Source organism: Muntiacus reevesi, unplaced genomic scaffold (assembly GCF_963930625.1).
Source record: "Muntiacus reevesi unplaced genomic scaffold, mMunRee1.1 SCAFFOLD_33, whole genome shotgun sequence".
Lineage (NCBI taxonomy): Eukaryota > Metazoa > Chordata > Mammalia > Artiodactyla > Cervidae > Muntiacus > Muntiacus reevesi.
Window position 1 is genome coordinate 120,578 of NW_027078014.1, and position 72,089 is coordinate 192,666.

Genomic DNA, 72,089 nt, shown 5'->3' on the forward strand with positions numbered 1-72,089 from the left:
GTGGGAATCACGTGGTAATCACGTGGGAATGTGTCAATCACATGGGACTCACGTGGGAATCACGTGTCAAACACGTGGGAATTAGGTGGGAATCACGTGTCAATCACGTGGGAATCACGTGGGAATCACGTGTCGATATTGTGAGAATCACGTGGGAATCACATGGGAATCACGTGTCAATCACGTGGGAATCACGAGGGAATCACGTGTCAATCACGTGGGAATCACGGGAGAGTCAAGTTCGAATCACGTGGTAATTACGTTGGAATCATGTGGGAATCACGTGTCAATCCCGTGGGAATCACGTGCGAATCAAGTGTCAATCACGAGGAATCACGTGGGAATCCCGTGGGAATAACGTGTCAATCACGTGGGAATCACGTGGGAATGTGTCAATCACGTGGGAATCACGTGGGAATCATGTGTCAATCACACGGGACTCACGTGGGAGTCACGTGAGAATCATGTGTCAATCACATGGGACTCACGTGGGAATCATGTGTCAATCACGTGGCAATCACGAGGGAATCACGTGTCAATCACGTGGGAATCACGTGGGAATCACGTGTCAATCACGTGGGAATCACGTGGGAATCACGTGTCAATCACGTGGGAATTAGGTGGGAATCACGTGTCAATCACGTGGGAGTCACGAGGGAGTCACGTGGGAATCCCTTGGGAATCACGTGTCAATCAAGGGGGAAAAACGTGGGAATGTGTCAATCACGTGGGAATCACGTGGGAATCACGTGTCAATCACGTGGGAATTAGGTGGGTATCACGTGTCAATCACGTGGGAATCACGAGGGAGTCACGTGGGAATCCCGTGGGAATCACCTGTCAATCACGTGGGAATCACATGTCCATCACATGGGAATCACGTGAGAATCACGTGGGAATCACGTGGGAATCACGTGTAAATCACGTGGGAATCATGTGTCAATCACATGGGACTCACATGGGAATCACGTGTGAATCACGTGGGAATCACGTGGAAATGTGTCAATCACGTGGGAATCATGTGGGAATCACTTGTCATTTACGGGGGAATCACGTGGGAATGACGTGGGAATCACGTGTCAATCACGTGGGAATCACGTGGGAATGTGTCAATCACGTGGGAATCACGTGGGAATCACGTGTCAATCACGTGGGAATTAGGTGGGAATCACGTGTCAATCACGTGGGAGTCACGAGGGAGTCACGTGGGAATCCCTTGGGAATCACGTGTCAATCACGTGGGTATCACGAGGGAGTCACGTGGGAATCCCGTGGGAATCACGTGGTAATCACGTGGGAATGTGTCAATCACATGGGACTCACGTGGGAATCACGTGTCAAACACGTGGGAATTAGGTGGGAATCACGTGTCAATCACGTGGGAATCACGTGGGAATCACGTGTCGATATTGTGAGAATCACGTGGGAATCACATGGGAATCACGTGTCAATCACTTGGGAATCACGAGGGAATCACGTGTCAATCACGTGGGAATCACGGGAGAGTCAAGTTCGAATCACGTGGTAATTACGTTGGAATCATGTGGGAATCACGTGTCAATCCCGTGGGAATCACGTGCGAATCAAGTGTCAATCACGAGGAATCACGTGGGAATGATGTGGGAATCACGTGTCAATCACGTGGGAATCACGTGGGAATATGTCAATCACGTGGGAATCACGTGTCAATCACATGGGAATTAGGTGGGAATACTTGTCAATCACGTGGGAATCACGTGTCAATCACATGGGAATCACGTGAGAATCACGTGGGAATCACGTGGGAATCACGTGGGAATCACGTGGGAATCATGTGTCAATCACACGGGACTCACGTGGGAGTCACGTGAGAATCATGTGTCAATCACATGGGACTCACGTGGGAATCATGTGTCAATCACGTGGCAATCACGAGGGAATCACGTGTCAATCACGTGGGAATCACGTGGGAATCACGTGTCAATCACGTGGGAATCACGTGTCAATCACGTGGGAATTAGGTGGGAATCACGTGTCAATCACGTGGGAGTCACGAGGGAGTCACGTGGGAATCCCTTGGGAATCACGTGTCAATCAAGGGGGAAAAACGTGGGAATGTGTCAATCACGTGGGAATCACGTGGGAATTACGTGTCAATCACGTGGGAATTAGGTGGGAATCACGTGTCAATCACGTGGGAATCACGAGGGAGTCACGTGGGAATCCCGTGGGAATCACCTGTCAATCACGTGGGAATCACGTGTCAATCACATGGGAATCACGTGAGAATCACGTGGGAATCACGTGGGAATCACGTGTAAATCACGTGGGAATCATGTGTCAATCACATGGGACTCACATGGGAATCACGTGTCAATCACGTGGGAATCACGTGGGAATGTGTCAATCACGTGGGAATCATGTGGGAATCACTTGTCATTTACGGGGGAATCACGTGGGATTGACGTGGGAATCACGTGTCAATCACGTGGAAATCATGAGGGAGTCACGTGGGAATCCCGTGTGAATCACGTGTCAATCACGTGGGAATCACGTGGGAATGTGTCAATCACGTGGGAATCATGTGGGAATCACGTGAGAATCATGTGTCAATCACATGGGACTCACGTGGGAATCATTTGTCAATCACGTGGGAATTAGGTGGGAATCACGTGTCAATCACGTGGGAGTCACGAGGGAGTCACGTGGGAATCCCTTGGGAATCACGAGTCAATCAAGGGGGAATCACGAGGCAGTGTGTCAATCACGTGGGAATCACGTGGGGATCACGTGTCAATCAGGTGGGAATCACGAGGGTGTCACGTGGGAATCCCGTGGGAATCACCTGTCAATCACGTGGGAATCACGTGTCAATCACATGGGAATCACGTGAGAATCACGTGGGAATCACGTGGGAATCACTTGTAAATCACGTGGGAATCATGTGTCAATCACATGGGACTCACGTGGGAATCACGTGTCAATCACGTGGGAATCACGTGGGAATGTGTTAATCACGTGGGAATCATGTGGGAATCACTTGTCATTTACGTGGGAATCACGTGGGTATGACGTGGGAATCACGTGTCAATCACGTGGAAATCACGAGGGAGTCACGTGGGAATCCCGTGTGAATCACGTGTCAATCACGTGGGAATCACGTGGGAATGTGTCAATCACGTGGGAATCATGTGGGAATCACTTGTCATTTACGTGGGTATCATGGGGGAATGATGCGGGAATCACGTGTCAATCACGTGAAAATCACGTAGGAATAACCTGTCAATCACATGGGAATCACGGGGGAAGCACGTGGGAATCACGTGTAAATCACGTGGAAATCACGTGGGAATCATGTGTCAATCACGTGGGACTCACGTGGGAATCAGGTGTCAATCACATGGAAATCACGAGGGAATCACGTGTTAATCACGTGCGAATCATGTGGGAATCAAGTGTCAATCACGTGGGAATCACGTGTCAATCACGTGGGAATCACGAGGGAATCACCTGTAAATCACGTGGGAATTACGGGGGAATCACGTGTCAATCACGTGGGAATCACGAGGGAATCACGTGTCAATCACGTTGGAATCACGTGAGAATCACGTGGGAATCACGAGGGAATCACGTGTCAATCACGTGGGAATTAGGTTGGAGTCACGTGTCAATCACGTGGGAATCACGAGGGAGTAACATGTCAATCACGTGGGAATTAGGTTGGAATCATGTGTCAATCACGTGGGAATCACGAGGGAGTCACGTGGGAATCCCGTGGGAATCACGTGTAAATCACGTGGGAATCATGTGTCAATCACATGGGACTCACGTGGGAATCACGTGTCAATCACGTGAATATCACGTGGAAATCACGTGTCAATCACGTGGAAATTAGGTTGGAATCACGTGTCAATCACGTGGGAATCACGAGGGAGTCACGTGGGAATCCCGTGGGAATCACGTGTCAATTACGTGGGAATAACTTGGGAATGTGTCAATCACGTGGGAATCACGTGGGAATCACATGTCAAACACGTGGGAATTAGGTGGGAATCACGTGTCAATCACGTGGGAATCACGAGGGAATCATGAGGGAATCCCGTGGAAATCATGTGCCAATCACGTGGGAATCACGTGGGAATGTGTAAATCACGTGAGAATCACGTGGGAATCACGTGTCAATCACGTGGGAATTAGGTGGGAATCACGTGTCAATCACGTGGGAATCACGTGGGAATCACGTGTTAATCACGTGGGAATCCCGTGGGAATCACGTGTCAATCACGTGGGAATCACGTGGGAATGTGTCAATCACGTGGGAATTAGGTGGGAATACTTGTCAATCACGTGGGAATCACGACGGAGTCACGTGGGAATCCTGTGGGAATCACCTGTCAATCACGTGGGAATCACGTGTCAATCACATGGGAATCACGTGAGAATCACGTGGGAATCACGTGGGAATCACGTGGGAATCACGTGGGAATCATGTGTCAATCACATGGGACTCACGTGGGAATCCTGTGTCAATCACGTGGCAATCACGAGGGAATAACGTGTCAATCACGTGGGAATCACGTGGGAATCACGTGTCAATCACGTGGGAATCACGTGGGAATCACGTGTCAATCACGTGGGAATTAGGTGGGAATCACGTGTCAATCACGTGGGAGTCACGAGGGAGTCACATTGGAATCCCTTGGGAATCACGTGTCAATCAAGGGGGAATCACGTGGCAATGTGTCAATCACGTGGGAATCACGTGTCAATCACTTGGGAATTAGGTGGGAATCACGTATCAATCACGTGGGAATCACGAGGGAGTCACGTGGGAATCCCGTGGGAATCACCTGTCAATCACGTGGGAATCACGTGTCAATCACATGGGAATCACGTGAGAATCACGTGGGAATCACGTGGGAATCACGTGTAAATCACGTGGGAATCATGTGTCAATCACATGGGTGTCACGTGGGAATCACGTGTCAATCACGTGGGAATCACGTGGGAATATGTCAATCACGTGGGAATCATGTGGGAATCACTTGTTATATACGTGGGAATCACGTGGGAATGTGTCAATCACGTGGGAATCACGTGGGAATCACATGTCAAACACGTGGGAATTAGGTGGGAATCACGTGTCAATCACGTGGGAATCACGAGGGAATCATGAGGGAATCCCGTGGGAATCATGTGCCAATCACGTGGGAATCACGTGGGAATGTGTCAATCACGTGAGAATCATGTGGGAATAACGTGTCAATCACGTGGGAATTAGGTGGGAATCACGTGTCATTCACGTGGGAATCACGTGGGAATCACGTGTTAATCACGTGGGAATCCCGTGGGAATCACGTGTCAATCACGTGTGAATCATGTGGGAATGTGTCAATCACGTGGGAATCACGTGTCAATCACGTCGGAATTAGGTGGGAATACTTGTCAATCATGTGGGAATCACGACGGAGTCACGTGGGAATCCTGTGGGAATCACCTGTCAATCACGTGGGAATCACGTGTCAATCACATGGGAATCACGTTAGAATCACGTGGGAATCACGTGGGAATCACGTGGGAATCACGTGGGAATCATGTGTCAATCACATGGGACTCACGTGGGAATCCTGTGTCAATCAGGTGGCAATCACGAGGGAATCACGTGTCAATCACGTGGGAATCACGTGGGAATCACGTGTCAATCACGTGGGAATTAGGTGGAAATCACGTGTCAATCACGTGGAAGTCACGAGGGAGTCACATGGGAATCCCTTGGGAATCACGTGTCAATCAAGGGGGAATCACGTGGCAATGTGTCAATCACGTGGGAATCACGTGGGAATCACGTGTCAATCACGTGGGAATTAGGTGGGAATCACGTGTCAATCACGTGGGAATCATGAGGGAGTCACGTGGGAATCCCGTGGGAATCACCTGTCACTCACGTGGGAATTACGTGTCAATCACATGGGAATCACGTGAGAATCACGTGGGAATCACGTGGGAATCACGTGTAAATCACGTGGGAATCATGTGTCAATCACATGGGACTCACGTGGGAATCACGTGTCAATCACGTGGGAATCACGTGGGAATATTTCAATCACGTGGGTATCATGTGGGAATCACTTGGCATATACGTGGGAATCACGTGGGAATGACGTGGGAATCTCGTGTCAATCACGTGGAAATCATGAGGGAGTCACGTGGGAATCCCGTGTGAATCACGTGTCAATCACGTGGGAATCACGTGGAAATGTGTCAAACACGTGGGAATCATGTGGGAATCACTTGTCATTTACGTGGGTATCACGTGGGAATGACGCGGGAATCACGTGTCAGTCACGTGAAAATCACGTGGGAATAACCTGTCAATCACATGGGAATCACGGGGGAAGCACGTGGGAATCACGTGGAAATCACGTGGGAATCATGTGTTAATCACGTGGGACTCACGTGGGAATCACGTGTCAATCACATGGGAATCACGAGGGAATCACGTGTCAATCACGTGCGAATCAGGTGGGAATCACGTGTCAATCACGTGGGAATCACGTGTCAATCATGTGGGAATCACGAGGGAATCACCTGTAAATCACGTGGGAATCACGGGGGAATCACGTGTCAATCACGTGGGAATCACGAGTGAATCACGTGTCAATCACGTTGGAATCACGTGAGAATCACGTGGGAATCACGAGGGAATCACGTGTCAATCACGTGGGAATCAGGTTGGAGTCACGTGTCAATCACGTGGCAATCACGAGGGAGTCTCATGTCAATCACGTGGGAATTAGGTTGGAATCACGTGTCAATCACGTGGGAATCACGAGGGAGTCACGTGGGAATCCCATGGGAATCACATGTAAATCACGTGGGAATCATGTGTCAATCACATGGGACTCACTTGGGAATCACGTGTCAATCACGTGAAAATAACGTGGGAATCACGTGTCAATCACGTGGGAATTAGGTTGGAATCACGTGTCAATCACGTGGGAATCACGAGGGAGTCACTTGGGAATCCCGTGGGAATCACGTTCAATCACGTGGGAATAACGTGGGAATGTGTCAATCACGTGGGATTCACGTGGGAATCACGTGTCAAACACGTGGGAATTAGGTGGGAATCACGTGTCAATCACGTGGGAATCACGAGGGAATAACGAGGGAGTCACGTGGTAATCCCGTGGGAATCACGTGTCAATCTCGTGGGAATCACGTGGGAATGTGTCAATCACGTGGGAATCACGTGGCAATCACGTGTCAATCACGAGGGAATCACGAGGAAGTCACGTGGGTATCCGGTGGGAATCACGTGTCAATCACGTGGGAATCACGTGGGAATGTGTCAATTACGTGGGAATCACGTGGGAATCACGTGTCAATCACGTGGGGATAAGGTGGGAATCACTTGTCAATCACGTGGGAATCACGAGGGAATCACGTGGGAATCACGTGGGAATCACGTGTCAATCACGGGGGAATCACGAGGGAATGTGTCAATCACGTGGGAATCCCGTGGGAATCACGTGTCAATCACGTGGTAATCACGTGGGAATATGTCAATCACGTGGGAATCACGTGGCAATCCCGTGTCAATCACGTGGGAATCACGAAGGAGTCACGTGGGAATCCCGTAGGAATCACATGTCAATCACGTGGTAATCACGGGGGAATGTGTCAATCACGTGGGAATCACGTGGGAATCACGTGTCAATCACGTGGGAATTAGGTGGAAATCACGTGTCAATCACGTGGAAATCACGTGAGAATCACGTGGGAATCACGAGGGAATCACATGTCAATCACGTGGGAATTAGGTTGGAATCACGTGTCAATCACGTGGCAATCACGAGGGAGTCACATGTCAATCACGTGGGAATTAGGTTGGAATCAAGTGTCAATCACGTGGGAATCACGAGGGCGTCACGTGGGAATCCCATGGGAATCACGTGTAAATCACGTGGGAATCATGTGTCAGTCACATGGGACTCACGTGGGAATCACGTGTCAATCACGTGGGAATTAGGTTGGAATCACGTGTTAATCACGTGGGAATCACGAGGGAGTCACGTGGGAATCCCGTGGGAATCACGTGTCAATCACGTGCGAATCACGTGGGAATGTGTCAATCACGTGGGAATCATGTGGGAATCACTTGTCATTTACGTGGGAATCACGTGGGTATGAGAAGGGAATCACGTGTCAATCACGTGGGAATTAGGTTGGAATCACGTGACAATCACGTGGGAATCACGAGGGAGTCACGTGGGAATCCCGTGGAAATCACCTGTCAATCACGTGGGAATCACGTGTCAATCACATGGGAGTCACGTGAGAATCACGTGGGAATCACGTGGGAATCACGTGTAAATCACGTGGGAATCATGTGTCAATCACATGGGACTCACGTGGGAATCACGTGTCAATCACGTGGGAATCACGTGGGAATCACGTGACAATCACGTGGCAATCACATGGGAATCACATGGGAATCACGTGGGAATCACGTGGGAATCACGTGGGAATCACGTGTCAATCAAGTGGGAATCACGTGTCAATCACGTGGGTATCACGTGGGAATGTGTCAATCACGTGGGAATCATGTGGGAATCACTTGTCATTTACGTGGGAATCACGTGGGTATGACATGGGAATCACGTGTCAATCACGGGGGAATTAGGTTGGAATCACGTGTCAATCACGTTGGAATCACGAGGGAGTCACGTGGGAATCCCGTGGGAATCACGTGTCAATCACGTGGGAATCACGTGGGAATCACGTGTCAATCACGTGGGAATTAGGTGGGAATCACGTGTCAATCACGTGAGAGTCACGAGGGAGTCACATTGGAATCCCTTGGGAATCACGTGTCAATCAAGGGGGAATCACGTGGCAATGTGTCAATCACGTGGGAATCACGTGGGAATCACGTGTCAATCACGTGGGAATTAGGTGGGAATCACGTATCAATCACGTGGGAATCACGAGGGAGTCACGTGGGAATCACGTGGGAATCACCTGTCAATCACGTGGGAATCACGTGTCAATCACATGGGAATCACGTGAGAATCACGTGGGAATCACGTGGGAATCACGTGTAAATCACGTGGGAATCATGTGTCAATCACATGGGACTCACGTGGGAATCACGTGTCAATCACGTGGGAATCACGTGGGAATATGTCAATCACGTGGGAATCATGTGGGAATCACTTGTTATATACGTGGGAATCACGTGGGAATGTGTCAATCACGTGGGAATCACGTGGGAATCACATGTCAAACACGTGGGAATTAGGTGGGAATCACGTGTCAATCACGTGGGAATCACGAGGGAATCATGAGGGAATCCCGTGGGAATCATGTGGGAATGTGTCAATCACGTGAGAATCACGTGGGAATCACGTGTCAATCACGTGGGAATTAGGTGGGAATCACGTGTCAATCACGTGGGAATCACGTGGGAATCACATGTTAATCACGTGGGAATCCCGTGGGAATCATGTGTCTATCACGTGTGAATCACGTGGGAATGTGTCAATCACGTGGGAATCACGTGTCAATCACGTCGGAATTAGGTGGGAATACTTGTCAGTCACGTGGGAATCACGACGGAGTCACGTGGGAATCCTGTGGGAATCACCTGTCAATCACGTGGGAATCACGTGTCAATCACATGGGAATCACGTGAGAATCACGTGGGAATCACGTGGGAATCACGTGGGAATCACGTGGGAATCATGTGTCAATCACATGGCACTCACGTGGGAATCCTGTGTCAATCAGGTGGCAATCACGAGGGAATCACGTGTCAATCACGTGGGAATCACGTGGGAATCACGTGTCAATCACGTGGGAATCACGTGGGAATCACGTGTCAATCACGTGGGAATTAGGTGGAAATCACGTGTCAATCACGTGGGAGTCACGAGGGAGTCACATGGGAATCCCTTGGGAATCACGTGTCAATCAAGGGGGAATCACGTGGCAATGTGTCAATCACGTGGGAATCACGTGGGAATCACGTGTCAATCACGTGGGAATTAGGTGGGAATCAAGTGTCAATCACGTGGGAATCACGAGGGAGTCACGTGGGAATCCCGTGGGAATCACCTGTCAATCACGTGGGAATCACGTGTCAATCACATGGGAATCACGTGAGAATCACGTGGGAATCACGTGGGAATCAGGTGTAAATCACGTGGGAATCATGTGTCAATCACATGGGACTCACGTGGGAATCACGTGTCAATCACGTGGGAATCACGTGGTCATATTTCAATCACGTGGGTATCATGTGGGAATCACTTGTCATATACGTGGGAATCACGTGGGAATGACGTGGGAATCTCGTGTAAATCACGTGGAAATCACGAGGGAGTCACGTGGGAATCCCGTGTGAATCACGTGTCAATCACGTGGGAATCACGTGGGAATGTGTCAAACACGTGGGAATCATGTGGGAATCACTTGTCATTTACGTGGGTATCACGTGGGAATGACGCGGGAATCACGTGTCAGTCACGTGAAAATCACGTGGGAATAACCTGTCAATCACATGGGAATCACAGGGGAAGCACGTGGGAATCACGTGGAAATCACGTGGGAATCATGTGTCAATCACGTGGGACTCACGTGGGAATCACGTGTCAATCACATGGGAATCACGAGGGAATCACGTGTCAATCACGTGCGAATCAGGTGGGAATCACGTGTCAATCACGTGGGAATCACGTGTCAATCATGTGGGAATCACGAGGGAATCACCTGTAAATCACGTGGGAATCACGGGGGAATCACGTGTCAATCACGTGGGAATCACGAGGGAATCACGTGGCAATCACGTTGGAATCACGTGAGAATCACGTTGGAATCACGAGGGAATCACGTGTCAATCACGTGGGAATCAGGTTGGAGTCACGTGTCAATCACGTGGCAATCATGAGGGAGTCTCATGTCAATCACGTGGGAATTAGGTTGGAATCACGTGTCAATCACGTGGGAATCACGAGGGAGTCACGTGGGAATCCCATGGGAATCACATGTAAATCACGTGGGAATCATGTGTCAATCACATGGTACTCACTTGGGAATCACGTGTCAATCACGTGAAAATCACGTGGGAATCACGTGTCAATCACGTGGGAATTAGGTTGGAATCACGTGTCAATCACGTGGGAATCACGAGGGAGTCACTTGGGAATCCCGTGGGAATCACGTTCAATCACGTGGGAATAACGTGGGAATGTGTCAATCACGTGGGAATCACGTGGGAATCACGTGTCAAACACGTGGGAATTAGGTGGGAATCACGTGTCAATCACGTGGGAATCACGAGGGAATCACGAGGGAGTCACGTGGGAATCCCGTGGGAATCACGTGTCAATCTCGTGGGAATCACGTGGGAATGTGTCAATCACGTGGGAATCACGTGGGAATCACGTGTCAATCAAGTGGGAATCACGTGGGAATGTGTCAATCACGTGGGAATCACGTGGCAATCACGTGTCAATCACGAGGGAATCACGAGGAAGTCACGTGGGTATCCGGTGGGAATCACGTGTCAATCACGTGGGAATCACGTGGGAATGTGTCAATTACGTGGGAATCACGTGGGAATCACGTGTCAATCACGTGGGGATAAGGTGGGAATCACGTGTCAATCACGTGGTAATCACGTGGGAATGTGTCAATCACGTGGGAATCACGTGGCAATCCCGTGTCAATCACGTGGGAATCACGAGGGAGTCACGTGGGAATCCCGTAGGAATCACATGTCAATCACGTGGTAATCACGGGGGAATGTGTCAATCACGTGGGAATCACGTGGGAATCACGTGTCAATCACGTGGGAATTAGGTGGAAATCACGTGTCAATCACGTGGCAATCACGAGGGAGTCACATGTCAATCACGTGGGAATTAGGTTGGAATCAAGTGTCAATCACGTGGGAATCACGAGGGCGTCACGTGGGAATCCCGTGGGAATCACGTGTAAATCACGTGGGAATCATGTGTCAGTCACATGGGACTCACGTGGGAATCACGTGTCAATCACGTGGGAATTAGGTTGGAATCACGTGTTAATCACGTGGGAATCACGAGGGAGTCACGTGGGAATCCCGTGGGAATCACGTGTCAATCACGTGCGAATCACGTGGGAATGTGTCAATCACGTGGGAATCATGTGGGAATCACTTGTCATTTTCGTGGGAATCACGTGGGTATGAGAAGGGAATCACGTGTCAATCATGTGGGAATTAGGTTGGAATCACGTGACAATCACGTGGGAATCACGAGGGAGTCACGTGGGAATCCCGTGGAAATCACCTGTCAATCACGTGGGAATCACGTGTCAATCACATGGGAGTCACGTGAGAATCACGTGGGAATCACGTGGGAATCACGTGTAAATCACGTGGGAATCATGTGTCAATCACATGGGACTCACGTGGGAATCACGTGTCAATCACGTGGGAATCACGTGGGAATCACGTGTCAATCACGTGGCAATCACATGGGAATCACATGGGAATCACGTGGGAATCACGTGGGAATCACGTGGGAATCACGTGTCAATCAAGTGGGAATCACGTGTCAATCACGTGGGTATCACGTGGGAATGTGTCAATCACGTGGGAATCATGTGGGAATCACTTGTCATTTACGTGGGAATCACGTGGGTATGACATGGGAATCACGTGTCAATCACGGGGGAATTAGGTTGGAATCACGTGTCAATCACGTGGGAATCACGAGGGAGTCACGTGGTAATCCCGTGGGAATCACGTGTCAATCACGTGGGAATCACGTGGGAATCACGTGTCAATCACGTGGGAATTAGGTGGGAATCACGTGTCAATCACGTGGGAATCACGAGGGAGTCACGTTGAAATCCCGTGGGAATCACGTGTCAATCACGTGGGAATCACGTGGGAATGTGTCAATCACGTGGGAATCACGTGGGAATCACGTGGGAATCACGTGTACATCACGTGGGAATCATGTGTCAATCACATGGGACTCACTTGGGAATCACGTTGGAATCATGTGTCAATCACATGGGACTCACGTGGGAATCATGTGTCAATCACGTGGCAATCACGAGGGAATCACGTGTCAATCACGTGGGAATCACGTGGGAATCACGTGTCAATCACGTGGAAATTAGGTGGGAACCACGTGTCAATCACGTGGGAATCACGAGGGAGTCATGTGGGAATCCCGTGGGAATCACGTGTCAATCACGGGGGAATCACGTGGGAATGTGTCAATCACGTGGGAATCCAGTGGGAATCACGTGTCAATCACGTGGTAATCACGTGGGAATGTGTCAATCACGTGGGAATCACGTGGCAATCACGTGTCAATCACGTGGGAATCACGAGGGAGTCACGTGGGAATCCCGTGGGAATCACATGTCAATCACGTGGTAATCACGGGGGTATGTGTCAATCACGTGGGAATCACGTGGGAATCACGTGTCAATCACGTGGGAATTAGGTGGAAATCACGTGTCAATCACGTGGGAATCACGTGAGAATCACGTGGGAATCACGAGGGAATCACGTGTCAATCACGTGGGAATTAGGTTGGAATCACGTGTCAATCACAATGGAATCACGAGGGAGACACTTGGGAATCCCGTGGGAATCACGTGTCAATCACGTGGGAATCACGTGGGAATGTGTCAATCACGTGGGAATCACGTGGGAATCACGTGTCAAACACGTGGGAATTACGTGGGAATCACATGTCAATCACGTGGGAATTAGGTTGGAATCACGTGTCAATCACGTGGGAATCACGAGGGAGTCACGTGGGAATCCCGTGGAAATCACGTTCAATCACGTGGGAATAACGTGGGAATGTGTCAATCACGTGGGAATCACGTGGGAATCACGTGTCAAACACGTGGGAATTAGGTGGGAATCACGTGTCAATCACGTGGGAATCACGTGGGAATGTGTCAATCACGTGAGAATCACGTGGGAATCACGTGTCAATCACGTGGGAATTAGGTGGGAATCACGTGTCAATCACGTGGGAGTCACAAGTGAGTCACGTGAAAATCCCGTGGGAATCACGTGTCAATCACGTGGGAATCACGTGGGAATGTGTCAATCACGTGCCAATCACGTAGGAATCACGTGTCAATCACGTGGGAATCATGAGGGAGTCACGTGGGAATCCCGTGGGAATCACGTGTCAATCACGTGGGAATCACGTGGGAATGTGTCAATCACGTGGGAATCAGGTGGGAATCACGTGTCAAACACGTGGGAAATAGGTGGGAATCACGTGTCAATCACGTGGGAATCACGAGGGAGTCACGTGGGAATCCCGTGGATATCACGTGTCAATCACGTGGGAATCACGTGGGAATGTGTCAATTACGTGGGAATCACGTGGGAATCACGTGTCAATCACGTGGGGATAAGGTGGGAATCACTTGTCAATCACGTGGGAATCACGAGGGAGTCACGTGGGAATCCCGTGGGAATCACGTGTCAAACACGTGGGAATCACGTGGGAATGTGTCAATCACGTGGGAATCACGTGGGAATCACGTGTCAATCACGTGGGAATCACGTGGGAATGTGTCAATTACGTGGGAATCACGTGGGAATCACGTGTCAATCACGCGGGGATAAGGTGGGAATCACTTGTCAATGACGTGGGAATCACGAGGGAGTCACGTGGGAATCCCGTGGGAATCACGTGTCAATCACGTGGTAATCACGTGGGAATGTGTCAATCACGTGGGAATCACGTGGCAATCACGTGTCAATCACGTGGGAATCACGAGGGAGTCACGTGGGAATCCCGTGGGAATCATGTGTCAATCACGTGGTAATCACGGGGGAATGTGTCAATCACGTGGGAATCACGTGGGAATCACGTGTCAATCACGTGGGAATTAGGTGGAAATCACGTGTCAATCACGTGGGAATCACGTGAGAATCACGTGGGAATCACGAGGGAATCACGTGTCAATCACGTGGGAATTAGGTTGGAATCACGTGTCAGTCACGTGGCAATCACGAGGGAGTCACATGTCAATCACGTGGGAATTAGGTTGGAATCAAGTGTCAATCACGTGGGAATCACGAGGGCGTCACGTGGGAATCCCGTGGAAATCACGTGTAAATCACGTGGGAATCATGTGTCAGTCACATGGGACTCACGTGGGAATCATGTGTCAATCACGTTGGAATCCCGTGGGAATCACGTGTCAATCACGTGGGAATCACGTGGGAATGTGTCAATCACGTGGGAATCATGTGGGAATCACTTGTCATTTACCTGGGAATCACGTGGGTATGAGATGGGAATCACGTGTCAATCACGTGGGAATTAGGTTGGAATCACGTGACAATCACGTGGGAATCACGAGGGAGTCACGTGGGAATCCCGTGGAAATCACCTGTCAATCACGTGGGAATCACGTGTCAATCACATGGGAGTCACGTGAGAATCACGTGGGCATCACGTGGGAATCACGTATCAATCACGTGGCAATCACATGGGAATCACATGGAATTAACGTGGGAATCACGTGGGAATCACGTGGGAATCACGTGTCAATCACGTGGCAATCACATGGGAATCACATGGGAATCACGTGGGAATCACGTGGGAATCACGTGGGAATCACGTGTCAATCAAGTGGGAATCACGTGTCAATCACGTGGGTATCACGTGGGAATGTGTCAATCACGTGGGAATCATGTGGGAATCACTTGTCATTTACGTGGGAATCACGTGGGTATGACATGGGAATCACGTGTCAATCACGGGGGAATTAGGTTGGAATCACGAGTCAATCACGTGGGAATCACGAGGGAGTCACGTGGGAATCCCGTGGGAATCACGTGTCAATCACGTGGGAATCACGTGGGAATCACGTGTCAATCACGTGGGAATTAGGTCGAATCACGTGTCAATCACGTGGGAATCACGAGGGAGTCACGTTGGAATCCCGTGGGAATCACGTGTCAATTACGTGGGAATCCCTTGGGAATCACGTGTCAATCAAGGGGAAATCACGTGGGAATGTGTCAATCACGTGGGAATCACGTGGGAATCACGTGTCAATCACGTGGGAATTAGGTGGGAATCACGTGTCAATCACGTGGGACTCACGAGGGAGTCACGTGGGAATCCCGTGGGAATCACCTGTCAATCACGTGGGAATCACGTGTCAATCACATTGGAATCACGTGAGAATCACGTGGGAATCACGTGGGAATCATGTGTAAATCACGTGTGTATCATGTGTCAATCATATGGGACTCACGTGGGATCACGTGTCAATCACGTGGGAATCACGTGGGAATGTATCAATCACGTTGGAATCATGTGGGAATCATTTGTCATTTACGTGGGAATCACGTGGGAATGACGTGGGAATCACGTGTGAATCACGTGGAAATCACGAGGGAGTCACGTGGGAATCCCATGTGAATCACGTTTCAATCACGTGGGAATCACGTGGGAATGTGTCAATCACGTGGGAATCATATGGGAATCACTTGTCATTTACGTGGGTATCACGTGGGAATGACATGGGAATCACGTGTCAATCACGTGGAAATCACGTGGGAATCACCTGTCAATCACATGGGAATCACGTGGGAAGCACGTGGGAATCACGTGTCAATCACGTGCGAATCAGGTGGGAATCACGTGTCAATCCCGTGGAAATCACGTGTCAATCACGTGGGAATCACGAGGGAATCACGTGTCAATCACGTGGGAATCACGAGGGAATCACGTGTAAATCACGTGGGAATCACGTGGGAATCACGTGTCAATCACGTGGGAATTAGTTGGAAATCACGTGTTAATCACGTTGGAATCACGTGAGAATCACGTGGGAATCACGAGGGAATCACGTGTCAATCACGTGGGAATTAGGTTGGAATCACGTGTCAATCACGTGGCAATCACGAGGGAGTCACATGTCAATCACGTGGGAATTAGGTTGGAATCACGTGTCAATCACGTGGGAATCACGAGGGAGTCACCTGGGAATCCCGTGGGAATCACGTGTAAATCACGTGGGAATCATGTGTCAATCACATGGGACTCACGTGGGAATCACGTGTCAATCACGTGAAAATCACGTGGGAATCACGTGTCAATCACGTGGGAATTAGGTTGGAATCACGTGTCAATCACGTGGGAATAAGGTGGGAATCACGTGTCAATCACGTGGGAATCACGTGGGAATCACTTGTCAAACACGTGGGAATTAGGTGGGAATCACGAGTCAATCACGTGGAAATCACGAGGGAGTCACGTGGGAATCCCGTGGGAATCACGTGTCAATCACGTGGGAATCACGTGGGAATGTGTCAATCAAGTGGGAATCACGTGGGAATCATGTGTCAATCACATGGGACTCACGTGGGAATCACGTGTCATTCACGTGGCAATCATGAGGGAATCACGTGTCAATCACGTGGGAATCCCGTGGGAATCACGTGTCAATCACGTGGGAATCACGTGGGAATGTGTCAATCACGTGGGAATCAGGTGGGAATCACGTGTCAAACACTTGGTAATTAGGTGGGAATCACGTGTCAATCACGTGGGAATCACGAGGGAGTCACGTGGGAATCCCGTGGGAATCACGTGTCAATCACGTGGGAATCACGTGGGAATGTGTCAATTACGTGGGAATCACGTGGGAATCACGTGTCAATCACGTGGGAATAAGGTGGGAATCACGTGTCAATCACGTGTGAATCACGAGGGAGTCACGTGGGAATCCCGTGGGAGTCACCTGTCAATCACGTGGGAATCACGTGTCAATCACAGGGGAATCACGTGAGAATCACGTGGGAATCACGTGGTAATCACGTGTAAATCACGTGGGAATCACGAGGGAGTCACGTGGGAATCTCGTGGGAGTCACGTGTCAATCACGTGGGAATCACGTGGGAATGTGTCAATCACGTGGGAATCACGTGGGAATCACGTGGCAATCACGTGGGAATTAGGTGGAAATCACGTATCAATCACGTGGGAATCACGAGGGAGTCACGTTGGAATCCCGTGGGAGTCACCTGTCAATCACGTGGGAATCACGTGTCAATCACAGGGGAACCACGTGAGAATCACGTGGGAATCACGTGGTAATCACGTGTAAATCACGTGGGAATCATGTGTCAATCACATGGGACTCACGTGGGAATCACGTGTCAGTCACGTGGCAATCACGAGGGAATCACGTGTCAATCACGTGGGAATCACGAGGGAATCACGTGTCAATCATGTGGGAATTAGTTGGAAATCACGTGTTAATCACGTTGGAATCACGTGAGAATCACGTGGGAATCACGAGGGAATCACGTGTCAATCACGTGGGAATTAGGTTGGAATCACGTGTCAATCACGTGGCAATCACGAGGGAGTCACATGTCAATCACGTGGGAATTAGGTTGGAATCACGTGTCAATCACGTGGGAATCACGAGGGAGTCACGTGGGAATCCCGTGGGAATCACGTGTAAATCACGTGGGAATCATGTGTCAATCACATGGGACTCACGTGGGAATCACGTGTCAATCACGTGAAAATCACGTGGGAATCACGTGTCAATCACGTGGGAATTAGGTTGGAATCACGTGTCAATCACGTGGGAATCACGAGGGAGTCACATGGGAATCCCGTGGGATTCACGTGTCAATCACGTGGGAATCACGTGGGAACGTGTCAATCACGTGGTAATCGCGTGGGAATCACGTGTCAAACACGTGGGAATTAGGTGGGAATCACGTGTCAATCACGTGGGAATCACGAGGGAGTCACATGGGAATCCCGTGGGATTCACGTGTCAATCACGTGGGAATCACGTGGGAACGTGTCAATCACGTGGTAATCGCGTGGGAATCACGTGTCAAACACGTGGGAATTAGGTGGGAATCACGTGTCAATCACGTGGGAATCACGAGGGAATCACGTGGGAATCCCGTGGGAATCACGTGCCAATCACGTGGGAATCACGTGGGAATGTGTCAATCACGTGAGAATCACGTGGGAATCACGTGTCAATTACGTGGGAATTAGGTGGGAATCACGTGTCAATCACGTGGGAATCACAAGTGTTTCATGTAGAAATCCCGTGGGAATCACGTTTCAATCAAGTGGGAATCACGTGGGAATGTGTCAATCATGTGCGAATCACGTGGGAATCACGTGTCAATCACGTGGGAATCACGAGGGAGTCACATGGGAATCCCGTGGGAATAACGTGCCAATCACGTGGGAATCACGTGGGAATGTGTCAATTACGTGGGAATCACGTGAGAATCACGTGTCAATCACGTGGGGATAAGGTGGGAATCACTTGTCAATCACGTGGGAATCACGAGGGAGTAACGTGGGAATCCCGTGGGAATCACGTGTCAATCACGTGGGAATCACGTGGGAATGTGTCAAACACGTGGGAATCACGTGGGAATCACGTGTCAATCACGTGGGAATCACGAGGGAGTCACATGGGAATCCCGTGGGAATAACGTGCCAATCACGTGGGAATCACGTGGGAATGTGTCAATTACGTGGGAATCACGTGAGAATCACGTGTCAATCACGTGGGGATAAGGTGGGAATCACTTGTCAATCACGTGGGAATCACGAGGGAGTAACGTGGGAATCCCGTGGGAATCACGTGTCAATCACGTGGTAATCACGTGGGAATGTGTCAATCACGTGGGAATCACGTGGCAATCACGTGTCAATCACGTGGGAATCACGAGGGAGTCACGTGGGAATCCCGTGGGAATCACGTGTCAATCACGTGGTAATCACGTGGGAGTGTGTCAATCACGTGGGAATCACGTGGGAATCACGTGTCAATCACGTGGGAATTAGGCGGAAATCACGTGTCAATCACGTGGGAATCACGTGAGAATCACGTGGGAATCACGAGGGAATCACGTGTCAATCACGTTGGAATTAGGTTGGAATCACGTGTCAATCACGTGGCAATCATGAGGGAGTCACATGTCAATCACGTGGGAATTAGGTTGGAATCAAGTGTCAATCACGTGGGAATCACGAGGGAGTCAAGTGGGAATCCCCTGGGAATCACGTGTAAATCACGTGGGAATCATGTGTCAATCACATGGGACTCACGTGGGAATCACGTGTCAATCACGTGGGAATCACTTGGGATTCACGTGTCAATCACGTGGGAATTAGGTTGGAATCACGTGTCAATCACGTGGGAATCACGAGGGAGTCACGTGGGAATCCCGTGGGAATCACGTGTCAATCACGTGGGAATCACGTGGGAATGTGTCAATCACGTGGGAATCACGTGGGAATCACGTGTCAAACACGTGGGAATTACGTGGGAATCACGTGTCAGTCACGTGGGAATCACGAGGGAATCACGTGGGAATCCCGTGGGAATCACGTGCCAATCACGTGGGAATAACGTGAGAATCAGGTGGGAAGCACGTGTCAAACACGTGGGAATTAGGTGGGAATCACGTGTCAATCACGTGGGAATCACGAGGGAGTCACGTGTGAATCCCGTGAGAATCACGTGTCAATCACGTGGGAATCACGTGGGAATGTGTCAATCACGTGGGAATCACGTGGGAATCACGTGTCAAACACGTGGGAATTACGTGGGAATCACGTGTCAGTCACGTGGGAATCACGTGGAAATCGCGTGTCAATCACGTGGGAATAAGGTGGGAATCACGTGTCAATCACGTGGGAATCACGTGGGAATCACTTGTCAAACACGTGGGAATTAGGTGGGAATCACGAGTCAATCACGTGGAAATCACGAGGGAGTCACGTGGGAATCCCGTGGGAATCACGTGTCAATCACGTGGGAATCACGTGGGAATGTGTCAATCAAGTGGGAATCACGTGGGAATCATGTGTCAATCACATGGGACTCACGTGGGAATCACGTGTCAATCACGTGGGAATCACGTGGAATAACGTGTCAATCACGTGGGAATCACGAGGGAATCACGTGTCAATCACGTGGGAAATAGGTGGGAATCACGTGTCAATCACGAGGGAAACACGAGGGAGTCACCTGGGAATCCCGTGGGAATCACGTGTCAATCACGTGGGAATCACGTGGGAATGTGTCAATCACGTGGGAATCAGGTGGGAATCACGTGTCAAACACTTGGTAATTAGGTGGGAATCACGTGTCAATCACGTGGGAATCACGAGGGAGTCACGTGGGAATCCCGTGGGAATCACGTGTCAATCACGTGGGAATCACGTGGGAATGTGTCAATTACGTGGGAATCACGTGGGAATCACGTGTCAATCACGTGGGAATAAGGTGGGAATCACGTGTCAATCACGTGGGAATCACGAGGGAGTCACGTGGGAATCCCGTGGGAGTCACCTGTCAATCACGTGGGAATCACGTGTCAATCACAGGGGAATCACGTGAGAATCACGTGGGAATCACGTGGTAATCACGTGTAAATCACGTGGGAATCACGAGGGAGTCACGTGGGAATCTCGTGGGAGTCACGTGTCAATCACGTGGGAATCACGTGGGAATGACGTGGGAATCACGTGTGAATCACGTGGAAATCACGAGGGAGTCACGTGGGAATCCCATGTGAATCACGTTTCAATCACGTGGGAATCACGTGGGAATGTGTCAATCACGTGGGAATCATATGGGAATCACTTGTAATTTACGTGGGTATCACGTGGGAATGACGTGGGAATCACGTGTCAATCACGTGGAAATCACGTGGGAATCACCTGTCAATCACATGGGAATCACGTGGGAAGCACGTGGGAATCACGTGTCAATCACGTGCGAATCAGGTGGGAATCACGTGTCAATCCCGTGGAAATCACGTGTCAATCACGTGGGAATCACGAGGGAATCACGTGTCAATCACGTGGGAATCACGAGGGAATCACGTGTAAATCACGTGGGAATCACGAGGGAATCACGTGTCAATCACGTGGGAATTAGGTTGGAATCACGTGTCAATCACGTGGCAATCACGAGGGAATCACATGTCAATCACGTGGGAATTAGTTTGGAATCACGTGTCAATCACGTGGGAATCACGAGGGAGTCACGGGGGAATCCCGTGGGAATCACGTGTAAATCACGTGGGAATCATGTGTCAATCACATGGGACTCACGTGGGAATCACGTGTCAATCACGTGAAAATCACGTGGGAATCACGTGTCAATCACGTGGGAATTAGGTTGGAATCACGTGTCAATCTCGTGGGAATAAGGTGGGAATCACGTGTCAATCACGTGGGAATCACGTGGGAATCACTTGTCAAACACGTGGGAATTAGGTGGGAATCACGAGTCAATCACGTGGAAATCACGAGGGAGTCACGTGGGAATCCCGTGGGAATCACGTGTCAATCACGTGGGAATCACGTGGGAATGTGTCAATCAAGTGGGAATCACGTGGGAATCATGTGTCAATCACATGGGACTCACGTGGGAATCACGTGTCATTCACGTGGCAATCATGAGGGAATCACGTGTCAATCACGTGGGAATCCCGTGGGAATCACGTGTCAATCACGTGGGAATCACGTGGGAATGTGTCAATCACGTGGGAATCAGGTGGGAATCACGTGTCAAACACTTGGTAATTAGGTGGGAATCACGTGTCAATCACGTGGGAATCACGAGGGAGTCACGTGGGAATCCCGTGGGAATCACGTGTCAATCACGTGGGAATCACGTGGGAATGTGTCAATTACGTGGGAATCACGTGGGAATCACGTGTCAATCACGTGGGAATAAGGTGGGAATCACGTGTCAATCACGTGGGAATCACGAGGGAGTCACGTGGGAATCCCGTGGGAGTCACCTGTCAATCACGTGGGAATCACGTGTCAATCACAGGGGAATCACGTGAGAATCACGTGGGAATCACGTGGTAATCACGTGTAAATCACGTGGGAATCACGAGGGAGTCACGTGGGAATCTCGTGGGAGTCACGTGTCAATCACGTGGGAATCACGTGGGAATGTGTCAATCACGTGGGAATCACGTGGGAATCACGTGGCAATCACGTGGGAATTAGGTGGAAATCACGTATCAATCACGTGGGAATCACGAGGGAGTCACGTTGGAATCCCGTGGGAGTCACCTGTCAATCACGTGGGAATCACGTGTCAATCACAGGGGAACCACGTGAGAATCACGTGGGAATCACGTGGTAATCACGTGTAAATCACGTGGGAATCATGTGTCAATCACATGGGACTCACGTGGGAATCACGTGTCAGTCACGTGGCAATCACGAGGGAATCACGTGTCAATCACGTGGGAATCACGAGGGAATCACGTGTCAATCACGTGGGAATTAGTTGGAAATCACGTGTTAATCACGTTGGAATCACGTGAGAATCACGTGGGAATCACGAGGGAATCACGTGTCAATCACGTGGGAATTAGGTTGGAATCACGTGTCAATCACGTGGCAATCACGAGGGAGTCACATGTCAATCACGTGGGAATTAGGTTGGAATCACGTGTCAATCACCTGGGAATCACGAGGGAGTCACGTGGGAATCCCGTGGGAATCACGTGTAAATCACGTGGGAATCATGTGTCAATCACATGGGACTCACGTGGGAATCACGTGTCAATCACGTGAAAATCACGTGGGAATCACGTGTCAATCACGTGGGAATTAGGTTGGAATCACGTGTCAATCACGTGGGAATCACGAGGGAGTCACATGGGAATCCCGTGGGAATCACGTGTCAATCACGTGGGAATCACGTGGGAACGTGTCAATCACGTGGTAATCGCGTGGGAATCACGTGTCAAACACGTGGGAATTAGGTGGGAATCACGTGTCAATCACGTGGGAATCACGAGGGAATCACGTGGGAATCCCGTGGGAATCACGTGCCAATCACGTGGGAATCACGTGGGAATGTGTCAATCACGTGAGAATCACGTGGGAATCACGTGTCAATTACGTGGGAATTAGGTGGGAATCACGTGTCAATCACGTGGGAATCACAAGTGTTTCATGTAGAAATCCCGTGGGAATCACGTTTCAATCAAGTGGGAATCACGTGGGAATGTGTCAATCACGTGCGAATCACGTGGGAATCACGTGTCAATCACGTGGGAATCACGAGGGAGTCACATGGGAATCCCGTGGGAATAACGTGCCAATCACGTGGGAATCACGTGGGAATGTGTCAATTACGTGGGAATCACGTGAGAATCACGTGTCAATCACGTGGGGATAAGGTGGGAATCACTTGTCAATCACGTGGGAATCACGAGGGAGTAACGTGGGAATCCCGTGGGAATCACGTGTCAATCACGTGGGAATCACGTGGGAATGTGTCAAACACGTGGGAATCACGTTGGAATCACGTGTCAATCACTCGGGAATCACGAGGGAGTCATGTGGGAATCCCGTGGGAATCACGTGTCAATCACGTGGTAATCACGTGGGAATGTGTCAATCACGTGGGAATCACGTGGCAATCACGTGTCAATCACGTGGGAATCACGAGGGAGTCACGTGGGAATCCCGTGGGAATCACGTGTCAATCACGTGGTAATCACGTGGTAGTGTGTCAATCACGTGGGAATCACGTGGGAATCACGTGTCAATCACGTGGGAATTAGGCGGAAATCACGTGTCAATCACGTGGGAATCACGTGAGAATCACGTGGGAATCACGAGGGAATCACGTGTCAATCACGTTGGAATTAGGTTGGAATCACGTGTCAATCACGTGGCAATCATGAGGGAGTCACATGTCAATCACGTGGGAATTAGGTTGGAATCAAGTGTCAATCACGTGGGAATCACGAGGGAGTCAAGTGGGAATCCCCTGGGAATCACGTGTAAATCACGTGGGAATCATGTGTCAATCACATGGGACTCACGTGGGAATCACGTGTCAATCACGTGGGAATCACTTGGGATTCACGTGTCAATCACGTGGGAATTAGGTTGGAATCACGTGTCAATCACGTGGGAATCACGAGGGAGTCACGTGGGAATCCCGTGGGAATCACGTGTCAATCACGTGGGAATCACGTGGGAATGTGCCAATCACGTGGGAATCACGTGGGAATCACGTGTCAAACACGTGGGAATTACGTGGGAATCACGTGTCAGTCACGTGGGAATCACGAGGGAATCACGTGGGAATCCCGTGGGAATCACGTGCCAATCACGTGGGAATAACGTGAGAATCAGGTGGGAAGCACGTGTCAAACACGTGGGAATTAGGTGGGAATCACGTGTCAATCACGTGGGAATCACGAGGGAGTCACGTGTGAATCCCGTGAGAATCACGTGTCAATCACGTGGGAATCACGTGGGAATGTGTCAATTACCGGGGAATCACGTGGAAATCGCGTGTCAATCACGTGGGAATAAGGTGGGAATCACGTGTCAATCACGTGGGAATCACGTGGGAATCACTTGTCAAACACGTGGGAATTAGGTGGGAATCACGAGTCATTCACGTGGAAATCACGAGGGAGTCACGTGGGAATCCCGTGGGAATCACGTGTCAATCACGTGGGAATCACGTGGGAATGTGTCAATCATTGGGAATCACGTGGGAATCATGTGTCTATCACATGGGACTCACGTGGGAATCACGTGTCAATCACGTGGGAATCACGTGGAATAACGTGTCAATCACGTGGGAATCACGAGGGAATCACGTGTCAATCACGTGGGAATTAGGTGGGAATCACGTGTCAATCACGAGGGAAACACGAGGGAGTCACCTGGGAATCCCGTGGGAATCACGTGTCAATCACGTGGGAATCACGTGGGAATGTGTCAATCACGTGGGAATCAGGTGGGAATCACGTGTCAAACACTTGGTAATTAGGTGGGAATCACGTGTCAATCACGTGGGAATCACGAGGGAGTCACGTGGGAATCCCGTGGGAATCACGTGTCAATCACGTGGGAATCACGTGGGAATGTGTCAATTACGTGGGAATCACGTGGGAATCACGTGTCAATCACGTGGGAATAAGGTGGGAATCACGTGTCAATCACGTGGGAATCACGAGGGAGTCACGTGGGAATCCCGTGGGAGTCACCTGTCAATCACGTGGGAATCACGTGTCAATCACAGGGGAATCACGTGAGAATCACGTGGGAATCACGTGGTAATCACGTGTAAATCACGTGGGAATCACGAGGGAGTCACGTGGGAATCTCGTGGGAGTCACGTGTCAATCACGTGGGAATCACGTGGGAATGTGTCAATCACGTGGGAATCACGTGGGAATCACGTGGCAATCACGTGGGAATTAGGTGGAAATCACGTATCAATCACGTGGGAATCACGAGGGAGTCACGTTGGAATCCCGTGGGAGTCACCTGTCAATCACGTGGGAATTACGTGTCAATCACAGGGGAATCACGTGGGAATCACGTGTAAATCACGTGGGAATCATGTGTCAATCACATGGGACTCACGTGGGAATCACGTGTCAGTCACGTGGCAATCACGAGGGAATCACGTGTCAATCACTTGGGAATCACGAGGGAATCACGTGTCAATATCGTGGGAATCACGTGGAAATCACGTGTCAATCACGTGGGAATTAGGTTGGAATCACGAGGGAATCACATGTCAATCACGTGGGAATTAGGTTGGAATCACGTGTCAATCACGTAGCAATCACGAGGGAGTCACATGTCAATCACGAGGGAATTAGGTTGGAATCAAGTGTCAATCACGTGGGAATCACGAGGGAGTCATGTGGGAATCCCGTGGGAATCACGTGTAAATCACGTGGGAATCATGTGTCAATCACATGGGACTCACGTGGGAATCACGTGTCAATCACGTGGGAATCACTTGGGATTCACGTGTCAATCACGTGGGAATTAGGTTGGAATCACGTGTCAATCACGTGGGAATCACGAGGGAGTCACGTGGGAATCCCTTGGGAATCATGTGTCAATCACGTGGGAATCACGTGGGAATGTGTCAATCACGTGGGAATCACGTGGGAATCACGTGTCAAACACGTGGGAATTAGGTGGGAATCACGTGTCAATCACGTGGGAATCACGAGGGAATCATGTGGGAATCCCGTGGGAATCACGTGCCAATCACGTGGGAATCACGTGGGAATCAGGTGGGAATCACGTGTCAAACACGTGGGAATTAGGTGGGAATCACGTGTCAATCACGAGGGAATCACGAGGGAGTCATGTGTGAATCCCGTGGGAATCACGTGTCAATCACGTGGGAATCACGTGGGAATGTGTCAATTACCTGGGTATCACGTGGAAATCACGTGTCAATCACGTGGGAATAAGGTGGGAATCACGTGTCAATCACGTGGGAATCACTTGTCAAACACATGGGAATTAGGTGGGAATCACGTGTCAATCACGTGGAAATCACGAGGGAGTCACGTGGGAATCCCGTGGGAATCACGTGTCAATCACGTGGGAATCACGTGGGAATGTGTCAATCAAGTGGGAATCACGTGGGAATCGTGTCAATCACATGGGACTCACGTGGGAATCACGTGTCAATCACGTGGCAATCACGACGTAATCACATGTCAATCACGTGGGAATAACGTGGGAATCACGTGTCAATCACGTGGGAATCACGTGGGAATCACGTGTCAATCAAGTGGAAATTAGGTGGGAATCACGTGTCAATCACGAGGGAAACACGAGTGAGTCACCTGGGAATCCCGTGGGAATCACGTGTCAATCACGTGGGAATCACGTGGGAATGTGTCAATCACGTGGGAATCAGGTGGGAATCACGTGTCAAACACGTGGTAATTAGGTGGGAATCACGTGTCAATCACGTGGGAATCACGAGGGAGTCACGTGGAATCCCGTGGGAATCACGTGTCAATCACGTGGGAATCACGTGGGAATGTGTCAATTACGTGGGAATCACGTGGAAATCACGTGTCAATCACGTGGGAATAAGGTGGGAATCACGTGTCAATCACGTGGGAATCACGAGGGAGTCACGTGGGAATCCCGTGGGAATAAGGTGTCAATCACGTGGGAATCACGTGGGAATGTGTCAATCACGTGGGAATCACGTGGGAATCACGTGTCTATCACGTGGGAATCACGAGGGAGTCACGTGGGAATCCCGTGGGAACCATGGGTCAATCATGTGGGAACCACGTGGGAATGTGTCAATCACGTGGGAATCACGTGGGAATCACGTGTCAATCACGTGGGAATCACGAGGGAGTCACGTGGGAATCCCGTGGGAGTCACGTGTCAATCACGTGGGAATCACGTGGGAATGTGTCAATCACGTGGGAATCACGTGGGAATCACGTGACAATCACGTGGGAATCACGAGGGAGTCACGTGGGAATCCCGTGGGAATCATGTGTCAATCATGTGGGAACCACGTGGGAATGTGTCAATTACGTGGGAATCACGTGGGAATCACGTGTCAATCACGTGGGAATCACGAGGGAGTCACGTGGGAATCCCGTGGGAGTCACGTGTCAATCACGTGGGAACCACGTGGGAATGTGTCAATCACGTGGGAATCACGTGGGAATCACGTGTCAATCACGTGGGAATCCCGAGGGAGTCACGTTGGAAACCTGTGGGAGTCACCTGTCAATCACGTGGGAATCACGTGTCAATCACAGGGGAATCACGTGAGAATCACGTGGGAATCACGTGGTAATCACGTGTAAATCACGTGGGAATCATGTGTCAGTCACATGGGACTCACGTGGGAATCACGTGTCAGTCACGTGGCAATCACGAGGGAATCACGTGTCAATCACGTGGGAATCACGTGGGAATCACGTGTCAATCACGTGAGAATCACGTGGGAATCACGTGTCAATCACGTGGGAATTAGGTGGGAATGACGTGTCAGTCACGTGGGAATCACGAGGGAGTCACGTGGGAATCCCGTGGGAGTCACGTGTCAATCACGTGGGAATCACGTGGGAATGTGTCAATCACGTGGGAATCACGTGGGAATCACGTGGCAATCATGTGGGAATTAGGTGGAAATCACGTATCAATCACGTGGGAATCACGAGGGAGTCACTTTGGAATCCCGTGGGAGTCACCTGTCAATCACGTGGGAATCACGTGTCAATCACAGGGGAATCACGTGAGAGTCACATGGGAATCATGTGGTAATCACGTGTAAATCACGTGGGAATCATGTGTCAGTCACATGGAACTCACGTGGGAATCATGTGTCAGTCACGTGGCAATCACGAGGGAATCACGTGTCAATCACGTGGGAATCACGTGGGAATCACGTGTCAATCACGTGGGAATCACGTGTCAATCACGTGGGAATTAGGTGGGAATGACGTGTCAATCACTTGGGAATCACGAGGGAGTCACGTGGGAATCCCGTGAGAATCACGTGTCAATCACGGGGAAATCACGTGTCAATCACATGGGAATCATGTGGTAATCACGTGTAAATCACGTGGAAATCATTTGTCAATCACATGGGACTCACGTGGGAATCACGTGTCAATCACGTGGGAATCACGTGGGAATCATGTGTCAATCACATGGGAATTATGTTGGAATCACGTGTTAATCACGTGGGAATCACGAGGGAGTCACTTGGGAATCCCGTTGGAATCACGTGTCAATCACGGGGAAATCACGTGTCAATCACGTGGGAATTAGGTGGGAATGACGTGTCAATCACTTGGGAATCACGAGGGAGTCACGTGGGAATCCCGTGGGATTCACGTGTAAATCACGTGGGAATCATGTGTCAATCACATGGGACTCACGTGGGAATCACGTGTCAATCACGTGGGAATCAATTGGGATTCACGTGTCAATCACGTGGGAATTAGGTTGGAATCACGTGTCAATCACAATGGAATCACGAGGGAGACACGTGGGAATCCCGTGGGAAGCACGTGTCAATCACGTGGGAATCACGTGGGAATGTGTCAATCACGTGGGAATCACGTGGGAATCACGTGTCAAACACGTGGGAATTACGTGGGAATCAGGTGTCAATCACGTGGGAATCACGAGGGAATCACGTAGGAATCCCGTGGGAATCACGTGCCATTCACGTGGGAATCACTTGGGAATCAGGTGGGAATCACGTGTAAAACACGTGGGAATTAGGTGGGAATCACGTGTCAATCACGTGGGAATCACGAGGGAGTCACGTGTGAATCCCGTGGGAATCACGTGTCAATCACGTGGTAATCACGAGGGAATCACATGTCAATCACGTGGGAATTAGGTTGGAATCACGTGTCAATCAAGTGGCAATCACGAGGGAGTCACATGTCAATCACGTGGGAATTAGGTTGGAATCAAGTGTCAATCACATGGGAATCACGAGGGAGTCACGTGGGAATCCCGTGGGAATCACGTGTAAATCACATGGGAATCATGTGTCAATCACATGGGACTCACGTGGGAATCACGTGTCAATCACGTGGGAATCACTTGGGATTCACGTGTCAATCACGTGGGAATTAGGTTGGAATCACGTGTCAATCACGTGGCAATCACGAGGGAGACACGTGGGAATCCCGTGGGAATCACGTGTCAATCACGTGGGAATCACGAGGGAATCACGTGGGAATCCCGTGGGAATCACGTGCCAATCACGTGGGAATCACGTGGGAATCAGGTGGGAATCACGTGTAAAACACGTGGGAATTAGGTGGGAATCACGTGTCAATCACGTGGGAATCACGAGGGAGACACGTGGGAATCCCGTGGGAATCACGTGTCAATCACGTGGGAATCACGTGGGAATGTGTAAATCACGTGGGAATCCCGTGGGATTCACGTGCCAATCACGTGGGAATCACGTGGGAATGTGTCAATCACGTGAGAATCACGTGGGAATCACGTGTCAATCACGTGGGAATTAGGTGGGAATCACGTGTCAATCACGTGGGAATCACAAGTGAGTCACGTGGAAATCCCGTGGGCATCACGTGTCAATCACGTGGGAATCACGTGGGAAAGTGTCAATCACGTGGGAATCACGTGGGAATCACGTGTCAATCACGTGGGAATCATGAGGGAGTCACGTGGAAATCTCGTGGGAATCACGTGTCAATCACGTGGGAATCACGTGGGAATGTGTCAATCACGTGGGAATCAGGTGGGAATAACGTGTCAAACACGTGGGAATTAGCTGGGAATCACGTGTCAATCACGTGGGAATCACGAGGGAGTCACGTGGGATTTCCGTGGGAATCACGTGTCAATCACGTGGGAATCACGTGGGAATGTGTCAATCACGTGGGAATTACGTGGGAATCATGTTTCAATCACTTGGGAATCACGAGGGAGTCACGTGGGAATCCCGTGGGAATCACGTGTCAATCACGTGGGAATCATGTGGGAATGTGTCAATCACGTGGGAATCACGTGAGAATCACGTGTCAATCACGTGGGAATCACGAGGGAGTCACGTGGTAATCCTGTGGGAATCACGTGTCAATCACGTGGGAATCACGTGGGAATGTGTCAATCACGTGGGCATCACGTGGGAATCACGTGTCAATCACGTGGGAATTAGGTGGAAATCACGTGTCAATCACGTGGGTATGACGTGAGAATCACGTGGAAATCACGAGGGAATCACGGGTCAATCAGGTGGGAATTAGGTTGGAATCACGTGTCAATCACGTGGCAATCACGAGGGAGTCACATGTCAATCACGTGGGAATTAGGTTGGAATCACGTGTCAATCACGTGGGAATCACGAGGGAGTCACGTGGGAATCCCGTGGGAATCACGTGTAAATCACGTGGCAATCAAGAGGGAGTCACATGTCAATCACGTGGGAATTAGGTTGGAATCACGTGTCAATCACGTGGGAATCACGAGGGAGTCACGTGGGAATCCCATGGGAATCACGTGTTAATCACGTGGGAATCACGTGGGAATCATGTGTCAATCACATGGGAATTAGGTTGGAATCACGTGTTAATCACGTGGGAATCACGAGGGAGTCACTTGGGAATCCCGTTGGAATCACGTGTCAATCACGTGGCAATCAAGAGGGAGTCACATGTCAATCACGTGGGAATTAGGTTGGAATCACGTGTCAATCACGTGGGAATCACGAGGGAGTCACGTGGGAATCCCATGGGAATCACGTGTTAATCACGTGGGAATCACGAGGGAGTCACGTGGGAATCCCGTGGGAATCACCTGTCAATCACGTGGGAATCACGTGTCAGTCACGTGGGAATCACGTGAGAATCACGTGGGAATCAAGTGGGAAACACTTGTAAATCACGTGGGAATCATGTGTCAATCACATGGGACTCACGTGGGAATCACGTGGGAATCATGTTTCAATCACATGGGACTCATGTGTGAATCACTTGTCAATCACGTGGCAATCACGAGGGAATCACGTGTCAATCACGTGGGAATCACGTGGGAACCACGTGTCAATCATGTGGGAATCACGAGGGAATCACGTGTCAATCACGTGGGAATCACGTGGAAATGTGTCAATTACGTGGGAAACACGTGGGAATCACGTGTCAATCACGTGGGAATAAGGTGGGAATCACGTGTCAATCACGTGGGAATCACGATGGAGTCACTTGTCAATCACGTGGGAATCACGTGTCAATCACGTGGGAATTAGGTGGGAATCACGTGTCAATCACGTGGGAATCACGAGGGAGTCACGTGGGAATCCCGTGGAAATCACGTGTCAATCACGGAGGAATCACGTGGGAATGTGTCAATCACGTGGGAATCACGTGGGAATCACGTGTCAATCACGTGGGAATTAGGTGGGAATCACGTGTCAATCACGTGGGAATCACGTGTCAATGACATGAGAATCACGTGATAATCACGTGGGAATCACGAGGGAATCACGTGGGAATCACGTGTAAATCACGTGGGAATCATGTGTCAATCACATGGGAATCACGTGGGAATCACGTGTCCCACACGTGGGAATCACGAGGGAATGTGTCAATCACGTGGGAATCACGTGTCAATCACGTGGGAAATTGGTGGGAATCACGTGTCAATCACGTGGGAATCACGAGGGAGTCACGTGGGAATCCCGTGGGAATCACGTGTCAATCACGTTGGAATCACGTGTCAATCACGGGGGAATTAGGTGGGAATCTCGTGTCAATCACGTGGGAATCACGAGGGAGTCACCTGGGAATCCCGTGAAATCACCTGTCAATCACGTGGGAATCACGTGTCAATCACATGGGAATCACGTGAGAATCACGTGGGAATCACGTGGGAATCACGTGTAAATCACGTGGGAATCATGTGTCAATCACATGGGACTCACGTGGGAATCACGTGTCAATCACGTGGGAATCACGTGGGAATGTGTCAATCACGTGGGAATCATGTGGGAATCACTTGTCATTTACGTGGGAATCACGTGGGAATGACGTGGGAATCACGTGTCAATCACGTGGGAATTAGGTTGGAATCACGTGTCAATCACGTGGGAATCACGAGGGTGTCACGTTGGATTCCCGTATGAATCACGTGTCAATCACGTGGGAATCACGTGGGAATGTGTCAATCACGTGGGAATCACGTGGGAATCACGTGTCAATCACGTGGGAATCATGAGGGAGTCACGTGGAAATCTCGTGGGAATCACGTGTCAATCACGTGGGAATCACGTGGGAATGTGTCAATCACGTGGGAATGACGTGGGAATCACGTGTCAATCACGTGGCAATTAGGTGGGAATCACGTGTCAATCACGTGGGAATCACAAGTGAGTCACGTGGAAATCCCGTGGGAATCACGTGTCAATCACATGGGAATCACGTGGGAATGTGTCAATCACGTGGGAATCACGGGGGAATCACGTGTCAATCACGTGGGAATCATGAGGGAGTCACGTGGAAATCTCGTGGGAATCACGTGTCAATCACGTGGGAATCACGTGGGAATGTGTCAATCACGTGGGAATCAGGTGGGAATAACGTGTCAAACACGTGGGAATTAGCTGGGAATCACGTGTCAATCACGTGGGAATCACGAGGGAGTCACGTGGGATTCCCGTGGGAATCACGTGTCAATCACGTGGGAATCACGTGGGAATGTGTCAATCACGTGGGAATTACGTGGGAATCATGTTTCAATCACGTGGGAATCACGAGGGAGTCACGTGGGAATCCCGTGGGAATCACGTGTCAATCACGTGGGAATCATGTGGGAATGTGTCAATCACGTGGGAATCACGTGAGAATCACGTGTAAATCACGTGGGAATCACGAGGGAGTCACGTGGTTATCCTGTGGGAATCACGTGTCAATCACGTGGGAATCACGTGGGAATGTGTCAATCACGTGGGCATCACGTGGGAATCACGTGTCAATCACGTGGGAATTAGGTGGAAATCACGTGTCAATCACGTGGGTATGACGTGAGAATCACGTGGAAATCACGAGGGAATCACGGGTCAATCACGTGGGAATTAGGTTGGAATCACGTGTCAATCACGTGGCAATCACGAGGGAGTCACATGTCAATCACGTGGGAATTAGGTTGGAATCACGTGTCAATCACGTGGGAATCACGAGGGAGTCACGTGGGAATCCCGTGGGAATCACGTGTAAATCACGTGGAAATCATTTGTCAATCACATGGGACTCACGTGGGAATCACGTGTCAATCACGTGGGAATCACGTGGGAATCACTTGTCAATCACATGGGAATTAGGTTGGAATCACGTGTTGATCACGTGGGAATCACGAGGGAGTCACTTGGGAATCCCGTTGGAATCAAGTGTCAATCACGTGGCAATCACGAGGGAGTCACATGTCAATCACGTGGGAATTAGGTTGGAATCACGTGTCAATCACGTGGGAATCACGAGGGAGTCACGTGGGAATCCCGTGGGAATCACGTGTTAATCACGTGGGAATCACGAGGGAGTCACGTGGGAATCCCGTGGGAATCACCTGTCAATCACGTGGGAATCACGTGTCAGTCACGTGGGAATCACGTGAGAATCACGTGGGAATCAAGTGGGAAACACTTGTAAATCACGTGGGAATCATGTGTCAATCACATAGGACTCACGTGGGAATCACGTGGGAATCATGTTTCAATCACATGGGACTCATGTGTGAATCACTTGTCAATCACGTGGCAATCACGAGGGAATCACGTGTCAATCACGTGGGAATCACGTGGGAACCACGTGTCAATCACGTGGGAATCACGAGGGAATCACGTGTCAATCACGTGGGAATCACGTGGAAATGTGTCAATTACGTGGGAAACACGTGGGAATCACGTGTCAATCACGTGGGAATAAGGTGGGAATCACGTGTCAATCACGTGGGAATCACGATGGAGTCACGTGTCAATCACGTGGGAATCACGTGTCAATCACGTGGGAATTAGGTGGGAATCACGTGTCAATCACGTGGGAATCACGAGGGAGTCACGTGGGAATCCCGTGGGAATCACGTGTTAATCACGGGGGAATCACGTGGGAATGTGTCAATCACGTGGGAATCACGTGGGAATCACGTGTCAATCACGTGGGAATTAGTTGGGAATCACGTGTCAATCATGTGGGAATCACGTGTCAATGACATGAGAATCACGTGATAATCACGTGGGAATCACGAGGGAATCACGTGGGAATCACGTGTAAATCACGTGGGAATCATGTGTCAATCACATGGGAATCACGTGGGAATCACGTGTCAAACACGTGGGAATCACGAGGGAATGTGTCAATCACGTGGGAATCACGTGTCAATCACGTGGGAAATTGGTGGGAATCACGTGTCAATCACGTGGGAATCACGAGGGAGTCACGTGGGAATCCCGTGGGAATCACGTGTCAATCACGTTGGAATCACGTGTCAATCACGGGGGAATTAGGTGGGAATCACGTGTCAATCACGTGGGAATCACGAGGGAGTCACGTGGAAATCTCGTGGGAATCACGTGTCAATCACGTGGGAATCACGTGGGAATGTGTCAATCACGTGGGAATGACGTGGGAATCACGTGTCAATCACGTGGGAATTAGGTGGGAATCACGTGTCAATCACGTGGGAATCACAAGTGAGTCACGTGGAAATCCCGTGGGAATCACGTGTCAATCACGTGGGAATCACGTGGGAATGTGTCAATCACGTGGGAATCACGTGGGAATCACGTGTCAATCACGTGGGAATCATGAGGGAGTCACGTGGGAATCACGTGTCAATCACGTGGGAATCACGTGGGAATGTGTCAATCACGTGGGAATCAGGTGGGAATAACGTGTCAAACACGTGGGAATTAGCTGGGAATCACGTGTCAATCACGTGGGAATCACGAGTCAATCACGTGGGAATCACGAGTCAATCACATGGGAATCACGTGAGAATCACCTGTCAATCACGTGGGAATCACGTGTCAATCACATGGGAATCACGTGAGAATCACGTGGGAATCACGTGGGAATCACGTGTAAATCACGTGGGAATCATGTGTCAATCACATGGGACTCACGTGGGAATCACGTGTCAATCACGTGGAAATCACGTGGGAATGTGTCAATCACGTGGGAATCATGTGGGAATCACTTGTCATTTACGTGGGAATCACTTGGGAATGACGTGGGAATCACGTGTCAATCACGTGGGAATTAGGTTGGAATCACGTGTCAATCACGTGGGAATCACGAGTGTGTCACGTTGGATTCCCGTATGAATCACGTGTCAATCACGTGGGAATCACGTGGGAATGTGTCAATCACGTGGGAATCACGTGGGAATCAGGTGTCAATCACGTGCGAATCACGGGTCAATCACGTGGGAATCCCTTGGGAATCACGTGTCAATCACGTGGGAATCACGTGGCAATCACGTGTCAACCAGGTGGGAATCACGTGGGAATCACGTGTGATTCACGTGGAAATCAAGGGGGAATCACGTTTTAATCACGTGGGGATAACATGTCAATCACGTGGGAATCACGTGGGAACCAAGTGTCAATCATGTGGGAATCACGGGGGAATCACGTGTCAATCACGTGGGAATCACGTGGGAACCACGTGTCAATCATGTGGGAATCATGGGGGAATCACGAGTCAATCACGTGTGAATCACGTGGGAGTCACTTGAGATCACGTGGGAATCACGCTGTAATCAGGTTGGAATCACGTGGGAAACACGTGTCAATCAGGTGGGAATCACGTGGGAATCACGGGGGAATCACGTGTCAATCACGTGGGAATCACGTGGGAGTCACTTGAGAATCACGTGGGAATCACTTGTCAATCACGTGAGAATGACGTTGGAATCACTTGTCAATCACGAGGAAATCATGTGAGAATCACGTGGGAATCACTTGTCAATCACGTGGGAATCATGTGGGAATCTAGTGCCATTCACGTGGGAATCACGTGGAAATCACGTGTCAATCTCGTGGTAATCACGTGGAAATCACGTGGTAATCAGGTGTTAATCACGTGGGAATCACGGGGGAGTCACGTGTCAATCACGTGGGAATCACGTGGGAATCACGTGTCAATCACGTGGGAATTAGGTGGGAATCACGTGTCAATCACGTGGGAATTAGGTGGGAATCAAGTGTCAATCACGTGGGAATTAGGTGGGAATCACGTGTCAATCACGTGGGAATCACGACGGAGTCACGTGGGAATCCCGTGGGAATCACGTGTCAATCACGGGGGAAAAACGTGGGAATGTGTCAATCACGTGGGAATCACGTTGCAATCATGTGTCAATCACATGGGACTCACGTGGGAATCACGTGTCAAACACTTGGGAATCACATGGGAATCACGTGTCAATCACGTGGGAATCACGTGTCAATCACGTGGGAATTAGGTGGGAATCACGTGTCAATCACGTGGGAATCACGAGGGAGTCACGTGGGAATCCCGGGGGAATCACGTGTCAATCACAGGGGAATCACGTGGGAATGTGTCAATCACGTGGGAATCCCGTGGGAATCACGTGTCAATCACGTGGGAATTAGGTGGGAATCACGTGTCAATCACGTGGGAATCACGTGTCAATGACATGAGAATCACGTGAGAATCACGTGGGAATCACGAGGGAATCACGTGGGAATCTCGTGTAAATCACGTAGGAATCATGTGTCAATCACATGGGACTCACGTGGGATCACGTGTCAAACACGTGGAAATTAGGTGGGAATCACGTGTCAATCACGTGGGAATCACGAGGGAGTCACGTGGGAATCCCGTGGGAATCACGTGTCAATCACGTGGGAATCACGAGGGAATGTGTCAATCACGTGGGAATCACGTGGGAATCACGTGTCAATCACGTGGGAAATAGGTGGGAATCACGTGTCAATCACGTGGGAATCACGAGGGATTCACGTGGGAATCCCGTGGGACTCACGTGTCAATCACGTGGGAATCACGTGTCAATCACGTGGGAATTAGGTGGGAATCACGTGTCAAACACGTGGGAATCACGAGGGAGTCACCTGGGAATCCCGGGGAAATCACCTGTCAATCACGTGGGAATCACGTGTCAATCACATGGGAATCACGTGAGAATCACGTGTAAATCACGTGGGAATCATGTGTCAATCACATGGGACTCACGTGGGAATCACGTGTCAATCACGTAGGAATTAGGTGGGAATCACGTGTCAATCACGTACGAAACATGAGGGAGTCATGTGGGAAGCCCGTGGGAATCAGGTGACAATCACGTGGGAATCACGTCGGAATGTGTCAATCACGTGGGAATCACGTGGGAATCACGTGTCAAACACGTGGGAATTAGGTGGGAATCACGTGTCAATCACGTGGGAATCACGAGGGAGTCACGTGTAAATCCCGTGGGAATCACGTGTCAATCACGTGGGAATCACGAGGTAATGTGTTAATCACGTGGGAATCACGTGTCAATCACGTGGGAAATAGGTGGGAATCACGTGTCAATCACATGGGAATCACGAGGGAGTCACGTGGGAATCCCGTGGGAATCACGTGTCAATCACGTGGGAATCACGTGTCAATCACGTGGGAATCACGTGTCAAGCACGTGGGAATTAGGTGGGAATCACGTGTCAATCACGTGGGAATCACGAGGGAGTCACCTGGGAATCCCGTGGAAATCACCTGTCAATCACGTGGGAATCACGTGTCAATCACATGGGAATCACGTGAGAATCACGTGGGAATCACGTGTCAAACACGTGGGAATCACGTGGGAATCACGTGTCAATCAGGTGGGAATCACGTGGGAATCACGTGTGATTCACGTGGGAATCAAGGGGGAATCACGTTTTAATCACGTGGGGATAACGTGTCAATCACGTGGGAATCACGAGGGAACCACGTGTCAATCATGTGGGAATCACGGGGGAATCACGTGTCAATCACGTGGGAATCACGTGGGAAACACGTGTCAATCATGTGGGAATCACGGGGGAATCACGTGTCAATCACGTGGGAATCACGTGGGAATCACGTGTCAATCACGTGGGAATCAAGGGGGAATCACGTTTTAATCACGTGGGGATAACGTGTTAGTCACGTGGGAATCACGTGGGAACCACGTGTCATTCATGTGGGAATCACGGGGGAATCACGTGTCAATCACGTGGGAATCACGTGGGAGTCACTTGAGAATCACGTGGGAATCACTTGTCAATCACGTGAGAATCACGTTGGAATCATGTGTCAATCACGAGGAAATCATGTGAGAATCACGTGGGAATCACTTGTCAATCATGTGGGAATCACGTGGGAATCAAGTGCCATTCACGTGGGAATCACGTGGAAATCACGTGTCAATCACGTGGTAATCACGTGGAAATCACGTGGGAATCAGGTGTTAATCACGTGGGAATCACGGGGGAGTCACGTGTCAATCACGTGGGAATCACGTGGGAATCACGTGTCAATCACGTGGGAATTAGGTGGGAATCACGTGTCAATCACGTGGGAATTAGGTGGGAATCACGTGTCAATCACGTGGGAATTAGGTGGGAATCACGTGTCAATCACGTGGGAATCACGACGGAGTCACGTGGGAATCCCGTGGGAATCACGTGTCAATCACGGGGGAAAAACGTGGGAATGTGTCAATCACGTGGGAATCACGTCGCAATCATGTGTCAATCACATGGGACTCACGTGGGAATCACGTGTCAAACACTTGGGAATTAGGTGGGAATCACGTGTCAATCACGTGGGAATCACGAGGGATTCACGTGGGAATCCCGTGGGAATCACGTGTCAATCACGTGGGAATCACGTGGGAATGTGTCAATCACGTGGGAAACACGTGGGAATCATGTGTCAATCACATGGGACTCACGTGGGAATCACGTGTCAATCACGTGGGAATCACATGGGAATCACGTGTCAATCACGTGGGAATCACGTGTCAATCACGTGGGAATTAGGTGGGAATCACGTGTCAATCACGTGGGAATCACGAGGGAGTCACGTGGGAATCCCGTGGGAATCACGTGTCAATCACGGGGGAATCACTTGGGAATGTGTCAATCACGTGGGTATCACGTGGGAATCACGTGTCAATCACGTGGGAATTAGGTGGGAATCACGTGTCAATCACGTGGGAATCACGTGTCAATGACATGAGAATCACGTGAGAATCACGTGGGAATCACGAGGGAATCACGTGGGAATCACGTGTAAATCACGTGGGAATCATGTGTCAATCACATGGGACTCACGTGGGATCACGTGTCAAACACGTGGGAATTAGGTGGGAATCACGTGTCAATCACGTGGGAATCACGAGGGAGTCACGTGGGAATCCCGTGGGAATCACGTGTCAATCACGTGGGAATCACGAGGGAATGTGTCAATCACGTGGGAATCACGTGGGAATCACGTATCAATCACGTGGGAAATAGGTGGGAATCACGTGTCAATCACGTGGGAATCACGAGGGAGTAACTTGGGAATCCCGTGGGTCTCACGTGTCAATCACGTAGGAATTAGGTGGGAATCACGTGTCAATCACGTAGGAAACATGAGGGAGTCACGTGGGAAGCCCGTGGGAATCAGGTGACAATCACGTGGGAATCACGTGGGAATGTGTCAATCACGTGGGAATCACGTGGGAATCACGTGTCAAACACGTGGGAATTAGGTGGGAATCACGTGTCACTCACGTGGGAATCACGAGGGAGTCACGTGGGAATCCCGTGGGAATCACGTGGGAATCACGAGGGAATGTGTCAATCACGTGGGAATCACGTGTCAATCACGTGGGAAATAGGTGGGAATCACGTGTCAATCACGTGGGAATCACGAGGGAGTCACGTGGGAATCCCGTGGGAATCACGTGTCAATCACGTGGGAATCAGGTGTCAATCACGTGGGAATTACCTTGGAATCACGTGTCAATCACGTGGGAATCACGAGGGAGTCACCTGGGAATCCCGTGGAAATCACCTGTCAATCACGTGGGAATCACGTGTCAATCACATGGGAATCACGTGAGAATCACGTGGGAATCACGTGGGAATCACGTGTAAATCACGTGGGAATCATGTGTCAATCACATTGGACTCACGTGGGAATCACGTGTCAATCACGTGGGAATCACGAGGGAATGTGTCAATCACGTGGGAATCATGTGGGAATCAATTGTCATTTACGTGGGAATCACGTGGGAATGACGTGGGAATCACGTGTCAATCACGTGGGAATTAGGTTGGAATCACGTGTCAATCAGGTGGGAATCACGAGGGTGTCACGTTGGATTCCCGTGGGAATCACGTGTCAATCACGTGGGAATCACGTGGGAATGTGTCAATCACGTGGGAATCACGTGGGAATCAGGTGTCAATCACGTGGGAATCACGTGGGAATCACGTGTCAATCAGGTGGGAATCACGTGGGAATCACGTGTGATTCACGTGGGAATCAAGGGGGAATCACGTTTTAATCACGTGGGGATAACGTGTCAATCACGTGGGAATCACGTGGGAACCACGTGTCAATCATGTGGGAATCATGGGGGAATCACGTGTCAATCACGTGGGAATCACGTGGGAACCACGTGTCAATCACGTGGGAATCACGGGGGAATCACGTGTCAATCACGTGGGAATCACGTTGGAATCACGTGTCAATCACGAGGAAATCATGTGAGAATCACGTGGGAATCACTTGTCAATCACGTGGGAATCACGTGGGAATCAAGTGCCATTCACGTGGGAATCACGTGGAAATCACGTGTCAATCACGTGGTAATCACGTGGAAATCACGTGGCAATCAGCTGTTAATCACGTGGGAATCACGGGGGAGTCACGTGTCAAACACGTGGGAATCACGTGGGAATCACGTGTCAATCACGTGGGAATCAGGTGGGAATCACGTGTCAATCACGTGGGAATTAGGTGGGAATCACGTGTCAATCACGTGGGAATTAGGTGGGAATCACGTGTCAATCACGTGGGAATCACGACGGAGTCACGTGGGAATCCCGTGGGAATCACGTGTCAATCACGGGGGAAAAACGTGGGAATGTGTCAGTCACGTGGGAATCACGTCGCAATCATGTGTCAATCACATGGGACTCACGTGGGAATCACGTGTCAAACACTTGGGAATTAGGTGGGAATCAAGTGTCAATCACGTGGGAATCACGAGGGATTCACGTGGGAATCCCGTGGGAATCACGTGTCATTCACGTGGGAATCACGTGGGAATGTGTCAATCACGTGGGAAACACGTGGGAACCATGTGTCAATCACATGGGACTCACGTGGGAATCACGTGTCAATCACGTGGGAATCACATGGGAATCACGTGTCAATCACGTGGGAATCACGTGTCAATCACATGGGAATCACGTGAGAATCACGTGGGAATCACGTGGGAATCACGTGTAAATCACGTGGGAATCATGTGTCAACCACATTGGACTCACGTGGGAATCACGTGTCAATCACGTGGGAATCACGTGGGAATGTGTCAATCACGTGGGAATCATGTGGGAATCAATTGTCATTTACGTGGGAATCACGTGGGAATGACGTGGGAATCACGTGTCAATCACGTGGGAATTAGTTTGGAATCACGTGTCAATCACGTGGGAATCACGAGGGTGTCACGTTGGATTCCCGTGGGAATCACGTGTCAATCACGTGGGAATCACGTGGGAATGTGTCAATCACGTGGGAATCACGTGGGAATCAGGTGTCAATCACGTGGGAATCACGACGGAGTCACGTGGGAATCCCGTGGGAATCATGTGTCAATCACGGGGGAAAAACGTGGGAATGTGTCAGTCACGTGGGAATCACGTCGCAATCATGTGTCAATCACATGGGACTCACGTGGGAATCACGTGTCAAACACTTGGGAATTAGGTGGGAATCAAGTGTCAATCACGTGGGAATCACGAGGGATTCACGTGGGAATCCCGTGGGAATCACGTGTCAATCACGTGGGAATCACGTGGGAATGTGTCAATCACGTGGGAAACACGTGGGAACCATGTGTCAATCACATGGGACTCACGTGGGAATCACGTGTCAATCACGTGGGAATCACATGGGAATCACTTGTCAATCACGTGGGAATCACGTGTCAATCACATGGGAATCACGTGAGAATCACGTGGGAATCACGTGGGAATCACGTGTAAATCACGTGGGAATCATGTGTCAATCACATTGGACTCACGTGGGAATCACGTGTCAATCACGTGGGAATCACGTGGGAATGTGTCAATCACGTGGGAATCATGTGGGAATCAATTGTCATTTACGTGGGAATCACGTGGGAATGACGTGGGAATCACGTGTCAATCACGTGGGAATTAGGTTGGAATCACGTGTCAATCACGTGGGAATCACGAGGGTGTCACGTTGGATTCCCGTGGGAATCACGTGTCAATCACGTGGGAATCACGTGGGAATGTGTCAATCACGTGGGAATCACGTGGGAATCAGGTGTCAATCACGTGGGAATCACGTGGGAATCACGTGTCAATCAGGTGGGAATCACGTGGGAATCACGTGTGATTCACGTGGGAATCAAGGGGGAATCACGTTTTAATCACGTGGGGATAACGTGTCAATCACGTGGGAATCACGTGGGAACCACCTGTCAATAATGTGGGAATCACGGGGGAATCACGTGTCAATCACGTGGGAATCACGTGGGAATCACGTGTCAATCAGGTGGGAATCACGTGGGAATCACGTGTGATTCACGTGGGAATCAAGGGGGAATCACGTTTTAATCACGTGGGGATAACGTGTCAATCACGTGGGAATCACGTGGGAACCACGTGTCAATCATGTGGGAATCACGGGGGAATCACGTGTCAATCACGTGGGAATCACGTGGGAACCACGTGTCAATCACGTGGGAATCACGGGGGAATCACGTGTCAATCACGTGGGAATCACGTTGGAATCACGTGTCAATCACGAGGAAATCATGTGAGAATCACGTGGGAATCACTTGTCAATCACGTGGGAATCACGTGGGAATCAAGTGCCATTCACGTGGGAATCACGTGGAAATCACGTGTCAATCACGTGGTAATCACGTGGAAATCACGTGGGAATCAGGTGTTAATCACGTGGGAATCACGGGGGAGTCACGTGTCAATCACGTGGGAATCACGTGTCAATCACGTGGGAATTAGGTGGGAATCACGTGTCAATCACGTGGGAATTAGGTGGGAATCACGTGTCAATCACGTGGGAATTAGGTGGGAATCACGTGTCAATCACGTGGGAATCACGACGGAGTCACGTGGGAATCCCGTGGGAATCACGTGTCAATCACGGGGGAAAAACGTGGGAATGAGTCAGTCACGTGGGAATCACGTCGCAATCATGTGTCAATCACATGGGACTCACGTGGGAATCACGTGTCAAACACTTGGGAATTAGGTGGGAATCAAGTGTCAATCACGTGGGAATCACGAGGGATTCACGTGGGAATCCCGTGGGAATCACGTGTCAATCACGTGGGAATCACGTGGGAATGTGTCAATCACGTGGGAAACACGTGGGAACCATGTGTCAATCACATGGGACTCACGTGGGAATCACGTGTCAATCACGTGGGAATCACATGGGAATCACGTGTCAATCACGTGGGAATCACGAGGGAGTCAAGTGGGAATCCCGTGGGAATCACGTGTCAATCACGGGGGAATCACGTGGGAATGTGTCAATCACGTGGGAATCACGTGGGAATCACGTGTCAATCACGTGGGAATTAGGTGGGAATCACGTGTCAATCACGTGGGATTCACGAGGGAGTCACCTGGGAATCCCGTGGAAATCACCTGTCAATCACGTGGGAATCACGTGTCAATCACATGGGAATCACGTGAGAATCACGTGGGAACCACGTGGGAATCACGTGTAAATCACGTGTGAATCATGTGTCAATCACATGGGACTCACGTGGGAATCACGGGTCAATCACGTGGGAATCACGTGGAAATGTGTCAATCACGTGGGAATCATGTGGGAATCACTTGTCATTTACGTGGGAATCACGTGGGAATGACGTGGGAATCACGTGTCAAACACGTGGAAATTAGGTGGTAATCACGTGTCAATTACGTGGGAATCACGAGGGAGTCACGTGGGAATCCCGTGGGAATCACGTGTCAATCACGTGGGAATCACGAGGGAATGTGTCAATCACGTGGGAATCACGTGGGAATCACGAGGGATTCACGTGGGAATCCCGTGGGAATCACGTGTCAATCACGTGGGAATCACGTGTCAATCACGTGGGAAATAGGTGGGAATCACGTGTCAATCACGTGGGAATCACGAGGGTGTCACGTTGGGTTCCCGTGGGAATCACGTGTCAATCACGTGGGAATCACGTGGGAATGTGTCAATCACGTGGGAATCACGTGGGAATCAGGTGTCAATCACGAGCGAATCACGGGTCAATCACGTGGGAATCCCTTGGGAATCACGTGTCAATCATGTGGGAATCACGTGGGAATCACGTGTCAATCAGGTGGGAATCACGTGGGAATCACGTGTGATTCACGTGGGAATCAAGGGGGAATCACGTTTTAATCACGTGGGGATAACGTGTTAATCACGTGGGAATCACGTGGGAACCACGTGTCAATCATGTGGGAATCACGGGGGAATCACGTGTCAATCACGTGGGAATCACGTGGGAACCACGTGTCAATCATGTGGGAATCACGGGGGAATCACGTGTCAATCACGTGGGAATCACGTGGGAATCACGTGTCAATCACGTGGGAATCAAGGGGGAATCACGTTTTAATCACGTGGGGATAACGTGTTAGTCACGTGGGAATCACGTGGGAACCACGTGTCAATCATGTGGGAATCACGGGGGAATCACGTGTCAATCACGTGGGAATCACGTGGGAACCACGTGTCAATCATGTGGGAATCACGGGGGAATCACGTGTCAATCACGTGGGAATCACGTGGGAATCACGTGGGAATCAGGTGTTAATCACGTGGGAATCACGGGGGAGTCACGTGTCAATCACGTGGGAATCACGTGGGAATCACGTGTCAATCACTTGGGAATTAGGTGGGAATCACGTGTCAATCACATGGGAATTAGGTGGGAATCACGTGTCAATCACGTGGGAATTAGGTGGGAATCACGTGTCAATCACGTGGGAATCACGACGGAGTCACGTGGGAATCCCGAGGGAATCACGTGTCAATCACGGGGGAAAAACGTGGGAATGTGTCAATCACGTGGGAATCACGTCCATTCATGTGTCAATCACATGGTGCTCACGTGGGAATCACGTGTCAAACACGTGGGAATTAGGTGGGAATCACGTGTCAATCACGTGGGAATCACGAGGGATTCACGTGGGAATCCCGTGGGAATCACGTGTCAATCACGTGGGAATCACGTGGGAATGTGTGAATCACGTGGGAAACACGTGGGAATCATGTGTCAATCACATGGGACTCACGTGGGAATCACGTGTCAATCACGTGGGAATCACATGGGAATCACGTGTCAAGCACGTGGGAATTAGGTGGGAATCATGTGTCAATCACGTGGGAATCACGAGGGAGTCACCTGGGAATCCCGTGGAAATCAACTGTCAATCACGTGGGAATCACGTGTCAATCACATGGGAATCACATGAGAATCACGTGGGAATCACGTGGGATTCACGGGTAAATCACGTGGGAATCATGTGTCAATCACATGGGACTCACGTGGGAATCACGTGTCAATCACGTGGGAATCACGTGGGAATGTGTCAATCACGTGGGAATCATGTCGGAATCACTTGTCATTTACGTGGGAATCACGTGGGAATGACGTGGGAATCACGTGTCAATCACGTGGGAATTAGGTTGGAATCACGTGTCAATCACGTGGGAATCACGAGGGTGTCACGTTGGATTCCCGTGGGAATCACGTGTCAATCACGTGGGAATCACGAGGGAATGTGTCAATCACGTGGGAATCACGTGGGAATCAGGTGTCAATCATGTGCGAATCACGGGACAATCACGTGGGAATCCCTTGGGAATCACGTGTCAATCACGTGGGAATCACGTGGGAATCACGTGTCAATCAGGTGGGAATCACGTGGGAATCACGTGTGATTCACGTGGGAATCAAGGGGGAATCACGTTTTAATCACGTGGGGATAACGTGTCAATCACGTGGGAATCACGAGGGAACCACGTGTCAATCATGTGGGAATCACGGGGGAATCACGTGTCAATAACGTGGGAATCACGTGGGAAACACGTGTCAATCATGTGGGAATCACGTGGGAATCAAGTGCCATTCACGTGGGAATCACGTGGAAATCACGTGTCAATCACGTGGTAATCACGTGGAAATCACGTGGGAATCAGGTGTTAATCACGTGGGAATCACGGGGGAGTCACGTGTCAATCACGTGGGAATCACGTGGGAATCACGTGTCAATCACGTGGGAATTAGGTGGGAATCACGTGTCAATCACGTGGGAATTAGGTGGGAATCACGTGTCAATCACGTGGGAATTAGGTGGGAATCACGTGTCAATCACGTGGGAATCACGACGGAGTCACGTGGGAATCCCGTGGGAATCACGTGTCAATCACGGGGGAAAAACGTGGGAATGTGTCAATCACGTGGGAATCACGTCGCAATCATGTGTCAATCACATGGGACTCACGTGGGAATCACGTGTCAAACACTTGGGAATTAGGTGGGAATCACGTGTCAATCACGTGGGAATCACGAGGGATTCACGTGGGAATCCCGTGGGAATCACGTGTCAATCACGTGGGAATCACGTGGGAATGTGTCAATCACGTGGGAAACACGTGGGAATCATGTGTCAATCACATGGGACTCACGTGGGAATCACGTGTCAATCACGTGGGAATCACATGGGAATCACGTGTCAATCACGTGGGAATCACGTGTCAATCACGTGGGAATTAGGTGGGAATCACGTGTCAATCACGTGGGAATCACGAGGGAGTCACGTGGGAATCCCGTGGGAATCACGTGTCAATCACGGGGGAATCACTTGGGAATGTGTCAATCACGTGGGTATCACGTGGGAATCACGTGTCAATCACGTGGGAATTAGGTGGGAATCACGTGTCAATCACGTGGGAATCACGTGTCAATGACATGAGAATCACGTGAGAATCACGTGGGAATCACGAGGGAATCACGTGGGAATCACGTGTAAATCACGTGGGAATCATGTGTCAATCACATGGGACTCACGTGGGATCACGTGTCAAACACGTGGGAATTAGGTGGGAATCACGTGTCAATCACGTGGGAATCACGAGGGAGTCACGTGGGAATCCCGTGGGAATCACGTGTCAATCACGTGGGAATCACGAGGGAATGTGTCAATCACGTGGGAATCACGTGGGAATCACGTGTCAATCACGTGGGAAATAGGTGGGAATCACGTGTCAATCACGTGGGAATCACGAGGGAGTAACTTGGGAATCCCGTGGGTCTCACGTGTCAATCACGTAGGAATTAGGTGGGAATCACGTGTCAATCACGTAGGAAACATGAGGGAGTCACGTGGGAAGCCCGTGGGAATCAGGTGACAATCACGTGGGAATCACGTGGGAATGTGTCAATCACGTGGGAATCACGTGGGAATCACGTGTCAAACACGTGGGAATTAGGTGGGAATCACGTGTCACTCACGTGGGAATCACGAGGGAGTCACGTGGGAATCCCGTGGGAATCACGTGGGAATCACGAGGGAATGTGTCAATCACGTGGGAATCACGTGTCAATCACGTGGGAAATAGGTGGGAATCACGTGTCAATCACGTGGGAATCACGAGGGAGTCACGTGGGAATCCCGTGGGAATCACGTGTCAATCACGTGGGAATCAGGTGTCAATCACGTGGGAATTACCTGGGAATCACGTGTCAATCACGTGGGAATCACGAGGGAGTCACCTGGGAATCCCGTGGAAATCACCTGTCAATCACGTGGGAATCACGTGTCAATCACATGGGAATCACGTGAGAATCACGTGGGAATCACGTGGGAATCACGTGTAAATCACGTGGGAATCATGTGTCAATCACATTGGACTCACGTGGGAATCACGTGTCAATCACGTGGGAATCACGTGGGAATGTGTCAATCACGTGGGAATCATGTGGGAATCAATTGTCATTTACGTGGGAATCACGTGGGAATGACGTGGGAATCACGTGTCAATCACGTGGGAATTAGGGTGGAATCACGTGTCAATCACGTGGGAATCACGAGGGTGTCACGTTGGATTCCCGTGGGAATCACGTGTCAATCACGTGGGAATCACGTGGGAATGTGTCAATCACGTGGGAATCACGTGGGAATCAGGTGTCAATCACGTGGGAATCACGTGGGAATCACGTGTCAATCAGGTGGGAATCACGTGGGAATCACGTGTGATTCACGTGGGAATCAAGGGGGAATCACGTTTTAATCACGTGGGGATAACGTGTCAATCACGTGGGAATCACGTGGGAACCACGTGTCAATCATGTGGGAATCATGGGGGAATCACGTGTCAATCACGTGGGAATCACGTGGGAACCACGTGTCAATCACGTGGGAATCACGGGGGAATCACGTGTCAATCACGTGGGAATCACGTTGGAATCACGTGTCAATCACGAGGAAATCATGTGAGAATCACGTGGGAATCACTTGTCAATCACGTGGGAATCACGTGGGAATCAAGTGCCATTCACGTGGGAATCACGTGGAAATCACGTGTCAATCACGTGGTAATCACGTGGAAATCACGTGGTAATCAGCTGTTAATCACGTGGGAATCACGGGGGAGTCACGTGTCAAACACGTGGGAATCACGTGGGAATCACGTGTCAATCACGTGGGAATCAGGTGGGAATCACGTGTCAATCACGTGGGAATTAGGTGGGAATCACGTGTCAATCACGTGGGAATTAGGTGGGAATCACGTGTCAATAACGTGGGAATCACGACGGAGTCACGTGGGAATCCCGTGGGAATCACGTGTCAATCACGGGGGAAAAACGTGGGAATGTGTCAGTCACGTGGGAATCACGTCGCATTCATGTGTCAATCACATGGGAGTCACGTGAGAATCACGTGGGAGTCACGTGGGAATCACGTGTAAATCACGTGGGAATCATGTGTCAATCACATGGGACTCACGTGGGAATCACGTGTCAATCACGTGGGAATCACGTGGGAATCACGTGACAATCACGTGGCAATCACATGGGAATCACATGGGAATCACGTGGGAATCACGTGGGAATCACGTGGGAATCACGTGTCAATCAAGTGGGAATCACGTGTCAATCACGTGGGTATCACGTGGGAATGTGTCAATCACGTGGGAATCATGTGGGAATCACTTGTCATTTACGTGGGAATCACGTGGGTATGACATGGGAATCACGTGTCAATCACGGGGGAATTAGGTTGGAATCACGTGTCAATCACGTGGGAATCACGAGGGAGTCACGTGGGAATCCCGTGGGAATCACGTGTCATTCACGTGGGAATCACGTGGGAATCACGTGTCAATCATGTGGGAATTAGGTGGGAATCACATGTCAATCACGTGGGAGTCACGAGGGAGTCACATTGGAATCCCTTGGGAATCACGTGTCAATCAAGGGGGAATCACGTGGCAATGTGTCAATCACGTGGGAATCACGTGGGAATCACGTGTCAATCACGTGGGAATTAGGTGGGAATCACCTATCAATCACGTGGGAATCACGAGGGAGTCACGTGGGAATCACGTGGGAATCACCTGTCAATCACATGGGAATCACGTGTCAATCACATGGGAATCACGTGAGAATCACGTGGGAATCACGTGGGAATCACGTGTAAATCACGTGGGAATCATGTGTCAATCACATGGGACTCACGTGGGAATCACGTGTCAATCACGTGGGAATCACGTGGGAATATGTCAATCACGTGGGAATCATGTGGGAATCACTTGTTATATACGTGGGAATCACGTGGGAATGTGTCAATCACGTGGGAATCACGTGGGAATCACATGTCAAACACGTGGGAATTAGGTGGGAATCACGTGTCAATCACGTGGGAATCACGAGGGAATCATGAGGGAATCCCGTGGGAATCATGTGCCAATCACGTGGGAATCACGTGGGAATGTGTCAATCACGTGAGAATCACGTGGGAATCACGTGTCAATCACGTGGGAATTAGGTGGGAATCACGTGTCAATCACGTGGGAATCACGTGGGAATCACATGTTAATCACGTGGGAATCCCGTGGGAATCACGTGTCAATCACGTGGGAATCACGTGGGAATGTGTCAATCACGTGGGAATCACGTGTCAATCACAATCACGTCGGAATTAGGTGGGAATACTTGTCAGTCACGTGGGAATCACGTGGGAATCACATGTTAATCACGTGGGAATCCCGTGGGAATCATGTGCCAATCACGTGGGAATCACGTGGGAATGTGTCAATCACGTGAGAATCACGTGGGAATCACGTGTCAATCACGTGGGAATTAGGTGGGAATCACGTTTCAATCACGTGGGACTCACGAGGGAGTCACATGGGAATCCCGTGGGAATCACCTGTCAATCACGTGGGAATCACGTGTCAATCACATTGGAATCACGTGAGAATCACGTGGGAATTACGTGGGAATCACGTGTAAATCACGTGGGAATCATGTGTTAATCACATGGGTCTCACGTGGGATCACGTGTCAATCACGTGGGAATCACGTGGGAATGTATCAATCACGTGGGAATCATGTGGGAATCACTTGTCATTTACGTGGGAATCACGTGGGAATGACGTGGGAATCACGTGTGAATCACGTGGAAATCACGAGGGAGTCACGTGGGAATCCCATGTGAATCACGTGTCAATCACGTGGGAATCACGTGGGAATGTGTCAATCACATGGGAATCATGTGGGAATCACTTGTCATTTACGTGGGTATCACGTGGGAATAACGTGGGAATCACGTGTCAATCACGTGGAAATCACGTGGGAATAACCTGTCAATCACATGGGAATCACGTGGGAAGCACGTGGGAATCACGTGTCAATCACGTGCGAATCAGGTGGGAATCACGTGTCAATCCCGTGGGAATCACGTGTCAATCACGTGGGAATCACGAGGGAATCACGTGTCAATCACGTGGGAATCACGAGGGAATCACGTGTAAATCACGTGGGAATCACGTGGGAATCACGTGTTAATCACGTGGGAATCCCGTGGGAATCACGTGTCAATCACGTGTGAATCACGTGGGAATGTGTCAATCACGTGGGAATCACGTGTCAATCACGTCGGAATTAGGTGGGAATACTTGTCAATCATGTGGGAATCACGACGGAGTCACGTGGGAATCCTGTGGGAATCACGTGTCAATCACGTGGGAATCACGTGTCAATCACATGGGAATCACGTGAGAATCACGTGGGAATCAGGTGGGAATCACGTGGGAATCACGTGGGAATCATGTGTCAATCACATGGGACTCACGTGGGAATCCTGTGTCAATCAGGTGGCAATCACGAGGGAATCACGTGTCAATCACGTGGGAATCACGTGGGAATCACGTGTCAATCACGTGGGAATTAGGTGGAAATCACGTGTCAATCACGTGGGAGTCACGAGGGAGTCACATGGGAATCATTTGGGAATCACGTGTCAATCAAGGGGGAATCACGTGGCAATGTGTCAATCACGTGGGAATCACGTGGGAATCACGTGTCAATCACGTGGGAATTAGGTGGGAATCACGTGTCAATCACGTGGGAATCACGAGGGAGTCACGTGGGAATCCCGTGGGAATCACCTGTCACTCACGTGGGAATCACGTGTCAATCACATGGGAATCACGTGAGAATCACGTGGGAATCACGTGGGAATCACGTGTAAATCACGTGGGAATCATGTGTCAATCACATGGGACTCACGTGGGAATCACGTGTCAATCACGTGGGAATCACGTGGGAATATTTCAATCACGTGGGTATCATGTGGGAATCACTTGTCATATACGTGGGAATCACGTGGGAATGACGTGGGAATCTCGTGTCAATCACGTGGAAATCACGAGGGAGTCACGTGGGAATCCCGTGTGAATCACGTGTCAATCACGTGGGAATCACGTGGGAATGTGTCAAACACGTGGGAATCATGTGGGAATCACTTGTCATTTACGTGGGTATCACGTGGGAATGACGCGGGAATCACGTGTCAGTCACGTGAAAATCACGTGGGAATAACCTGTCAATCACATGGGAATCACGGGGGAAGCACGTGGGAATCACGTGGAAATCACGTGGGAATCATGTGTCAATCACGTGGGACTCACGTGGGAATCACGTGTCAATCACATGGGAATCACGAGGGAATCACGTGTCAATCACGTGCGAATCAGGTGGGAATCACGTGTCAATCACGTGGGAATCACGTGTCAATCATGTGGGAATCACGAGGGAATCACCTGTAAATCACGTGGGAATCACGGGGGAATCACGTGTCAATCACGTGGGAATCACGAGGGAATCACGTGTCAATCACGTTGGAATCACGTGAGAATCACGTGGGAATCACGAGGGAATCACGTGTCAATCACGTGGGAATCAGGTTGGAGTCACGTGTCAATCACGTGGCAATCACGAGGGAGTCTCATGTCAATCACGTGGGAATTAGGCTGGAATCACGTGTCAATCACGTGGGAATCACGAGGGAGTCACGTGGGAATCCCATGGGAATCACATGTAAATCACGTGGGAATCATGTGTCAATCACATGGGACTCACTTGGGAATCACGTGTCAATCACGTGAAAATAACGTGGGAATCACGTGTCAATCACGTGGGAATTAGGTTGGAATCACGTGTCAATCACGTGGGAATCACGAGGGAGTCACGTGGGAATCCCGTGGGAATCACGTTCAATCACGTGGGAATCACGTGGGAATCACGTGTCAAACACGTGGGAATTAGGTGGGAATCACGTGTCAATCACGTGGGAATCACGAGGGAATCACGAGGGAGTCACGTGGGAATCCCGTGGGAATCACGTGTCAATCTCGTGGGAATCACGTGGGAATGTGTCAATCACGTGGGAATCACGTGGGAATCACGTGTCAATCACGTGGGAATCACGTGGGAATGTGTCAATCACGTGGGAATCACGTGGCAATCACGTGTCAATCACGAGGGAATCACGAGGAAGTCACGTGGGTATCCGGTGGGAATCACGTGTCAATCACGTGGGAATCACGTGGGTATGTGTCAATTACGTGGGAATCACGTGGGAATCACGTGTCAATCACGTGGGGATAAGGTGGGAATCACTTGTCAATCACGTGGGAATCACGAGGGGGTCACGTGGGAATCCCGTGGGAATCACGTGTCAATCACGGGGGAATCACGTGGGAATGTGTCAATCACGTGGGAATCCCGTGGGAATCACGTGTCAATCACGTGGTAATCACGTGGGAATGTGTCAATCACGTGGGAATCACGTGGCAATCACGTGTCAATCACGTGGGAATCACGAGGGAGTCACGTGGGAATCCCGTGGGAATCACATGTCAATCACGTGGTAATCACGGGGGAATGTGTCAATCACGTGGGAATCACGTGGGAATCACGTGTCAATCACGTGGGAATTAGGTGGAAATCACGTGTCAATCACGTGGGAATCACGTGGGAATGTGTCAATCACGTCGGAATCACGTGGCAATCACGTGTCAATCACGTGGGAATCACGAGGGAGTCACGTGGGAATCACGTGGGAATTAGGTGGAAATCACGTGTCAATCACGTGGGAATCACGTGAGAATCACGTGGGAATCACGAGGGAATCACGTGTCAATCACGTGGGAATTAGGTTGGAATCACGTGTCAATCACGTGGCAATCACGAGGGAGTCACATGTCAATCACGTGGGAATTAGGTTGGAATCAAGTGTCAATCACGTGGGAATCACGAGGATGTCACGTGGGAATCCCGTGGGAATCACGTGTAAATCACGTGGGAATCATGTGTCAGTCACATGGGACTCACGTGGGAATCACGTGTCAATCACGTGGGAATTAGGTTGGAATCACGTGTTAATCACGTGGGAATCACGAGGGAGTCACGTGGGAATCCCGTGGGAATCACGTGTCAATCACGTGCGAATCACGTGGGAATGTGTCAATCACGTGGGAATCATGTGGGAATCACTTGTCATTTACGTGGGAATCACGTGGGTATGAGATGGGAATCACGTGTCAATCACGTGGGAATTAGGTTGGAATCACGTGACAATCACGTGGGAATCACGAGGGAGTCACGTGGGAATCCCATGGAAATCACCTGTCAATCACGTGGGAATCACGTGTCAATCACATGGGAGTCACGTGAAAATCACGTGGGAATCACGTGTAAATCACGTGGGAATCATGTGTCAATATCATGGGACTCACGTGGGAATCACGTGTCAATCACGTGGGAATCACGTGGGAATCACGTGTCAATCACGTGGCAATCACATGGGAATCACATGGGAATCACGTGGGAATCACGTGTGAATCACGTGGGAATCACGTGTCAATCAAGTGGGAATCACGTGTCAATCACGTGGGTATCACGTGGGATTCACGTGTCAATCACATGGCAATCACATGGAAATCACATGGGAATCACGTGGGAATCACGTGGGAATCACGTGGGAATCACGTGTCAATCAAGTGGGAATCACGTGTCAATCACGTGGGTATCACGTGGGAATGTGTCAATCACGTGGGAATCATGTGGGAATCACTTGTCATTTACGTGGGAATCACGTGGGTATGAGATGAGAATCACGTGTCAATCACGGGGGATTAGGTTGGAATCACGTGTCAATCACGTGGGAATCACGAGGGAGTCACGTGGGAATCCCGTGGGAATCACGTGTCAATCACGTGGGAATCACGTGGGAATCACGTGTCAATTACGTGGGAATTAGGTGGGAATCACGTGTCAATCACGTGGGAATCACGAGGGAGTCTCGTTGAAATCCCGTGGGAATCACGTGTCAATCACGTGGGAATCACGTGGGAAGGTGTCAATCACGTGGGAATCACGTGGGAATCACGTGTTAATCACGTGGGAATCACGAGGGAGTCACGTGGGAATCCCGTGGGAATCACGTGTCAATCACGTGGGAATCACGTGGGAATGTGTCAATCACGTGGGAATCACGTGGGAATCACGTGGCAATCACGTGGGAATCACGGGTCAATCACATGGCAATCACGTGAGAATCACATGGGAATCACGTGGGAATCACGTGTAAATCACGTGGGAATCATGTGTCAATCACATGGGACTCACGTGGGAATCACGTTGGAATCATGTGTCAATCACATGGGACTCACGTGGGAATCATGTGTCAATCACGTGGCAATCACGAGGGAATCACGTGTCAATCACGTGGGAATCACGTGGGAATCACGTGTCAATCACGTGGAAATTAGGTGGGAACCACGTGTCAATCACGTGGGAATCACGAGGGAGTCATGTGGGAATCCCTTGGGAATCACGTGTCAATCAAGGGGGAATCACGTGGGAATGTGTCAATCACGTGGGAATCACGTGGGAATCACGTGTCAATCACGTGGGAATTAGGTGGGAATCACGTGTCAATCACGTGGGACTCACGAGGGAGTCACATGGGAATCCCGTGGGAATCACCTGTCAATCACGTGGGAATCACGTGTCAATCACATTGGAATCACGTGAGAATCACGTGGGAATCACGTGGGAATCACGTGTAAATCACGTGGGAATCATGTGTCCATCACATGGGACTCACGTGGGATCACGTGTCAATCACGTGGGAATCACGTGGGAATGTATCAGTCACGTGGGAATCATGTGGGAATCACTTGTCATTTACGTGGGAATCACGTGGGAATGATGTGGGAATCACGTGTGAATCACGTGGAAATCACGAGGGAGTCACATGGGAATCCCATGTGAATCACGTGTCAATCACGTGGGAATCACGTGGGAATGTGTCAATCACGTGGGAATCATGTGGGAATCACTTGTCATTTACGTGGGTATCACGTGGGAATGACGTGGGAATCACGTGTCAATCACGTGGAAATCACGTGGGAATCACCTGTCAATCACATGGGAATCACGTGGGAAGCACGTGGGAATCACGTGTCAATCACGTGCGAATCAGGTGGGAATCACGTGTCAATCCCGTGGGAATCACGTGTCAATCACGTGGGAATCACGAGGAAATCACGTGTCAATCACGTGGGAATCACGAGGGAATCACGTGTAAATCACGTGGGAATCACGTGGGAATCACGTGTCAATCACGTGGGAATTAGTTGGAAATCACGTGTTAATCACGTTGGAATCACGTGTCAATCACATGGGACTCACGTGGGAATCACGTGGGAATCCCGTGGGAATCACCTGTCAATCACGTGGGAATCACGTGTCAATCACATGGGAATCACGTGAGAATCACGTGGGAATCACGTGGGAATCACGTGTAAATCACGTGGGAATCATGTGTCAATCACATGGGACTCACGTGGGAATCACGTGGTAATCACGTGTCGATATCGTGAGAATCACGTGGGAATCACGTGGGAATCACGTGTCAATCACGTGGGAATCACGAGGGAATCACGTGTCAATTACGTGGGAATCATATGGGAATCACGTGTCAATCACGTGGGAATCACGAGGGAATCACGTGTCAATCACGTGGGAATCACGAGGGAGTCACGTGGGAATCCCGTGGGAATCACGTGTCAATCACGTGGAAATCACGTGGGAATGTGTCAATTATGTGGGAATCACGTGGGAATCACGTGTCAATCACGTGGGAATCACGTAGGAATCACGTGTCAATCACGTGGGTATCACGAGGGAGTCACGTGGGAATCCCGTGGGAATCACGTGTCAATCACGTGGTAATCACGTGGGAATGTGTCAATCACATGGGACTCACGTGGGCATCACGTGTCAAACACGTGGGAATTAGGTGGGAATCACGTGTCAATCACGTGGGAATCACGTGGGAATCACGTGTCGATATCGTGAGAATCACGTGGGAATCACATGGGAATCACGTGTCATTCACGTGGTAATCACGAGGGAATCACGTGTCAATTACGTGGGAATGACATGGGAATCACGTGTCAATCACGTGGGAATCACGAGGGAATCACGTGTCAATCACGTGGGAATCACGGGAGTGTCAAGTTCGAATCACGTGGTAATTACGTTGGAATCATGTGGGAATCACGTGTCAATCCGGTGGGAATCACGTGCGAATCAAGTGTCAATCACGAGGAATCACGTGGGAATCCCTTGGGAATCACGTGTCAATCACGTGGGAATCACCTGGGAATGTGTCAATCACGTGGGAATCACGTGTCAATCACATGGGAATCACGTCAGAATCACGTGGGAATCACGTGGGAATCACGTGGGAATCACGTGGGAATCATGTGTCAATCACACGGGACTCACGTGGGAGTCACGTGAGAATCATGTGTCAATCACATGGGACTCACGTGGGAATCATGTGTCAATCACGTGGCAATCACGAGGGAATCACGTGTCAATCACGTGGGAATCACGTGGGAATCACGTGTCAATCACGTGGGAATCACGTGGGAATCACGTGTCAATCACGTGGGAATTAGGTGGGAATCACGTGTCAATCACGTGGGAGTCACGAGGGAGTCACGTGGGAATCCCTTGGGAATCACGTGTCAATCAAGGGGGAAAAACGTGGGAATGTGACAATCACGTGGGAATCACGTGGGAATCACGTGTCAATCACGTGGGAATTAGGTGGGAATCACGTGTCAATCACGTGGGAATCACGAGGGAGTCACGTGGGAATCCCGTGGGAATCACCTGTCAATCACGTGGGAATCACGTGTCCATCACATGGGATTCACGTGAGAATCACGTGGGAATCACGTGTAAATCACGTTGGAATCATGTGTCAATCACATGGGACTCACATGGGAATCACGTGTCAATCACGTGGGAATCATGTGGGAATCACTTGTCATTTAAGGGGGAATCACGTGGGAATGACGTGGGAATCACGTGTCAATCACGTGGAAATCATGAGGGAGTCACGTGGGAATCCCGTGTGAATCACGTGTCAATCACGTGGGAATCACATGGGAATGTGTCAATCACGTGGGAATCATGTGGGAATCACGTGAGAATCATGTGTCAATCACATGGGACTCACGTGGGAATCATGTGTCAATCACGTGGCAATCACGAGGGAATCACGTGTCAATCACGTGGGAATCACGTGGGAATCACGTGTCAATCCCGTGGGAATCACGTGCGAATCAAGTGGCAATCACGAGGAACCATGTGGGAATCACGTGGGAATCACGTGTCAATCACGTGGGAATCACGTGTCAAACACGTGGGAATTAGGTGGGATCACGTGTCAATCACGTGGGAATCACGAGGGAATCACGAGGGAGTCACGTGGGAATCCCGTGGGAATCACGTGTCAATCTCGTGGGAATCACGTGGGAATGTGTCAATCACGTGGGAATCACGTGGGAATCACGTGTCAATCACGTGGGAATCACGTGGGAATGTGTCAATCACGTGGGAAACACGTGGCAATCACGTGTCAATCACGAGGGAATCACGAGGAAGTCACGTGGGTATCCGGTGGGAATCACGTGTCAATCACGTGGGAATCACGTGGGAATGTGTCAATTACGTGGGAATCACGTGGGAATCACGTGTCAATCACGTGGGGATAAGGTGGGAATCACTTGTCAATCACGTGGGAATCACGAGGGAGTCACGTGGGAATCCCGTGGGAATCACGTGTCAATCACGGGGGAATCACGTGGGTATGTGTCAATCACGTGGGAATCCCGTGGGAATCACGTGTCAATCACGTGGTAATCACGTGGGAATGTGTCAATCACGTGGGAATCACGTGGCAATCACGTGTCAATCACGTGGGAATCACGAGGGAGTCACGTGGGAATCCCGTGGGAATCACATGTCAATCACGTGGTAATCACGGGGGAATGTGTCAATCACGTGGGAATCACGTGGGAATCACGTGTCAATCACGTGGGAATTAGGTGGAAATCACGTGTCAATCACGTGGGAATCACGTGAGAATCACGTGGGAATCACGAGGGAATCACGTGTCAATCACGTGGGAATTAGGTTGGAATCACGTGTCAATCACGTGGCAATCACGAGGGAGTCACATGTCAATCACGTGGGAATTAGGTTGGAATCAAGTGTCAATCACGTGGGAATCACGAGGATGTCACGTGGGAATCCCGTGGGAATCACGTGTAAATCACGTGGGAATCATGTGTCAGTCACATGGGACTCACGTGGGAATCACGTGTCAATCACGTGGGAATTAGGTTGGAATCACGTGTTAATCACGTGGGAATCACGAGGGAGTCACGTGGGAATCCCTTGGGAATCACGTGTCAATCACGTGCGCATCACGTGGGAATGTGTCAATCACGTGGGAATCATGTGGGAATCACTTGTCATTTACGTGGGAATCACGTGGGTATGAGATGGGAATCACGTGTCAATCACGTGGGAATTAGGTTGGAACCACGTGTCAATCACGTGGGAATCACGAGGGAGTCATGTGGGAATCCCTTGGGAATCACGTGTCAATCAAGGGGGAATCACGTGGGAATGTGTCAATCACGTGGGAATCACGTGGGAATCACGTGTCAATCACGTGGGAATTAGGTGGGAATCACGTGTCAATCACGTGGGACTCACAAGGGAGTCACATGGGAATCCCGTGGGAATCACCTGTCAATCACGTGGGAATCACGTGTCAATCACATTGGAATCACGTGAGAATCACGTGGGAATCACGTGGGAATCACGTGTAAATCACGTGGGAATCATGTGTCCATCACATGGGACTCACGTGGGATCACGTGTCAATCACGTGGGAATCACGTGGGAATGTATCAGTCACGTGGGAGTCATGTGGGAATCACTTGTCATTTACGTGGGAATCACGTGGGAATGATGTGGGAATCACGTGTGAATCACGTGGAAATCACGAGGGAGTCACATGGGAATCCCATGTGAATCACGTGTCAATCACGTGGGAATCACGTGGGAATGTGTCAATCACGTGGGAATCATGTGGGAATCACTTGTCATTTACGTGGGTATCACGTGGGAATGACGTGGGAATCACGTGTCAATCACGTGGAAATCACGTGGGAATCACCTGTCAATCACATGGGAATCACGTGGGAAGCACGTGGGAATCACGTGTCAATCACGTGCGAATCAGGTGGGAATCACGTGTCAATCCCGTGGGAATCACGTGTCAATCACGTGGGAATCACGAGGGAATCACGTGTCAATCACGTGGGAATCACGAGGGAATCACGTGTAAATCACGTGGGAATCACGTGGGAATCACGTGTCAATCACGTGGGAATTAGTTGGAAATCACGTGTTAATCACGTTGGAATCACGTGTCAATCACATGGGACTCACGTGGGAATCACGTGGGAATCCCGTGGGAATCACCTGTCAATCACGTGGGAATCACGTGTCAATCACATGGGAATCACGTGAGAATCACGTGGGAATCACGTGGGAATCACGTGTAAATCACGTGGGAATCATGTGTCAATCACATGGGACTCACGTGGGAATCACGTGGTAATCACGTGTCGATATCGTGAGAATCACGTGGGAATCACGTGGGAATCACGTGTCAATCACGTGGGAATCACGAGGGAATCACGTGTCAATTACCTGGGAATCATATGGGAATCACGTGTCAATCACGTGGGAATCACGAGGGAATCACGTGTCAATCACGTGGGAATCACGAGGGAGTCACGTGGGAATCCCGTGGGAATCACGTGTCAATCACGTGGGAATCACGTGGGAATGTGTCAATTATGTGGGAATCACGTGGGAATCACGTGTCAATCACGTGGGAATCACGTAGGAATCACGTGTCAATCACGTGGGTATCACGAGGGAGTCACGTGGGAATCCCGTGGGAATCACGTGTCAATCACGTGGTAATCACGTGGGAATGTGTCAATCACATGGGACTCACGTGGGCATCACGTGTCAAACACGTGGGAATTAGGTGGGAATCACGTGTCAATCACGTGGGAATCACGTGGGAATCACGTGTCGATATCGTGAGAATCACGTGGGAATCACATGGGAATCACGTGTCATTCACGTGGTAATCACGAGGGAATCACGTGTCAATTACGTGGGAATGACATGGGAATCACGTGTCAATCACGTGGGAATCACGAGGGAATCACGTGTCAATCACGTGGGAATCACGGGAGTGTCAAGTTCGAATCACGTGGTAATTACGTTGGAATCATGTGGGAATCACGTGTCAATCCGGTGGGAATCACGTGCGAATCAAGTGTCAATCACGAGGAATCACGTGGGAATCCCGTGGGAATCACGTGTCAATCACGTGGGAATCACCTGGGAATGTGTCAATCACGTGGGAATCACGTGTCAATCACATGGGAATCACGTCAGAATCACGTGGGAATCACGTGGGAATCACGTGGGAATCACGTGGGAATCATGTGTCAATCACACGGGACTCACGTGGGAGTCACGTGAGAATCATGTGTCAATCACATGGGACTCACGTGGGAATCATGTGTCAATCACGTGGCAATCACGAGGGAATCACGTGTCAATCACGTGGGAATCACGTGGGAATCACGTGTCAATCACGTGGGAATCACGTGGGAATCACGTGTCAATCACGTGGGAATTAGGTGGGAATCACGTGTCAATCACGTGGGAGTCACGAGGGAGTCACGTGGGAATCCCTTGGGAATCACGTGTCAATCAAGGGGAAAAAACGTGGGAATGTGACAATCACGTGGGAATCACGTGGGAATCACGTGTCAATCACGTGGGAATTAGGTGGGAATCTCGTGTCAATCACGTGGGAATCACGAGGGAGTCACGTGGGAATCCCGTGGGAATCACCTGTCAATCACGTGGGAATCACGTGTCAATCACATGGGAATCACGTGAGAATCACGTGGGAATCACGTGGGAATCACGTGTAAATCACGTGGGAATCATGTGTCAATCACATGGGACTCACGTGGGAATCACGTGTCAATCACGTGGGAATCACGTGGGAATATGTCAATCACGTGGGAATCATGTGGGAATCACTTGTTATATACGTGGGAATCACGTGGGAATGTGTCAATCAGGTGGGAATCACGTGGGAATCACATGTCAAACACGTGGGAATTAGGTGGGAATCACGTTTCAATCACGTGGGAATCACGAGGGAATCATGAGGGAATCCCGTGGGAATCATGTGCCAATCACGTGGGAATCACGTGGGAATGTGTCAATCACGTGAGAATCACGTGGGAATCACGTGTCAATCACGTGGGAATTAGGTGGGAATCACGTGTCAATCACGTGGGAATCACGTGTTAATCACGTGGGAATCCCGTGGGAATCACGTGTCAATCGCGTGGGAATCACGTGGGAATGTGTCAATCACGTGGGAATCACGTGTCAATCACGTCGGAATTAGGTGGGAATACTTGTCAATCACGTGGGAATCACGACGGAGTCACGTGGGAATCCTGTGGGAATCACCTGTCAATCACGTGGGAATCACGTGTCAATCACATGGGAATCACGTTAGAATCACGTGGGAATCACGTGGGAATCACGTGGGAATCACGTGGGAATCATGCGTCAATCACATGGGACTCACATGGGAATCCTGTGTCAATCAGGTGGCAATCACGAGGGAATCACGTGTCAATCACGTGGGAATCACGTGGGAATCACGTGTCAATCACGTGGGAATCACGTGGGAATCACGTGTCAATCACGTGGGAATTAGGTGGAAATCACGTGTCAATCACGTGGGAGTCACGAGGGAGTCACATGGGAATCCCTTGGGAATCACGTGTCAATCAAGGGGGAATCACGTGGCAATGTGTCAATCACGTGGGAATCACGTGGGAATCACGTGTCAATCACGTGGGAATTAGGTGGGAATCACGTGTCAATCACATGGGAATCACGAGGGAGTCACGTGGGAATCCCGTGGGAATCACCTGTCATTCACGTGGGAATCACGTGTCAATCACATGGGAATCACGTGAGAATCACGTGGGAATCACGTGGGAATCACGTGGGAATCATGTGTCAATCACATGGGACTCACGTGGGAATCACGTGTCAATCACGTGGGAATCACGTGGGAATATTTCAATCACGTGGGTATCATGTGGGAATCACTTGTCATATATGTGGGAATCACGTGGGAATGACGTGGGAATCTCGTGTCAATCACGTGGAAATCACGAGGGAGTCACGTGGGAATCCCGTGTGAATCACGTGTCAATCACGTGGGAATCACGTGGGAATGTGTCAAACACGTGGGAATCATGTGGGAATCATGTGTCAATCACATGGGACTCATGTGGGAATCCTGTGTCAATCACGTGGCAATCACGAGGGAATCACGTGTCAATCACGTGGGAATCACGTGTCAATCACGTGGGAATCCCGTGGGAATCACGTGTCAATCACGTGGGAATCACGTGGGAATCACGTGTTAATCACGTGGGAATCACGAGGGAGTCACGTGGGAATCCCGTGGGAATCACGTGTCAATCACGTGGGAATCACGTGGGAATGTGTCAATCACATGGGAATCTCGTGGGAATCACGTGTCAGTCACGTGGGAATTAGGTGGGAATCACGTATCAATCACTTGGGAATCACGAGAGAGTCACGTGGGAATCGTGTGGGAATCACCTGTCAATCACGTGGGAATCACGTGTCAATCACACGGAACCTCGTGAGAATCACGTGGGAATCACGTGGGAATCACGTGTAAATCACGTGGGAATCATGTGTCAATCACATGGGACTCACGTGGGAATAACGTGGGAATCATGTGTCAATCACATGGGACTCACGTGGGAATCACGTGTCAATCACGTGGCAATCACGAGGGAATCACGTGTCAATCACGTGGGAATCACGTGGGAATCACGTGGGAATCACGTGTCAATCACGTGGGAATTAGGTGGGAATCACGTGTCAATCACGTGGGAATCACGAGGGAGTCACGTGGGAATCCCGTGGGAATCACTTGTCAATCACGTGGGAATCACGTGTCAATCACATGGGAATCACGTGGGAATCACGTGGGAATCACGTGTCAATCACGTGGGAATCACGTGGGAATCACCTGTCAATCACATGGGAATCACGTGGGAAGCACGTGGGAATCACGTGTAAATCACGTGGAAATCACGTGGGAATCATGTGTCAATCACGTGGGACTCACGTGGGAATCACGTGTCAATCACGTGGGAATGACGAGGGAATCACGTGTCAATCACGTGCGAATCCGGTGGGAATCACGTGTCAATCACGTGGGAATCACGTGTCAATCACGTGGGAATCACGTGGGAATCACCTGTCAATCACATGGGAATCACGTGGGAAGCACGTGGGAATCACGTGTCAATCACGTGGGAATTAGTTGGGAATCACGTGTCAATCACGTTGGAATCACTTGAGAATCACGTGGGAATCACGAGGGAATCACGTGTCAATCACGTGGGAATTAGGTTGGAATCACGTGTCAATCACGTGGCAATCACGAGGAAGTCACATGTCAATCACGTGGGAACTAGGTTGGAATCACGTGTCAAACACGTGGGAATCACGAGGGAGTCACGTGGGAATCCCGTGGGAATCACGTGTCAATCACGTGGTAATCACGTGGGAATGTGTCAATCACGTGGGAACCACATGGGAATCACGTGTCAAACACGTGGGAATAAGGTGGGTGTCACGTGGGAATCCCGTGGGTATCACGTGTCAATCACGTGGGGATCACGAGGGAGTCACGTGGGAATCCCGTGGGAATCACGTGTCAATCACGTGGGAATCACGTGGGAATGTGTCAATCACGTGGGAATCACGTGGCAATCATGTGTCAATCACGTGGGAATCACAAGGGAGTCACGTGGGAATCCCGAGGGAATCACTTGACAATCACGTGGTAATCACGTGGGAATGTGTCAATCACGTGGGAATCACGTGGGAATCACGTGTCAATCACGTGGGAATCACAAGGAAGTCCCGTGGGAATCACGTGGCAATCACGTGTCAAACACGTGGGAATCACAAGGGAGTCACGTGGGAATCCCGAGGGAATCACTTGTCAATCACGTGGTAATCACGTGGGAATGTGTCAATCACGTGGGAATCACGTGGGAATCACGTGTCAATCACGTGGGAATCATGAGGGAGTCATGTGGGAATCCCGTGGGAATCACGTGTCAATCACGTGGGAATCACGTGGGAATGTGTCAATCACGTGGGAATCAGGTGGGAATCACGTGTCAATCACGTGGGTATCACAAGTGAGTCACGTAGAAATCCCGGGGGAATCACGTGTCAATCACCTGGGAATCACGAGGGAGTCACGTGGGAATCCCGTGGGAATCACGTGTCAATCATGTGGTAATCACGTGGGTATGTGTCAATCACATGGGAATCACGTGTCAATCACGTGGGAATTAGGTGGGAATCACGTGTCAATCACGTGGGAATCACGTGTCAATCACATGGGAATCACGTGGGAATCACTTGGGAATGACGTGTTAATCACGTGGGAATCATGTGTCAATCACATGGGACTCACGTGTGAATCACGTGAGAATCATGTGTCAATCACATGGGACTCACGTGGGAATCATGTGTCAATCACGTGGCAATCACGAGGGAATCACGTGTCAATCACGTGGGAATCATGTGAGAATCACGTGTCAATCACGTGGTAATCACGAGGGAGTCACGTGGGAATCCCTTGGGAATCACGTGTCAATCAAGGGGGAATCACTTGTGAATGTGTCAATCACGTGGGAATCACATGGGAATTACGTGTAAATCACGTGGGAATTAGGTGGGAATCACGTGTCAATCAAGTGGGAGTCACGAGGGAGTCACGTGGGAATCCCTTGGGAATCACGTGTCAATCAAGGGGGAATCACGTGTGAATGTGTCAATCACGTGGGAATCACGTGGGAATCACGTGTCAATCACGTGGGAATCACGTGGGAATCACGTGTCAATCACGTGGGAATCACGAGGGAGTCACGTGGGAATCCCGTGGGAATCACTTGTCAATCACGTGGGAATCCCGTGTCAATCACATGGGAATCACGTGGGAATCACGTGGGAATCACGTGGGAATCACCTGTCAATCACATGGGAATCACGTGGGAATCCCGTGGGAATCACGTGTCAATCACGTGGTAATCACGTGGGAATGTGTCAATCACATGGGACTCACGTGGGAATCACGTGTCAAACACGTGGGAATTAGGTGGGAATCACGTGTCAATCACGTGGGAATCAAGAGGGAGTCACGTGGGAATCCCGTGGGAATCACGTGTAAATCACGTTGGAATCATGTGTCAATCACATGGGACTCACGTGGGAATCACGTGGTAATCACGTGTCGATATCGTGAGAATCACGTGGGAATCACGTGGGAATCACGTGTCAATCACGTGGGAATCACGAGGGAATCACGTGTCAATTACTTGGGAATCACATGGGAATCTCGTGTCAATCACGTGGGAATCACGAGGGAATCACGTGTCAATCACGTGGGAATCACGAGGGAGTCACGTGGGAATCCCGTGGGAATCACGTGTCAATCACGTGGGAATCACGTGGGAATGTGTCAATTATGTGGGAATCACGTGGGAATCACGTGTCAATCACGTGGGAATCACGTGTCAATCACGTGGGAATCACGAGGGAACCACGTGTCAATTACTTGGGAATCACATGGGAATTACGTGTAAATCACGTGGGAATTAGGTGGGAATCACGTGTCAATCACGTGGGAGTCACGAGGGAGTCACATTGGAATCCCTTGGGAATCACGTGTCAATCACGGGGGAATCACGTGGCAATGTGTCAATCACGTGGGAATCACGTGGGAATCACGTGTCAATCACGTGGGAATTAGGTGGGAATCACGTATCAATCACGTGGGTATCACGAGGGAGTCACGTGGGAATCCCGTGGGAATCACCTGTCAATCACGTGGGAATCACGTGTCAATCACATGGGAATCACGTGAGAATCACGTGGGAATCACGTGTAAATCACGTGGGAATCATGTGTCAATCACATGGGACTCACGTGGGAATCACGTGCAAATCACGTGGGAATCACGTGGGAATATGTCAATCACGTGGGAATCATGTGGGAATCAGGTGTCAATCACATGGAAATCACGAGGGAATCACGTGTCAATCACGTGCGAATAAGGTGGGAATCAAGTGTCAATCACGTGGGAATCACGTGTCAATCACGTGGGAATCACGAGGGAATCACGTGTCAATCACGTTGGAATCACGTGAGAATCAAGTGGGAATCACGAGGGAATCACGTGTCAATCACGTGGGAATTAGGTTGGAGTCACGTGTCAATCACGTGGCAATCACGAGGGAGTAACATGTCAATCACGTGGGAATTATGTTGGAATCATGTGTCAATCACGTGGGAATCACGAGGGAGTCACGTGGGAATCCCGTGGGAATCACGTGTAAATCACGTGGGAATCATGTGTCAATCACATGGGACTCACGTGGGAATCACGTGTCAATCACGTGAATATCACGTGGAAATCACGTGTCAATCACGTGGAAATTAGGTTGGAATCACGTGTCAATCACGTGGGAATCACGAGGGAGTCACGTGGGAATCCCGTGGGAATCACGTGTCAATTACGTGGGAATAACGTGGGAATGTGTCAATCACGTGGGAATCACGTGGGAATCACATGTCAAACACGTGGGAATTAGGTGGGAATCACGGGTCAATCACGTGGGAATCACGAGGGAATCATGAGGGAATCCCGTGGGAATCATGTGCCAATCACGTGTGAATCACGTGGGAATGTGTCAATCACGTGAGAATCACGTGGGAATCACGTGTCAATCACGTGGGAATTAGGTGGGAATCACGTGTTAATCACGTGGGAATCACGTGGGAATCACGTGTTAATCACGTGGGAATCCCGTGGGAATCACGTGTCAATCACGTGGGAATCACGTGGGAATGTGTCAATCACGTGGGAATTAGGTGGGAATACTTGTCAATCACGTGGGAATCACGACGGAGTCACGTGGGAATCCTGTGGGAATCACCTGTCAATCACGTGGGAATCACGTGTCAATCACATGGGAATCACGTGAGAATCACGTGGGAATCACGTGTCAATCACGTGGGAATCACGTGGGAATCACGTGTCAATCACGTGGGAATTAGGTGGGAATCACGTGTCAATCACGTGGGAGTCACGAGGGAGTCACATTGGAATCCCTTGGGAATCACGTGTCAATCAAGGGGGAATCACGTGGCAATGTGTCAATCACGTGGGAATCACGTGGGAATCACGTGTCAATCACGTGGGAATTAGGTGGGAATCACGTATCAATCACGTGGGAATCACGAGGGAGTCACGTGGGAATCCCGTGGGAATCACCTGTCAATCACGTGGGAATCACGTGTCAATCACATGGGAATCACGTGAGAATCACGTGGGAATCACGTGGGAATCACGTGTAAATCACGTGGGAATCATGTGTCAATCACATGGGACTCACGTGGGAATCACGTGTCAATCACGTGGGAATCACGTGGGAATATGTCAATCACGTGGGAATCATGTGGGAATCACTTGTTATATACGTGGGAATCACGTGGGAATGTGTCAATCAGGTGGGAATCACGTGGGAATCACATGTCAAACACGTGGGAATTAGGTGGGAATCACGTGTCAATCACGTGGGTATCACGAGGGAATCATGAGGGAATCCCGTGGGAATCATGTGCCAATCACGTGGGAATCACGTGGGAATGTGTCAATCACGTGAGAATCACGTGGGAATCACGTGTCAATCACGTGGGAATTAGGTGGGAATCACGTGTCAATCACGTGGGAATCACGTGTTAATCACGTGGGAATCCCGTGGGAATCACGTGTCAATCGCGTGGGAATCACGTGGGAATGTGTCAATCACGTGGGAATCACGTGTCAATCACGTCGGAATTAGGTGGGAATACTTGTCAATCTCGTGGGAATCACGACGGAGTCACGTGGGAATCCTGTGGGAATCACCTGTCAATCACGTGGGAATCACGTGTCAATCACATGGGAATCACGTTAGAATCACGTGGGAATCACGTGGGAATCACGTGGGAATCACGTGGGAATCATGCGTCAATCACATGGGACTCACGTGGGAATCCTGTGTCAATCAGGTGGCAATCACGAGGGAATCACGTGTCAATCACGTGGGAATCACGTGGGAATCACGTGTCAATCACGTGGGAATCACGTGGGAATCACGTGTCAATCACGTGGGAATTAGGTGGAAATCACGTGTCAATCACGTGGGAGTCACGAGGGAGTCACATGGGAATCCCTTGGGAATCACGTGTCAATCAAGGGGGAATCACGTGGCAATGTGTCAATCACGTGGGAATCACGTGTCAATCACGTGGGAATTAGGTGGGAATCACGTGTCAATCACATGGGAATCACGAGGGAGTCACGTGGGAATCCCGTGGGAATCACCTGTCATTCACGTGGGAATCACGTGTCAATCACATGGGAATCACGTGAGAATCACGTGGGAATCACGTGGGAATCACGTGGGAATCATGTGTCAATCACATGGGACTCACGTGGGAATCACGTGTCAATCACGTGGGAATCACGTGGGAATATTTCAATCACGTGGGTATCATGTGGGAATCACTTGTCATATATGTGGGAATCACGTGGGAATGACGTGGGAATCTCGTGTCAATCACGTGGAAATCACGAGGGAGTCACGTGGGAATCCCGTGTGAATCACGTGTCAATCACGTGGGAATCACGTGGGAATGTGTCAAACACGTGGGAATCATGTGGGAATCACTTGTCATTTACGTGGGTATCACGTGGGAATGACGCGAGAATCACGTGTCAGTCACGTGAAAATCACGTGGGAATAACCTGTCAATCACATGGGAATCACGGGGGAAGCACGTGGGAATCACGTGGAAATCACGTGGGAATCATGTGTCAATCACGTGGGACTCACGTGGGAATCACGGGTCAATCACATGGCAATCACGTGAGAATCACATGGGAATCACGTGGGAATCACGTGTAAATCACGTGGGAATCATGTGTCAATCACATGGGACTCACGTGGGAATCACGTTGGAATCATGTGTCAATCACATGGGACTCACGTGGGAATCATGTGTCAATCACTTGGCAATCACGAGGGAATCACGTGTCAATCACGTGGGAATCACGTGGGAATCACGTGTCAATCACGTGGAAATTAGGTGGGAACCACGTGTCAATCACGTGGGAATCACGAGGGAGTCATGTGGGAATCCCTTGGGAATCACGTGTCAATCAAGGGGGAATCACGTGGGAATGTGTCAATCACG